The sequence below is a fragment of the Phaenicophaeus curvirostris genome, chromosome 15, assembly GCF_032191515.1.
Source record: "Phaenicophaeus curvirostris isolate KB17595 chromosome 15, BPBGC_Pcur_1.0, whole genome shotgun sequence".
Taxonomy (NCBI): domain Eukaryota; kingdom Metazoa; phylum Chordata; class Aves; order Cuculiformes; family Cuculidae; genus Phaenicophaeus; species Phaenicophaeus curvirostris.
Window position 1 is genome coordinate 12,063,287 of NC_091406.1, and position 72,089 is coordinate 12,135,375.

Consider the following 72,089-nt stretch of genomic DNA (forward strand, 5'->3'; position numbering starts at 1 on the left):
CTCAGCTTTGTGGGGTTGAACCAATGGCAACAACAAAACAGCAGCGGTTAATGACTTGTTTTCTGTACAGTCAGGGTTAAAACTCAGTTTCCATGGAGCCCAAACTTGACATTTCAGTTATAGTGATGTTCATTTATACAGTTCGGCTCATCTGTAGAACACCACAATAAACACATGAGTTCTTTGGGCACTAACATGGAAGGAAACTTGCAAAGTATACCTGGAGGTGGGAGTTTGCTTTGGTAGCTGCACTGGGGCCAGCGGATAAATAAATGTCACCCTTCAATGCCTTCAGACAACAGATTGCTAACTCTCTGGTATTTTAGGGAAAATAACAATTCAAACTCTATTGAATCTCAACCTTGTTTATATCTGATAATAATCAGGTGTTATTAAAGAGCCGGGCAGCAAGTTCTGTTCACAGTTGTCTCATGTACTGATAATTGCAGCAAGATCCAATCACCAGCAATGTCAAAAGTACTTTATAGATCTTCAGTCTTATTTGGTCAGCTCTCTAAATCCCACCCTCTGTGACCATTATCTTCAAGAGTCTCTTGTCTCTGCGTTTATATTTTTACTCATCAGCGATGCTTACAAGTACCTAATCATGCCACATCCTGCCCGCAGTCACCTTACCTCTAAAGCAAATAGGTCTGTACTTGCACACCGCCTCAAACTGCAATCCAAGAAATGAATTAAACATTGCAGCATCAGCCGACAAAGTAGCAAAATATACGCAGCTCATCCTTGGGAAAAGCAGTTTCTGTGCTGCAGCATAACACACACTTATGTCTATGTTTAAATAAAAAGCTGGTTTTATGTTCCAGAGATATCTAAGAAAAGAGAATGGACTGGATTCCTCTATCCTGCCTGAATAATTCTGGATTTTAGACTGAACAGTTACTGCTGATATCAAGCACATAATCAGCTATAACTGCTAAAGACCACATCTTCAGTTTGCTGTGCTAAGACGGACACAAAGTGTAGACATGCATATGCATTTCCTGCACCTTGCCTCTGTTGAGAACATGACAGGTGGCTCTTCACTGACCATTGCAAGCAGCCTGGGATCACATCTGTTACTGAGCCAACAGACCTGGCAAGTCAGCTCCTGTTCACCTCTATATGGGAGGCCACCTTCAGTCTGTCATGTAGGTATATATAGCTCTGCATAGCTCAAAGAACTGTTGCATATGCAGTATCATTATTATAAAAAAAAATAGAACAAAATAGAAAGTACACAGTAGTTTCACAAAAAACTATTACTGTTAGTGTTTTATAGCTCAAGTCTATGACATGTTGAATACCAGAGGATACATTAAAAAGAGAGACACCTGTTCTGTTGTGAAACATTCACATTGGCGCTAATGGAACTTATAACTTGACAGTATTATTAAACACATCTTGAAATAAAAATAAACTATCTTGGGAATCCAGTTAGGTCTAAATAACCGTTTAGTAAAGATACTTTCTGTCTTGCAAAGAAATTAATTGGAGGCCTTACTTTCTTATGATTGGTTTGCTTTCATTGAAATAAAAAAAAATATTTTTTATCTCTAGATCCTACTTCCCAAAGGGACCGATAGTTTCAGATAATTTACTTCATGATCAAAGGGAAATGCCTGTTCATCTTTTTAATATGAGAGAGTTCATGATCGCTGCTTACCCAAAAGCATAGAAAAGATCAGACTGTTAAGGAGTAAATGTAGGACGGGAACTATGGCAGCATCTGCTTTGGAGGAGGGATGGCAGTGTGCATGATCACCCAGGAAAAAGGGTATCAGGGGAGAGCTTTTTAAAACTGCAGAGGTAGCTGGGATGTAGAACCCAGGTCCTGCCTGATGCTGCCTTTTGTTTCTGGTTGTTTCAGCTTTCTCATTTTTCAAGGATCTGGGATGCTTTTTGTCTATGTTGCAAACCCTTCAGGCAAATTAATCTACTGGACTCTTTTGTTATCATCTACCATACAACAGAATTAAGATTGCAGGTCTAGCTGTAGAAATATTTAGGGCAGTCATGCAAATTTGGATTCTTTCTTGCTTTTAATTGAAGTAACTATTTTTGTTTACAGCCTGGAAGCTACTTAGAGATTGACTGTCTTCCACTTCTTTCATTCCCTGATATAGCAGGGACTCCATCATTATAGAGCTTTTTAAGGCTATTTTGCTGGAGATCAATCCCTCCTTCAGACCTCTTCTTAAAAGGACCCTCCCTTAACTGTATTCCATTTCTGAAGAACAGCTGCCAGGACAAAATGCGTAGTAGAATGTTTTTTAAAAGCTGTGATGAGAAAACATGAAATTAATTCTTGGTTTTGAATTCAGGAACATCTACAGATCTTTCAGATTTGCTCAAACATAACCCATCTGTCCCTTTTCCATATATGCTCAGTCCCCTTGCACATTCAGATTAATTTGTTATCTAGCTTTTACGGTAAGCATTCCTGTAGCATGGACTGCTAGGTAGAGGAGTGGCCTCTGAAAACATGAGTTTACCACACATGGGTGACAACAACAAAACCACTCCTCTGCCTTTGGTTTTGTCCTCTCAACAACACAACAAGCCACGACCATATTACCTTTATTATTATAAAAACACTTCATATTTTGTAATAAAATGTATAAGAAATTGACATATTCTTTAAGTTCAAAAGAAACCGACCATTTAATGTAAAAACATGGCTGTGAATTGTAAAGGCTTGACCTTAACGTCACCCAAGGTCCATTCCCAGCTAGTAAGCAAATATTTGAGCAACGTCACACTCCATTAACAATAATCTCAGCTATGCCTTATTTCCCTCAATTTGTACATCATGCAAAAAATCTCTTTTTGAATTGTTTTACAGCTGACAATTTATACTTAAACAATCACAATTCTATGTGGCTCTGGCTACCAGAAACCCCAGTACCAGACATGCTACTCAATTTTGCCTGAGCTGCTTTAAAGTAACATTTCAAAGACTCTAGTTACAGTAATTATTATAAGACACATAAAATAAATTAGTATTTGCTAAACAGGTTGTTAAACAGACTCCACACATTGTGATAGGTAGCAAATAGCTAAATTAATGTAATGTATAAAAATGGCGAAAAACTTACTTAAATCAGAAATTATGGTAGATTTACAATAAATACAGATGGCTTGAATTTAGAACATAGTTAAGATTTCACCCCACATTGTGAAGAAAGGCTTGAGAAATGGTTTTACTACTCAACATTTCTATAAGAAATATCAAAGTCCCCTTTCATTGCGTTGCAATACATAGTGATTAAGGTGACATTTTATGCTTTTTTCCTGCATCTTGTTGTTCTGAGATGCTGAAAAGGATGAATGTATTATACATATCTTGGTCATTCTACACCATGTCCTTACTGCAATGTGATTAGTGACTTTCATATACTGCTTGTCAAAATCTTCACTATTGAGATCTCCATCAACTACTAAATGTAACCGATAGGTAGGAGGAGCATGATTTATACTTCATTGAATGCAGCAACACTATATAATAATACAGGGATTGGAAGGAAGAAACTGAATTTCTAGATGAAAAAGCAGGGACAGCTTTAGAATTCTAGAACATAAATCCTTGAATTTGACTTGTTATGTGTGTCTACTTCTGCTAGGTATGAAGAAGTAGACTCCACTTATCCCTGAGTTATCCTCTCAGTTCAGTATTTGCATTCTTCTACTTCATAAACTCATTTGTTCTTTTTATAACAGCATCAGTTCAAACCACTGCCTGCATAAAAATACTGAGCTTACTGTTCAAGGAAAACAGACTATAGATGTGATATTGTTATATGTATAAATTCCATATATTAAACCTGAGAATATTCTCTGGTGTCTTTCAAATTCTGTTATTCTACAAATACCTTTAGTACCAGGAAATAATGTGGGGTTGTTTTTTTTTCCAAGCAGAACTGCAATTTTTACATTAGTAAGGTCTTTTTAAGACTTTGATAGTAAAAGTTAGAATGTGTTGCTTTAAGACTTAGCTTAATATAGAAAGGATCCTCTTTGTATTACCTCAATTGCATAATAACATTGAAACATCATTAGTACAATTATTCCCTATTACTGTGAAATAAAAAGATTCTTTGATGAAAGAAAGCAATTTTACATTTCTCAGCAACTGTGTGATGTTCATGCAACATTCCCCTAATGAGAAAAAAACCCATGAAGATCAAGGAGTCATGTAATGACAACCTCAAACTATATGTGCACTTAGGAAAATTTGCATATTGAACATGTTATTGCACTACTCCAGCAGGTTTGTAACTCCACACACCTCTCTCCTTGTATAGTAAGCATCATGGTTAAGTATAAATAGGCTTTTAATTTTCCCTATGGTGTCATTCTCCACATGGGCTGTGGATTCAATTTCTGAATGTTTCTTCAGAGTGTCACTGCACTCACAGATCGCCGATGGCTTCCATGGTTAAAATTGTGAGCGTTATCTTTAGTCAGTTTGCTACCATCCTGTCCAGGAGTTGTTACCTTGCTGGGTATAAGGGGGTGATGGCCAGAGAAAGGTCCTGCTGAAGAGTTTGTAGCAGCAGATCCCTCCTCTGCCCACTTATTAAAGAAATAGTAGCCTTCTTCAGGTGTATGTTTCCTGAGAGGATTCACTCCAGAGGCAGAAAGTCCCTGACTTTCTGGGTCCCTATGAGACACAGATGCTGCTGCTGGAGGTAAAAATGGTGACGCACATAAATGGCTGATGTTTTGCTCAAGGTCATAATTAGATGCAGATGATGCTACAGGTGCACCAGAAGTCGTTTCCTTTCTCGATCTCAGTTTCTGGATTTCAAGATCCTTTTGCCCTCTAGGAAGCTTATCTAGTTGCTGTGCTTTCAGATACAGAGTTGTTCCAAAGGTTCCTCGTAGAGCGAAAATAAAGAACCTGATAAAAGAGGAAGAGAATGGATTGTCTCACTAGTGAGTTCCTTCCATAATCTGCATTATATACCACAAATCCTGTTGTTAATTTTCCATTGCTCTACAGGCATCTGGTAGACAACTTATACCTGGTAGATAAAAGCTGACTGCTGAATCGTAATGCAACACGTAACTACAAACTTGTCTTGATTCATATAGAGGCAACTTCATGTATATAAACACTAAATAAATGTTAATGCAATCATTTGATTGGTGAAGAGTGCAAGAAAGGTACACAGAAGCTCAACAAGAGAAGCAGTACTGGAGGAGGTTGAGGTTATATTTATACTGCTAAAACAGCTAAAGAAGGGATCTTATTTAGTAGATAAAGTGAAGCCAGTTATTTAAAACCTGCAGGTTGTGGATATGCTCAGGAAGCAGTAAAAAGCCTGTGCCCTACCTGCCCTTTACAAAACAGAGAACTTAGATGATGTGCAGTAAGAGAGTGCACATCCTCTTTCCAAGTAGTGTCAGTTTTGTCTGAAAATCGAAGACTCTTTTAAAGCATCTTTCTAATAGGATTTGACCTTTATGTATGTGGCCTCAATACACGTTTTAAAACAAACATGGGTACTCTTTGAAACTATATTAATAAAGCTGCCATCTTCACATCCTGCTGCTAAATGTATGCATAAATAAGTATAATATGATTAAGAAGCTTAACAATCTGGACTAATTCCAGAAAGGGCTTTTAAGGCGGTAGATTTCTCAGGCCTATCTACACAAGCAGGAGTGGGTAAACACACATGTGGTGCAATTTTGGGCAGACTGGTCCATCCCACAACATCTCAGGTCTGGGAGCCGTGCAGTTGCTAGTTACAGCTAAGAACACAACTACAGAGAACCTGGGTCTGTCTGTATGGATATGGTGTGGATCTTACTGTCCTGTCTTTGCCTTCAAGTTGTCCTTTGTGTCTTCTGTGTAAGTTGCAGGTGGACCTGACAGGAGGACAGAGAAGGGAATGAGAAATGTGTCTTCCATACCATGAACTGCTTTCCCTTGCACCTACCCTTCCCACACCTCTGCAGGGTGCAAGACTCAGTTACTGGTTGGGGCTCTCTAGGGCTTCCTTGCAGACTGTAGTCTGTCTTCCAAGACGGAATTCCAGGTAAAGCCTGCACAAAGGCAGGGCACAGGCAAGCTCCAGCAGGGTGCCTGCAGTGCCTCATAAGCATCAGCTGTTGCAGAAGGCAGTCGTGAAATGAAGAATGAAGGAGAGAAAGGATTTTAACAAAACCTCTTAGAAAGAAACCGGTCTTGAGACGCTAGCTGGTTTCTGAAGGACATAAATAAGGAGCAGGCAGTGTGGTGAGATGAACTAACTGAAACTTAAAATTAAGCACATTTTAACAAAGGGTGATCTCAAGATACAATTTAAGCTCAGTATCCTGCTGAGACAGTAACATTCTTAACCTTATAGAACTCTCAAGTTGGAGAAAAGAGTTCTCTAACCAAGTATTTGATGTAGCTCTCAGTAGAAAGCTCAGGGTCAAAAAGGTTACCATTAATGGGGGTTGATAGGAAAACAAAAATCACATAGGAGCAAAACAGACTGGAAAAGGATGCCCTGCCTAGAAGACATGAGACCTTACTGAACTATGTGTTGTTTATCCTGACCTAAAGTTACATAATGTAACATGAAATCACAAAAGCATCTCAACTCAAATGGGGAAATAGTAATGTGAAGAAAAATATTATCTATCCTTAACGGTTCCTTTTTAGACAAAGTTAGGGCTCAGATTCTAATGCCTTAGAGCACTTAAAAAAACAGATACTAAAAATATTTTCCTGATTCTTACAATACCAGTGTGCTGCACTACTTCATGGCAACTGGGATGAGGACACTAGCAAGATAATCAAACAATTTTTTTTCCTTGTCCAAGCAGAAATAAAAGTTTTAAGTTGTGCAACACAGACAAAGCATATGTGCCTAAAGAATGATTGAAGTATTAGCACCAAAAGTGGTCAGGTTACCACAGACATTTATGTGAAAAGAATCATTGTATTTTCCAAACCAGATCAAAACCAAACCTATCAAAATGACTACCCCTCTTTGAATATTCTTCAGTCTCAGTTAAAGCTGTCTTTAACATACCTGATTTGTTGCACAGCGTAAAACTAAGATTCTGGATGCAAACAACTATTTAGTATAGAAACCTGTTCTTAAATTTGGCTTAGTAATGCACTGTAATGTACTAAAGAAGCAGAACATATTTTGTAAGTCTCAAAACATGTAGGAATGTAGGAAAGTCTTGCTTTTTTAGTCTTGATCAGCTCAACAACATTGTGTTTATAAGAGTGAACAATTATGTAAACTTAAAGTGCCACCAGAAAGAAAGGTTTTCCTGATGCAAAAATGAAAGCAGCAGATACACAGTGACTTATCTTGGGTTATATAACTAGATAAATTAATGGTTCATGAACTGGAAAGTTGAACCCAGGCATCTGATTTCCACACTGTTCACCTATCCCTGTGCAACACATGGATCTGACATATCTCATAGGTATATACATAATTACTGTTATTTCACTTAAATGCCTACAAACCCACAACATGAAAATTGAGAGGAAAACAATGCGTGATTCAAACCTTGGCAGGAGCGCGATGACTGGAGTGATAAAACACAGTAAGTAGAAGGTGGGGTCTGAAATCTGTTTTTCCATAATCCAGTAGGGATTGGTGGGTGGGTTGCAGATAACGCAGACAGCATTGTAGATCAGAGAGAAGACAAAGTAAAACACCACACTGCTGATCATCGTTATCAAGTGGGACAGGGTCTGCAAGCAGAATTGCATGAAATTATAGTGATGCTGTGAGTTTTGACACTGCGTGTAAGACAGGAGGATGCAAAAATGGATTAGAAAGAAAGTATCCAATAGGTCCATGCTGCTGAAAAGTTCAGCAGGAGAAACACCTGAAAATTAACTTACAAAACAACAGTGACGGTGAATACAGTTCATTAAGAAACTCATTCTCATACAATGCTGTACAAATTGTGTACAATCCTGTCCAAAGGCACAGCAGAAGCAAATTCTGTTGCTATGCACATGAAGGTATTATCCTGAGGCCAGTAATGAACTCTGGCAAGTTGTGAAATCTCAGTGCATGTGTTACTTACATCTTGTGACCCAGAATTCAGGTAAATGACTCTGAAAGACAATGCCATGTCTACACAGTATGCTATGTTCAGGAAAGAAAAGTAGTCATGTGAATAGGGTAGGTCAAATACATACCCATGTTTTAATTTCTATAGCCAAGTGCAAGAGAATGGTCAGGAGGGAGATGGTATTGATAGGGTTCCCAAAGGACAGCACATCTATGTCAGAGTCCTGGTACATCTAGAAAACAGGCAGATAAACTGTGATGAACGCTGACTATTCAAAGTGATTTTTTTTTCTATTTATTAAGGAGGATATGAAAATGAGAATATTAATGAGCCAGTTACTTACAAAATAGGGGACAAAGAAGCAAACAAGGCTCTGATAGAAGGCATCCAGCATTGTAATAATAAAAGTTGACAGCCGGTATATCTGCAAGAGTTTATAGGTAACAGTCATTATGGTGGGATAACACATCTCTAGTCTGTCCTGCAGACGTAATTGTTCCTTTTTTTTTTTCCATTCAATTGATTATAAGTAATTGGTCTCTTCTTGAGTAAATGCCTCTTAAGCAACTGATGTAGACCAAAGGCTTATATCTGAACAGACATTTTGTCTGTGTTAACTAAGATACCTGAGCAAGATTAGCCAATCAACTAAGGGTCTTAAAAGCTGAATGTCACAAATGCCCCATCCTTGCCCAAAAGACCCCATTCCTTAAATTTTTCTTCAAACTAAGCTTCACCTAGAGCTACAGAATTGGTCCAAGATAATTTCTGTTAAGGTTCCTTCCACTAAAACACCTATTCAGTGCTATTTTAATTTGATTACTTGTCATATTTAAATGTCACATTATTTAGCGACATGTGGGGCCACAGCTCCCGTGGGGTGGAATACATTGGGGTAAGAAAAGGCTGGGGTCTTGTTTCAAAGCAAACAAAATGCCAAAGGAACTACAACCTCTTGAAAATGACAAAGAACATGTTTTGCATATATGTGAGGTCCAAGAGCCTCTAATTCTGCACTCCTTGCCCAGTTTTTTTTTAAAACATCACAAAACATGATGCCACCCACTTGTGTTTATCAGTGCTAAAAATCACAGTCCAGGATAATGAAATTAGGTATTAGGAGGGAAAGGACAGAGAATAATTTTTAGGTACTCTGCAATTTTGTGGTTTAAAGCTAAAATCATACCAAATTTTGCTCATTAAGATATTTATATTTTCCTATTAAAAACATCAAGGCAATTTGGGACTAAATGCCACTGAACTGTATGTATATACAAAACCAGGTATGTATATCTGTACATATGTGATCCTCACAGCTGGATCAGACCGGTCCCCTAAACCTGACAGGCAAACTGAGGTGAAAATGTATTTCTTACATATTTTCTGAGGGTTACCAATACTGACTCTTCAAAGTAAAAGAAGTAAATAAATGAAACAGTGCCTGCCTGGAACAGCCTAGATACCAAACTGTGACAACATTCTTGATGTATTAACAGGTATATTTGTGAACCTAGGAGAAGAGAAAAATTACCACATTGTTTATTGATTTAAGTGTTTTCTTGTCACTTTTTGCTGTTGTCTTTTTTCACAAGCTTTTCTTCTTCAACAAGTTGAGACTGTTTGAAGCACCAGATCTGAGTACAGTGTAAGCAGAGGCCAGCTAAACTATTTTACCCTCATCTATTATATTTCTCATCCTGTTTCATTTATTTCTCCCTATGCATTCACTGAGAGTTTTTTTAAATATATGGTGTGTACATGCATACATAAACACAAACGTATTTGCTCCATCGTTTCTTCTTCAGAGCAGAAACACCAAACAGAGGACTGATTGACTAGCACATTGTTTAACTTATTACTGCGCAGCATGCTGGTACCAAACTGGAATGCTCTTTATACTTAATGACAGAATAACCCTTCCCATTTCTGTCTTCCAGCTATGACACACACCTAGCCTCACTTCTAGGAAGAAGCTTCAACCACATATGTTCTGTACCAGTTCTTCTGACAGTTACAAATCTACCTTCTTTTAGTTGACTAGACACCATAAATGGATCGTTTGGCTCCAAGTAAGTCTGAAACTCTTCCCATCCCCCCACCCTGCAAAACACAAATGCTTTTGGTCCTTTAGCTTATTAAGCAGTTATTTCAGCAATCAAGACATACCTTTGAAGTTTGTCCACTCTTGTACAACTCGGGCAAATCTAGAAGTGTTTCTGCAGAAACATCTTTATCTAGGACTCCAAAGAGAAGAGGGGGCATCGAGGTGAAGAAGAGATTAAAAAAAATCATCTGCCAGTAATCTATCATTGTGGTGCCTGAGAACCCACAGAAGAACTGGTACCAGAAGAGCAGGTTGACGTAGCTCTATGGAGAAGCAAATATAAACACAATATCCTGTTACAAGCTGAACTGTGGCTTCCCACAGGCACAGAAGCACATCCTTCATGCTGATGTGATTTCAGTTCTCTTTGGGGTTGTGGGAGTCGTGAAGCTGCACCTTCCCTGTGCCCTCTCCTTTTTGTCCTTCTCCTTCCCCACACAGTTGCCTGTTATTACAGCTGAACTAAACCCTTTTGTTTGTGATGCATAGATGGTCTATGTCTCTCATAGTTCCACCTACAAGGTTTATGTAGTACTTTGGTTATTAACAGCATCTTCCAAGAATAGATTATTTTGGTTAAAGGTACCATCAGCAGACAGTTCTGCACTTTATTCCACAAAGCAGTATTTCCTAAGGGACTATTTCACACCAATCCACTATGATACAGCTTTGTAAAAGGCTTCAGACTTCTTTAAGAAAATATCAGAGAAAATTAAGTAAAGTATTTACAAGTCTGAGCACCAGATATTAAAATAGTTTTACAAACTGTTTGTCCGTATGGAATCAAAGGCCTCCTGCATCCTAATGGTACTGGGGAGATAACAGAACAGCAGAATCCTAGTCTGGAGAGCTATTTTGCATTGCAAATAAACAGTCTTTGAGGAAAAAAAGGAAGTTTCCACTTCCACTACAAATTTTAACAATGCTAAGTAGTCCTTATTCAATATTTTTAAAGAAGTACAGATACTTTGAATTCTAACTAAATAGTCCTTCATGCTCAGAATGTATTTCATGTCAAATGGACTTGTTTGCACAGTCTTGTAGAAATTCTATTACTGTCAGTTTTTTTCACTTTACATTATTCTTGAATGCACAGCTCATTTGCATATACATTAAATTTTTAATAAAAATGCCAGATGTGACTGCATCATTACTTGCAAGTGGTTTCTGTCAAATTAAATGCAAAACTTCAGAGGTTTCACAGGCAACCAATTCTTAGTGCAGAGTCATCTTCTATGTATTAGCACTAATAATCGGTTCTTCCTTTTACAAATTTTATTTTGAGGCTCATGGGTGTTAATAATAAAGTTTCTTGAACGACTATATAAAAGTTACTAAGCCTCAAGTCCTTTTTCCTTCTAGAATAATGCTATTGCAAAATATATTTAGAACCCTTATTTTTCCTAAATGCTTTACGCAGCACATTACTATGAAGGAGGTAGCATACTATAAACTTGCAAAGTGAAGAAACAAGAACTGTAGCTTCATAAAAAGTAGGAGAGTATAACTCACAAAAAGCAACCTCAAAACAACCTCCCTCCCCCATCCCTGGACTTAACCCTTGCTAGAATGAATCTTCCAGGATTTTAATAATCTTACCACATTTTTGTAGAAAAAGTAAATCACCATCTTTGCCAGGCGAGTGTAACACCAGTGTCCATGGACAAGCAGCAGTTTTTTGAGATGCTTAAATCTGGATATTGCAAAGTCACTAGCCATCACAGCCTTTGGTAAAATAATAGAAATTAATTTAAGATATATATTCTTCCCATCTATATGATGAAATTTGAACATGAACATTGAAATGATTTCCCGCTACTTAATATGGTAGAAAAATACTTTGAGAAAATAATTGGAACTTTCTGTCTCTGCAGAACTCTCCATCTTAGGAGAATGAGGAAGGGGGATGTGTGGGAAAGAATGTGGGGCAGAAAACACTGAAAAAGAATCAACAAACCCTGGAAGTGCTATACCAGAGGTGATTCAGAAACCAGATGCTAATTTTCCAGTCTTATAAGCAAACACATGTTTGTCCATGCATGCTAATTGTTGGCTCAAAACACTCCTTTTGGCTGGACCCACAATTATGAACTGCATATTAATTTATGACAGTAATGACGCCAGCTTGCACTCAAGAGTACAGGGCTGCTATGAAACTCATTGAGTGGCAAGAGGACATGTAACAAAAGAGGAAAGAAATAAATTGAAGGCATACCTGCATGCCTTCTTGGCCAGATATTCCAATTCCAACATCAGCTGCTTGAATCATACTTACATCGTTTGCACCATCACCTAGAATGGGAAGAGGGCAGGGAATAATAAAGGAGCAAGAAAGGGTGCTTAATACAAAATGCATATATAAAAACAACACACCACTCCCCACCTCCAGCTATGCTGTTAAAAAGGCTATTCTGTACTACCATGCATCTCAGTTTGGGTAGTTGATACTCAGCATCAAGCAGTCATGACCTCTGCCCTGAGATCTTAGGTGGAACCTCTTCCTTCCAGAAGACCAAAGCTAAACCTGACATGGGAACTGACTGAGTGGTGGCACGGACATCCCAACACCATCCACATCTGCACTGTTCTGTATGTTTCTGCTTGGTGAACTCCATATACTCAGAAACACTCTTTGCAGCACCCTATTTCACTGAATTCTCCAAATTATATGATAAATTGGATTGCAGTTGACAATGTAACAAGCCAATTTCAGGAGTTATTCTGCTGATTTCAACTTGCAGCAATACATTAAACACATAACCAAATTTCCATGGAAAAAATAGTCATGGTTGTTGCCTGCAACGTGGAGATTGTGAATTATCTTAGCTGGTAAAGCAAAATAGATGAAGTGGAAGGCTGGAAACTTATATTTCAAACTCCAAGGCAAAATAAGACATGTTAAAATACATCAGACCCTCTCTTTTCTGTTTGGTCCACAGAGGTGTATTTTTTAGTTTTAAAGTAATAAAAATCAATTCTGCAAGGATTTTAGTGGGATGACTTATCAAAACTGGAGCAGGAAACTCAAAGCATTTCACATTATGTGGAGGTTAAAAGAAAATGAGTCAGTGCTTAATACCACTCCGGGGATAACGCTGTTTTCATCAGCTGGGGAAATCTGACAGGAAAAGTGCCTCATGAAAAGACAAAACAGTGACTACTATTGACTGCTTTCCTTGCCCAGAGCGAGAGCCTTCTGGAGGGAATGTGTGTATGTGTTTGTATTGGTGTGCATGAAAGAGAGATTTGGAATTCAGAGTGCCTTCATCTTGTTTAAATGGCAGCCAAATTTGCTCACTGAAAGCTGAAGGAGGATATTCTTATGGGTATTGATGAGGAAAGACTATTCAGTGCTATCTTCCCACTGCATCTATCAGAATCACAAGGAGTAGCTCATACAATATATTCTATATATTTCCATAACTTCTATGGAAATAACGTAATTTCTATATATTTCAAAGGAATAACCCCCTTCCCCCTTTCTCCTGTGAGATTAAGAGTGGAAGTACCTATCGAAAGGGTCATTGCTTTAAGCTGCCTCCGAACGAGCTTGACCACCATGCTCTTCTGAAGAGGAGTGGACCGGCAGCACAGCACCGAGCGGCAGTGCTTCGTCAGCAGCAGGAACTTCTCTTCCAGGCCCCCCTGGAAAATGATGCTCAGCGTCCGTCCGTCAATCACCAATCCGAACTCTGGAACAGGGGCCCCAGAGGCTGAGAAAGACGTTGGGATAATGCCAAAGAATTTCCTCTGTGGTTTTTCAACCTCATAATTCTTCCTCACCTCTTCCAAGGTTAAATTCAACAGAGATTCACAAGTTTTCTGTGAGAAAACAGAAATGGTTCTAGAAATAGTTATCTCCATCTCCCTTTACAGCACATCACCTTACAGAGTGAATGTTTGTACAGTCATACTAGTGGGTTTAAGCCTATCAGCTAAACATTAGGGAAAACTGGCTGAGAAATTCATTGATTCTTCAGATCGGAGATTATTGCAATGATGTCATCAAGTCCTTCAGTGAAAACACTGCACATCTTATCAGCCAGTTAACTGTAGTAAGAAGTTATTTTGAAAAAAAAGAAAATAATCTTCACATCAGGAGGATATACTTGCATTTACAGTGCTGAGAGTACAGAATTAAAAAACCAAGCCCTTTTAAAAGGAGATTTAAACAATCTAGTTCCGTTATGAATGATGTGAGATCCTGCAGTATTTGCTTCCTTCAGAAATGAATTGCAGGAGAGAAATAAGAGGTTCAGTCTTTCAAAATTAACTAATACTCTGAGAGTCTGGTCTTTTCTAGGTCACAAATCAGGTGTGTGTCACAGTTCAGGACAGAAATAAAGCTTCATATTGACCAGCACTGTGCCTCAAATACTAACCAAGTCTTTCCCTCTTAGCAAATTTGCTTCATTTTGGACTGAAGTGCCCTTCAGATACAAACAACTGGCATTGATTTGGTATGAAATACAGACAGATTTAAGGAGAGCACTTCACCTCTCTCATGCAGATCTCCTAAATTAGCACACCGCTATCAGAAAAAAACCAGAATGATCTAAAAGTTATTTTGCTGTCTGTTAGTCCTAGAAGTCCTCCTTCTGTGGCAGAGCACTGAATACCTGAGGAGCTAATCACTCCCTTTTCTACCTTTTCTGTCAGCTTTATTGAGTGATGATTCAGTTCTAAGTGTTATTTTCACTTTATGTTGCATAAGGTACATGTGTAGGATGTTTGCAAGATTTAAATTACACTTAAGTAGGAGGTTCTGGAATCAAATGTACCTCCATCTAACAAAAAGCCACATCTAGGCTACACACTGAAAATCTCTTAAAAATATCGAAGCAACAACATTTTTCTGTGAACAAAATGAAGATTTTTGTGGAAATTCCTGGTTTGTCTTGGCTTGCCACTGTAATTAAATCCCCTGAACTACATACTTGTGTTGCTTCTTCCTGGAAGATATTTAATTTTCAGTGTTTGAATAAGCTGCTGGGCTCAGGGGGGAGAGTCCCTTCCCACCGAAGCTGCTTCAGGGGTTAACTTTGGCAAAATTAATCAGTTAAATGCTTTGCATGCAGTGCTTGTCTTCTCCTGCTTCTGCCACTGGGACACACTTTCAGAACCCATGTCCTCAGCTTCATTTTGAAAGGAAGCGAACTAAATCTTACTGTGAAGCAACTCCAGCACTCACTGAGCATGAACACGAGTGGCATTCACATGAGCAGCCGCACACGCGTGGCTTGCATCTGAACTTGGATCGAGGGCCGTACAGGGTGCTGCAGGTAAGTGCATGCGCCTGTGTTTCCTAGAGCCAGGGTGGTCCTGCCTGTAGCATCACTTCTATGACAGAAACCATCTTCTAATTTCCATCCTAAATATATTCATTCTGCCTTCCGTTAAAGCAGATATGCGTATCAAATGAAATTACACATTGAAGCAAGGAATGTATTCCATGCCATATTCCATATCATCTTTGTGTGTTTCCCTATTTCCATGACATTAAAAGAGAGAGACATTTGCATAGGATTTTATTCTTGTTTGGAGAGCTACTAACTGCAGACAAAAGCAGCTAGAAAGTAGGCCATCTAACTGCTCTACACAAATGCCTATTGCAGGTAATTCAGCCTTTTACCTATATTTAATTAATCCTCACAATAACTTTATAGAGAAAAGTAAGCTTGTAATGGTAACCTCCCTTCTGTGGGGACAAAAACTTAGGCAACTGAGAGAAATGACTTGCCTAGTTGCGGAAAGAAGCCTTGCCTTTCCTCCTCATGCTCCTGTCTACACACAGACAGGCTCAAATGGTGGTAAAGCCTGTTACTGCAGAGTTCGGGCCACAAGCGTGCACTGCATGAAGAGGACAAAGCAGCTCCTGGAAACAGGGCAGCACCTGCTGCCTGGGGCACTGCAGGGGCATCCAAGGCTATATGGGAGGGAAGAGATCACTGGCATTTTGGACCTGTTTTTCGTCACGGCTGACATCTCCATAGCAAATGGCTCTGGTTTAGATCTGAACTTGCCCTCCCCTACATCCATCTCACAAAGCCATCTGTGCCACCAGGATGCCCAGAGGGATGAGACGCTAGGCTGTGTGCTGCAGTGGCCATCCTGCTTTCCAAAAGCAAGGCATGGTTTTCCTGGTACCCTACTTATATTGCTTCACAGTCTGCAAAAGCTGAGATTGCTTTTCTAAAGCCTTTTATTTTCACCACCCTTAATGGCATTTACCCTCTTTGAAAATTAGGACTCTATTTTCTCTCCTCTGCTGGGATGGTTTCAGGAATAGCCATAGATTGCACCACAGATTGTTCACTGTATTTCAGTGAGTCAGAGGAGCTGACAGACATGTCCTTGAAGTGATTAGCCTCATTTTGGAATATATTTGCTTTGCCTACTGCCTGACCTTCTTATTGCCCAAGGAAATTCAAGGAATTTCTGTGCACACCGGTACATGCACTACCATGGAATGTCAAGAAAGCGACTACATTTTTAACCAGCCCACAGGAACTATATTTAGGTTGCCAAGATGGTAAAATGATGCTTACACAAAAAGATATTGGATTCAATTTTTCACTAATGAATTTCTGATTAAGCCTAATCCTGTTAGGGAACATGCAACTAGAAAGATCTGAATTTAATTAAATCTACACCTGGATACTTTTTCCAGACTGATTCATACAGCATTTCCTACATGTCTTCCTCTAGATATCACCTGCAATTAAAGTAACATTGTAAATGGAATTTCAATTGCAAGGCAAAAAGCCAGATGTCAATATTATTAAAGAATCAGGCACTTAACCTGCATACTGTTTTCTTTTGATAGCTCTCAATTTCTGTAATTCTTTGTAAAGAATATTTTCATTTTGAAAAATAGTCTTATTTTAATCGATTAAAACTCTACACAAAACTGTTACATGTAGTCTAAAGCATTTCAGGCCTAATGCTGCTACGTAGGTTTTTGGTTGGATATTTTCTTGTGTTGAATGCAGCCTAAAGCAAAACAGAGCCAAGTTGCGAGACACACAGAAAAGGTGAGATAGAAAATTCTGTGCAGCTCCCTGTACTCACCTTGTTGTCAGTGTTTATAGTGAAGACACTGTCTCTTTGGTTCAGGAGTTTACAGGAATATGCAATGTTTACTGCTGTCTCCTGTTTGTCTCCTGTCAAGACCCAGATTTGTATCCCAGCTTCTCGAAGGGCTGCAATAGTGTCAGGCACTCCATCTTGCAGCCGATCTTCAATCCCTGTTGCTCCTGGGCAAACAGAAAAAGAAGTAGTGAGGTAGTTTTCTTTCATTTGGGAATCATGTTTCTATTTTCTTTTTTAAGATAAGGTTTTTGAATTCCAATCGTGATCGTGAATTTATCAAGAGCTGAGTCAAGGAAATGTTCAGCAGATAAATACAAAGGCACAAGATCTGCATTTGGATGAAGATCTGAATGTGTCAGCAAACAAATTCTGGCTGTTCATTTTACTCATTGTTAGAAAATGCAGTTCATTTCTTCTTAATAATTCAAAATGACAATGTACTGGCAGAGGAATTACGCCATATACATTTTTAAAGTACAGCGCTAAGTCCCATCAAAGCAACCAGAAGAGATGAACTTTGACTATTTAAATAAATGCTATCCCTATTGTCAAGTTAGATGCTTCACCCATCAAAGGGAGAAGAAACAGTACAGTAAGTTTTCTTTATGAAAATGCACGAATTTAGAAGCAGATGCCAACACTCATCCTGATGGTAAATCACCATCTGGATGTTACAATATTCCTTATGTCTTCCACTAGAGGTCAGTTTGAAAATGCTGGAACTGTGATACATTAAAGACAGATATTGATTTAAGCTAAAAGAACACTTTTTGTGAAATAAGGTATAAAAGCAAACAGAGCCTTAAGAATTGTCAAAGCTAACAGATCATGACAAGATCTACATTACCTCTTATGTGGTTCTGCTTATGGCATTTACTGTTATTACTCTAATTTTTTAAATCACTGCAGAGATTATGAGAAGCCATAATGCTCTTAGTTTGCCATGACAGAAATTCAGGATAATGAAGTATGGGCACAGATTGTATTCACAGAAAAATGAGACTGAGATAACTCTGAAAAATCAAAGTCTTAAAGAACAAAATGTTTGGAAACAAAACAGGAAAAAAAAGCACTGAAATGCTCTGTAATTTAACAGGCTATTGTTAGATGCAAGATGCAGAACCGCCAATGGTTGTAAGTTTTAACATGAAATATCCTTTTACAAACAGTACAACGCAACAACAGCAGGAATTCACTAGCAAGAATGCGTGTGTGAGGACAACAGCTCAAGTTACCTTTTTTTTATAATACAGTTTAATTACCAAAATTCCCATGGAATTTGTGCTCAAAACTAGAGTTAATTTATAGTATTTCAGAAGGACACAGACACATGACTGAACTATGGGAAATTCATTATCTACTGTGTCAGCTGAGCCACAGTAGCAGCTGATGTACATGTTCTTGGCACATCACAGTTTTGGTAAACTTTTTCAAAGTTACTGCTACTCAAAACACACAAGAACTTGTTTAGACGTTGTCATTGCACTGTATACCCTGGCCCCGAGATATCCAAGCCTCAGAGGAAGACTTTTTGATATAAATTAGTATAAGCTGTTGTCTCTCTGATTGCCAAGAATATCACAGAAGAGCAAGTGATATTTCACGCAATGATGATTCTTATTTTTAGCTACCCAGCAAGGTGAGTTTCATCTCCAGATGCTGCGCTGTCTCCATTAACAGTTCATCTCTGTTGTCAATCGCAGCTTCTGCCTCCCGACGAAAATTGGCCCATTTTTGAAAGTCATCTTCATTCAAGACCTGCATAACACAATTTAAATAAAGCTCATTTTAAATTTAAATAAGAGAACAATGCCAACATTCTGGATCAGAGACATAACTCCTATCCAGTCTGTGTCACCTTTAAAATAACACAAGCTTTTCCAAAAGAAACACACAAGAACTAGTAGTAATAAGAAGAATGGACCTGCCTTCCTGTTTGTATAAATGGCCTGCAGCTGAGACTTAAAAACGTGACCTAGAGAAACTCCTGATCACACAGCCCTTAGCTGGGACTTTGAATTGGAACACACAGTTTCTGAAGATTGCTCTACATTTTTCCAGAGCTGGAATATGACCTATTTGTTGCACATAGAGAACTTCTGTATTCAAGTATCAGACTCAGATGTGCTAACCCAGGCTAAGGGCAAGATTTTTGAAAGCTGAATGCCAAGCAAAACAGAAAAAGGTTGGTTCCCCTAAGGATTTTTTATTTCTTGTTTGCAGTCACTGTAGAGAAGGTCAGCTAGAGTTACCTTAAGAGAAAGAGAAATGAATGTTTTGAGGCTGACCAAGTATCCATCATCTGCCCATACTGAAGGAATAGAGGAGAAAAAGTCTGCAGAGAAGTCAAACAGGAGGACAGAAATATGGGCTGTATCTGGTTTGTTCTCTGAAGCAGAAAGAATTATAACCATTACATTTTTCTAATAAGTCTACTGACATGCACAGAGCAAAGCTGTAAACAATATTAGGCTAATCCCCTCCTACCTTCTTAGCAATGCACAGCGTTCGTAGGCCATGGCGGGCATAGTAGTCCAGATGCTTCTGTGTTTTTTCTTTTATTCTTTTCATCCTCCTCTCTGCACAAATATCATCTGTGAAATACAAGGAGAAGATTCCATATTTTAAGCACAGATCATTTCAGACCTAATGGCCTAAGACTAAAAAAGAGTGGGTATTAGAGATAACTGGATTCCACTATAACAACAGTTTCTTCAAAACCTCAAAATTATTGGCTGTGCATAAGCTGAAAACTTGCTAGATATCCTTATTTTCTTTAAGATAATGTAACTAGGATTTTTTTTGTTTGTTTATTAGTGTTATAGCACTCTTGCTGACAAGCTGAAATACAATGGTCAGGCCCTTATGACAGCAGTATTGCAGAGTACACCATGGCATGTGTTACTGCTGTCAGTGAATTTTAATTAGCCCATTCCATATTCTAAGCACTACTCAGGTTAAATGAATATCTCAGTTTTGATCTGGATAACACTAGAGAAAGCTTATTCCTTCTTTTTATCTCCATGCTTAGATATAATACGTAATGTAGAAAAGATAGCTGCAAACTTCTTGTGTTTCTTTATAGAAGACACAGCAGAAGCAACTCATTGGCTAATTACCTTTGGCAGAGTCTTCCAGCAAGTCCATCATAACAGAGTCAGCTCCTTTTGTGTAGACAACAATCTCCTTGGTTAGAGGGTGTCTCACCACTACAGACATCCTTTTCCTGACTGAGTCAAATCCCAAGGTGTAGAGAATATCAAAAGTCAGAAGTGTGCCTTGTGGCAACCGCACAGTCACCTGCTCAGGAGTTCGGGATACTAAAGTGAAACTATAAGCCTGGGCAGCATAGACAAGTGCTGCCTCATCTGGGCTCTCAGCCTCATAACAGAAGTCTGTTGGCAAAGAACTATTGGTCACAGATTTAAAAACCTCATCCAAGGAAGCACTAGCTATATCTGTGCTGCCTTTGCCCTGGAGCCCATCACCTCTACTGCTGGCGCAGCAGTCATCGTCATTGTCACAGCAGTCCAATGCCGCAAGATGCAGCTCGGTGTTCTTTGCACTGAAGCTAGCACCTAGCTCTGAACTAGACTGAGAAGATGAAAAAGACTGACTAAGACTTGCTAATTTTAGCCGTTGAAATATCTGATGAATCCTCTCCAGGGTAATTCCTGAAGGTTTTACTGGTGGTGGGACTGTGACCTAGAAATATGAAAAAAACAATGGTTAAAAATAAATAAATGGGAACTACAAGATACATTTCAATCTGTCTCTCTCTCTCTCTTTCTCTCTCTATTTAATATTTAACTGTGTGTCTGTCTAATTCAGTAAAAGGGTCATAAGTGAGTTGGCATCCAAATTTAATGATGAATTGACACCCAAATTTGATGGTGATTTGTATCTTTACCTCTGAAGCAGAGACAGAATCAAGCCCCTTGTAGTTCTGTCAATGGCCTGGGAGACTAAGAAAACTCAGTATATTCAGCATACCGCTTACGGTATGTATAATGTAAAATCTAAAGTAAAAAGTGCAGATACTGTGGTAGCCATAGCTATTCAAACATAAAAAGCCACATTAGGAAGGATTATACATGAGCAGGGAAACAGCAAAAGATAGAAGAACTAGAAGAGAATCTCCAAACTATTTTTCAGCACCTCGAGTTTCACTGAGCACTGGTCTGTGTTGTCACATGGAAACATAATCAATTTTCCTGATATACTTAAGGTTAGATTACCCTTTGTCTTGGCTTAGTAGCTGTGGAGACCAGGACTGTATTGCAGATGGCAAGGGCAAGAAAAAAGTCAGTAAGAGACGAGGAAGTCTTCATATGTATGAAAGGAGAAAGATTTTCAGTCTGGAGTGCAGCTTCTCTCACTCGCCTCAGCAACCTGCTGTCAGGAGCCACATCCTTTTCCTGGAAGAGAAATTACTTAATAAGGATTACTCCCATCTATCCTTGTCCGCAAGGAAAAATAGCTTCTTCTTGCCTCTTACTGAATTTACAGCTAGAATTACGTAAGATAATTGCCTTTTGTAATTAATATCTAGGGGAAAAAATATATTTCTAAATGATGCATAAATAGGTAATTAGAAGGAAATGCATATTGAAATACAAGATGATTGCAGAACTTTATTTCTTTTGAGATCTATGAGGAATCAAGAACAATCTGTACTGTGCCCCCCAACTCTGAAACTGTTGACTACTGAATTAAATCCAAGGGTATTGAAGGAGCTGGCGGATGTGCTGGCCAAACCCCTTTCCGTCATCTTCCAACAGTCCTGGAAGACTGGGGAAGTCCCACTGGACTGGAGGCTGATGTTGTGCCCATCTACAAGAAGGGTCGCAGGGAGGATCCAGGGAACTACAGGCCTGTCAGTCTGACCTCAGTGCCAGGGAAAGTCATGGAACAGGTGATCTTGAGTGCGATCATGAAGCACATGCAAGAGAACCGGGTGATCAGGCCCAGTCAACACGGGTTCACAAAAGGCAGGTCTTGCCAAACTAACCTGATCGCCTTCTATGACAAAGTGACTCGGCTGCTGGATGAGGGAAAGGCTGTGGATGGATCTTCCTGAACTTCAGTAAAGCCTTTGACACAGTTTCTCACAGCATTCTGCTTTGGAAACTGTCACCTCTGGCCTGGACAGGCGCACACTCTCCTGGGTGGAAAACTGGTTGGCTGGAGGGCCCAGAGAGTGGTGGGAAATGGTGTGAAATCCAGCTGGAGGCCAGCGACAAGTGGGGTTCCCCAGGGCTCAGGGCTGGGTCCAGCCCTGTTCAATGTCTTTATCAATGACCTGGATGAAGGCATCGAGTGCACCCTTAGCAAGTTTGCAGACGACACTAAGCTGGGTGGAAGTGTGGATCTGCTGGAGGGTAGGGAGGCTCTGCAAAGGGATCTGAACAGGCTGGACCGCTGGGCAGAGTCCAATGGCATGAGGTTTAACAAGGCCAAATGCCGGGTCCTGCACTTGGGGCACAACAACCCTGTGCAGTGCTACAGACTGGGAGAAGCCTGGCTGGAAAGCTGCCTGGAGGAGAGGGACCTGGGGGTGTTGGTTGACAGCGACTGAATATGAGCAGCAGGGGCCCAGGTGGCCAAGAAGGCCAATGGCATCTTGGCTTGGATCAGAAACGGCGTGACCAGCAGGTCCAGGGAGGTTCTTCTCCCTCTGTACTCGGCACTGGTGAGACCACTCCTCGAATCCTGTGTTCAGTTCTGGGCCCCTCACCACAAGAAGGATGTTGAGGCTCTGGAGCGAGTCCAGAGAAGAGCAACAAAGCTGGTGAAGGGGCTGGAGAACAGGCCTTATGAGGAACGGCTGAGAGAGCTGGGGGTGTTTAGCCTGGAGAAGAGGAGGCTGAGGGGAGACCTCATTGCACTCTATAACTACCTGAAAGGAGGTTGTAGAGAGGAGGGAGCTGGCCTCTTCTCCCAAGTGACAGGGGACAGGACAAGAGGGAATGGCCTCAAGCTCCGCCAGGGGAGATTTAGGCTGGACATTAGGGACAAATTTTTCACAGAAAGGGTCATTGGGCACTGGAACAGGCTGCCCAGGGAGGTGGTTGATTCACCTTCCCTGGAGGTGTTTAACGCACGGGTGGACGAGGTGCTAAGGGGCATGGTTTAGTGCTTGATAGGAATGGTTGGACTCAATGATCCGGTGGGTCTCTTCCAACCTGGTTATTCTATGATTCTATAAAATGCATTCCAGATGGAAGTGGACTTGGGATCTCCCATTTCAGCGTGGGAGCTGACGGTTATTTTAACAGAGAATACATTGTGCTTGGTTACAGTGTTATCACTTTTTGTTTCCAGTGTCATTTTGCTTTGCAGCCAGAAAGGGAAGCTGTTTCAAACCGTTCTTTCTCAGTTTTTTACAATAAATAAATACATACATACATACTTCATTTGTTCCTGAAATGTTACTGTACTTTTACTACTACACTCTTTCTCATCAAAGCTAAATTTGCACGCTAAACTACCTAACAATGCCATATGCCGACAATTTAATCTGATGTAGGGGCTATAGAGCTATTGCTTTTAGTGGAAATTTCATATTAGAGAGCCTGGTTTGGATTTAATTCAGGACCATATTTAACAAGAGCTTCCAAATTTAAAAGACGCCTTTCTGTGAGCCAACATTTTTGGATGCCTTCTTTAAGGAACTGCCAAAATTATTTAGCTGCTTTCTAGTTCATCTCGGCTATTACCCTCTCTCCTTCTTCAATCTGGCACAGTTTTCTTAAGTTCCCTAAATATGTAACAGAAGTCAACTTACCACCTTCATGGCTGTCTTGTGCTAAGCAGAATAAGTTGCACTGTAACTCCTGTTTTCTAAAGTGAATAGTGATTTTTAAATCAACCTAATAATTGCAAATAAATCTACTGTTCATTTTGCAGCACAGAACACAATTGAAATACAAAAGTAGGACAAGGTTTTGCACTTTATGTTCTACAGGAGGTGTTGGTTCTTCTGGCTCAGTGTTTTCATGCTTTTTGTGTTTCACATATGAGAGAGGTTTTAAGGAGAGATGTAGTCTTTTCTCTAGTAAACTGGTGCATATTGAGAGTAAGCCTGGTTTTTTTTTTTAGTTATCTTGTCAGGTCTCTTAAAAGGAATCAGAGACTGAAATGTTAAGACTGTCATTCTTTAGAAAATATAAAGTGCTTTACTTTTCCACTATCCAAGACCTGGTCAGGCTCCTTACCACTGAATAGACCTTGCCATTGAATTTTTGGAAGATGAAAATGGACATAGGATTCATCATCTCTGATGAACTGTATACATTCTGTGTAAGGAGGCTCCACAGACTGTCATGGATCATGAAGACTATGGCAAAAATATTGGAAGGTGCAAACCCAGACGGTAAGCCCTAAGAGGAAAGATCTGCATCATATCTGTTACTTATACTCCAGAAAAGACAAGACACGCTATTTAGTTACTCCTCTAGGATTTGCAAGCTCCAGTTTAATTAACTTTATCAAATGCCATGAGAAATCCATCTTCACCTCTGTCTCAGAAATGCACCAAGATGAACATGTTAATTGATAAGAGCTTCTCAGATTTCAGCAAAACATCAAAACTTGTCAAGCAGAGAACACTCTTGCAAACAGGCAGGCTGAAACACATTCTATAGCTGCAGAGCTTCCTAATTGCAGAACTGCTCAGAATACCAAAACAAAATTCAAACATGCTGGTTTGCAGGCATAATCCATTACAACTGTACAAATGCACTTCAAATACCATATGCAACCTGCTTATCACTGATTCATGGAAGGCTGATTAAGAGTAAGTGAAATCACTGCATTGAGAATTTTCTTTTAAAGACTGTGCACATATAAATTTGACATTTGTAAATGATTGTCTTTTGTTTGGCACAGTTACTTTCCAATTAAACACTTTACATTTTGTAGGATACTATTATGTTAGCAGTCCTTTTGCTTTAAAATGTTTTTCTTGGCAACAGTTCTGACATCCAGGTGCTCATAGCAGATGCTGTGCTAACCCTTACCCAAAAACCATCATGTCTTCTCAGCAGTGCAAAGTTCTTCAATTTTACTGTTTCCTGAGGCTACAAGTTTTCATGAATAGCTCCATGTGGCTGGCACATCAACCCTAGGAAACTTGACATTTATTGAGAAAAAAGCCAACAGCAAATTGCACAATGCCAACTACTGGCCTTTGGACTTTACATTGTTTATTATGTAGAGCATTTTTTTTTTTTTTCCTCTTCCATTTGGTTGATTTGAAGAAGCTGACTCTCACAGTTTTGTAGTGAGGACGGTGTTTGACAGTCACTGCCAGTGAATACTTCAATACTAACAGAGCCATTTATCCAGATGGGCTATACAAGCCTTAAATTAATCAAGTCAAATAGCAATCATTATGTCTTCAATCACAGTCTTCAAAGATGCATTTTTCTTAAGAAATTTTGACTACTGAGTTACATTCAGGCCCATGACACTACCTGTATAATTACACAGTACTCAAGATGTTCCAGATTTGTAGCAAAGTACAAAGATATTAGACAAGGTGATAGAAGTTCCAAAGGGCAGGAGCCAGAAAGACAGTGAACATTTTAATATCCCCATTTTAGTAATAAGGAATTGGCTTATCTGGTAAAGGAAGATACTACTATGCATCATTTGAAGGATACCAACATACAGGACAGCCTCTGGGCAGTACCTAAGTGTCTCAATTTTTACTACATCTTCATATTTGTCATAGAGGTTAAACAATTTATCTAGACAGAGTGACACTCATTAACAGCTAAGGCTGGTTATTTCCTCTGCAAAGGAGATGTTTGATACTAGTTCCTCAGATATTGCTTTTACAGTGGGAAAAAAAACCCAAGAAAAACACAGCAATTTATTTGTAGGACAGAGTGAAGATGCCTGGCAGTAAAAAACATAGTCAGGAAAATATAGTGGCAAGAAATTTCCTTTATCGCCTTCAAAAGTTGTGACCCATCACAGGTTCTCAAAAGTTGTGAACCCATGGAGAGGTTTTCAACATCCCATGAGGACTGTGCTGGAAAAGCCCCCACCCCCCCCACCCCTCAATTTCCAAGAGAAGGAAGGGTACTGACTGATCTACACTACATTACAGAAGAACTGGATGAAGCAGGTAGGATCTTAAAATGATTTTAAACTACTTTGCCAAGAAGAACAATTGCAGAAAATAAAGCTCTGAGAATTCTGGATTTATTAGATTTTTTTTTTTAAAAAAAAAACCCCAAGATTAGGAAGGGCTGTCTAGGCATTTAATTTTAACTGGAATCCTAACTTTGAAAGTGTTTGACCTTCTTCTATAGTCCATAAAAGCTTCTTCTCAATGTCTATTAAAAAACTTTTAGGAAGAAAGGAGCAGTCTGACTTTAATTAGGTTGTGTTAGTTTTTTGGGAAGTTTCAGATCTAAAATTCATCTGAGTCTAAGCTTTTCCTAGAATTGCAATGAAGACATGTCCTTCCAAGTCAGTGAGGTAGAGGCCACCTAACTTCTGAAGGAGGACAAGGCTCTTAAGCATCTTACAGAGTTCAACATCTTGCAGGGTTTAAGAACTTTTTGCGATAATCCCTTTTGGCTTAATTTATATTATCTTCTTGAGAAGTGTTGTTACTTGTTATTTTTTTCCTTTAAAAATGCAGCATTTACCTTTTGACATACCCAGAAATTCCCAGAACTGCCCTGGAGAGTGCCGCTTGGCCATTTTGCATGCACAGCGTAGGGGTGGTTAAACTTTGTCAGAGATGATACGTTGCAGTGCTAGTAGCAGAAGTAGTTTGTGGCTTTCTGAGCTATTTTCAAACTCAGACTTCAAACTCACATCCTCTTCCCAACCATCATCTCCCAGGAGAACCTGTACCTCCTGTTTCTGCAAAGGCAGGTCCCAGACACGTGGCTGTAGCTCCTCTTGCACAATCCCAGCCCAGAATCCCCGCCTCACTTTCCCTAGTGTACCAGAACAGTTCAAAACTCTCATCAACATTGTGCAAAGTACCTCTTGCTGTTATGAACCACAGCCTCAATTCCTGGACTGCAAATTCATGCCTCCTTTTCCTACCGAACCACCACCTGTGTGCCCCTCACTCTTCTGCTGCAGCCTTTCATGCAATGTCTCTTATTTCCAAACACTCACCTAGCACGCCCCAGCTGCAGCCTGCACATGCTAAGCGAGAGCCCCAATGCTTTGCCTTCCCCTTTCCTCCCTTAGCTCCACCAGCTCTTGGATTTATTCTCTTGACCTGTTGGCTTCCCACGACAAAATGCAACAGAAAGGGGAACTTAAAATATGTTAGCTTAGTCTGTTTGTACTCACAATGGTACTGCTGAATGCCACTTGAGACTGGTTGCTATCGCGACGACCAAGTGATCTGTTCCTTGTATGCCCTTGAAAATTAGCTCTAGCACTCTGGCAGCGCCTTAAAGGTCTCGTGGTGCCCTGCTTGTAAGTGGTCAGTCTCTCAATATTCACGGGAGGAAGAGTGAAGTGTTGAAGTCTGGCAAAGTCCTCATCATCTAAATCCAACTCTTTGTGGGTTTCCAGGCGCCTGGCTGTAAAAAGAGAAAATGAAGCTTCTATTAATCTATTCTTTCTTTGCTCAGGAAGAATTCCTTAATTGGTTAAAAAGTGACATGATGCAATTCAAAGACAAACCATCTCAAAAATCATCAGCAGAAAAACTTCACTATCCACTTTAGTTTGTTATTGCAAGAAAACAAAAGTGTGCTTTCAAAACTATCAGTTGCTTTTATGGACTTCTGTTAATGCTTGGTCTCTTTAGCCATGTTTTGCAGTTGACTGGAACAGGAGAGTGAAATATGGCAATTCACAAATTTGTGAATGTTTTCAGTCACAGAGCCTAAACATCTTTTTGGCAGCTGCTTGCCAGCTTAATAAAATCCTTCACACTATGTAGAGAGAGAAAAATAACAACAAAGAATGGGCCTGAGTCAAAACCCTCAGATTCAGAGCACTGCATGTCAAAAGACTTCAGATATGGACTGCAGCTAAGGCTGACTCAAGAAATTGTGTAACTCTACCTTTCATATCACGCAGAAGACTATGGTACTATGTTAATTACTTCTGGACCCACTGAGCTTAATTACTAACTATCTCAGTTTGTAAGCTTATGAAAGGTTGGCTGGCATTCATTTAGAAATGAAAATGTTCTCTTTACACTTTCAAGTGGGTATCGAATGCAGGGCAAAACCTGAGATTCCTGCAGAAGGAATTGGAAGATCTTTCCTATCTGACTTCTGAGTCATTTGAAACACCTTCAGTTTCATGAATCTCTGTAACAGGAGTCCCTCACAAAATGGAGACAAATCCACAAAGCTCTATAGCCAGCCAGAGGGCTTGGTATGAATAATTATAAATATTTAAATTAAAAACAGGAGCTCAGAGAGAAAAGCAAATGTGTCTCACCATTTTCCTGATGTGAAAACTCAATTCCATCAATAGTGCAGCGTCGGAATACCATTTTGTTTTCTGTTAGCGTCCCAGTTTTGTCTGAGAAGATATACTGGATTTGTCCAAGATCTTCAGTAATATTTAGGGCACGGCACTGTATGGGCAGATCTGCTTCTTCATCATAAAGGTCAATGTCACTGTGAATTAAGAAGACTTGGCCCAACTTGACTAACTCAATGGACACGTAAAGAGAAATGGGGATTAAAACCTGAAAGAGATGAAATTCTCAGTGAGGGGTGAACCAAGTCTTATTGCTTTTTGTCAGCAATGTCCTGGCACAGATATACTAACAATTTTCAAAAAACCTGTTCTTCATAGAACTGAATAATAGTAGTTCAGGGGAGAAAAAAAAATCCTGCACACAACAGCAGTGGATAAAGAGTGGCAATAAGGGACAAATTTAAGACAAGATTTCTAGAATGTCAAATGCAAAGGTAAGCCTTTCAAGAGGATGCTCTTACAAAGCACTTTTTCTGGATTGAGGTGCATGCTGCTTTTCACCCTCTGAAACTCTGAAAGTATGGATGAGTACAACCTAACTCTCAATGCAAAACAGTTTCACAAGCAATTACTTTGCACACAACTGTTCCCACTTGCTAGTTTTCCTGTCCTGAAATAATAAAAATTCTTCAGTTGCACAAATATTCTCTTTCTGTAATGAAGAATAATCCCCCAAGGAATCTCTGAGGAACTCTGAAAGTTACCTTCACATTTCATTCATATTAAAGAAATTATATACATTTAAATCTCAGTAGTTTCATCAAGAAGTCTGAAAAGTGCATGTGACTTTCTCCTCATCTGACAAAATGTTCTCTCCTAATGAGGCTTAATCAGACTCAGATAGACAAGCATCCTAGTTCTAATTTAGCTTATTTCTTAAACCAGCTGAACCACACCAAGTTATTATTTCCTGTTGGCAAAAAGGACAATGTTTGTTTCACTTTTCCTGAGCTATTAAGTGGCATTGTAATTTTGGAGTTCTGGACATAAGTAGAAAAAAATATAAAAAGCAGACATTTGAATGTAAAGAACCTCTTTAATGCATATGTTAGAGATTGTAGAGTTATTTAAAGATGTAATACACATCCTTCCTATCTATATCCTTGTGGGGTTTCAACAGCAAGAAACAAAAATCTGCAGTTAACCAGAAAAAATATAAAAAACATTATTTCACACTCGAATAATTTGAAACACTCCTAGCAATATTTTCAAATAGGATTAGAAGGTTCTGCACAGCTATTAGTTGACATTAATTGTTCATTAGTGATTATACTCAGCCTTGAATAGCTTCTTCCTTGGAGGTAATAGAGTGCTTATTGTCTTTTACCTGCAACAGGATTATCATTGTCAAGAACATGTAGAAACCAGCAAGAACTGGAGACAGAAAATTGCCACTCTCATTAGGGACGTCATAAGGTGGATGCATTGAGAAATTTCCAGTCCAAATGCCATGCCCTGTAGGAATGGTATACAATATTGGAATACATTAAGGTGATTGACAAAGCTTCTGAAGTTTGCAGATATGGACTGCTGTGATAATTAAAAGGAGAAAGAACATTTCCAAAGCAACATTTCCTGAGCAATGCTGTAAACCTATTGGAGAATGCAAAGTATATGCAGAGCTCTGTTGAACATGCATATTATTGATATGCTAATAAGAAATGAGCAGTCATGCATGTTTTTATTCACTTATCCTTCAGCAGGTGCCCCCTGTGGCTCTTAGCTCTGCACACATCTCTCCTCACTCTACATCTTGCTGGTGGAGAACTCCATCTCTATAATCTACCTTTAAAAGTCCTCAGTGCTGAAAACTGCCATTTCTCTTTCTAACAGAAACAAACTCAAACCTTTCTTATCCTCCCTGACCATTCCTGATTTCCATCTGTCTTTGTTAGAGTTGATAAACCCTCTATAACTTAGTCTGGGCAGCTCATTTTTACATTCCCTTCAAACAAATTGTAGCACAAAACTGCTGCTTCCACTGTGTCTTAAATATCAGTAGATATCATCGCACTACTACAACAAAGCCTCCAATTCAGGATTTACCAGCAGCCCAACACAATTACTTTACCACATTTTATACTGTGCTTACTGAAATAAACTTTGCTCAAGGTTGCTACTAAATTTACAGCATCAGAAACTTCACACAGAGCTAGGACAAAAAATTCAAGTTTCCCTCAATGCATCATTGCTCCAGAAGCCAAAACCTTCTACGAGTCCACTTCACACATCCAGCTCTGATAGAACTTATCAGCGCCAACTAAGCAAGCAGTTGTTTTGCAGCACCTACCTACTAACATCTGCCAAAGGAATTCAAATTATTTCAGCAATACCTCCTGGCTGCTAGAGACCACAACCATATCTAAGCAAGGATGACTATGCTCTGCAAGATACTTCTTACCGCACTTCTTCACTGTGTGCCAGAAAAATCCTGGTAACTGATCCACCAGTGGTATTTTTTCCTAGAATCTTACACTCAGACAAAGCTGCAAAGTGAGAACTGCTATGATAGAGCTACACGACATTTTGAATGGATGAAAGCACTAATGGACTTGTTTTACATGTTGCATTTAGACTATTAACACTTTATATACATTTTTTTTTAAAACCTGAGCAGATAAAATGTTCTTTTAAATGTTGATATCTTTCATTCAAGACTGCCTTAAACCTTAAATTAAAGGACTTAATTACTCAAGGGCTTGCACACTAGACAAAGGACTGTCATGAAATCTACATGACAGCAGCTAGGGAGCAATGAAGATAAGGTCTCTCCCTCCGTCACAGACAGCTCAGTTGTCAAACTGAAATCCCATTTTTGTGCTGAAAAAAGCCCCCATACGGCAGCAAAATTTATAAGAGCTATTAAATCAGTTCAATTTTTCATCCTTTTGGATGACCCTTACTTCTAATGATGTTACATTGATGGCTGGCTGGTGTGTCACATCTCATGCCTCTAGGACAGGTTCAGGAAAACTTGACAGAACCACATGGTTTGACTTTGCCACTGCAAAACTAATTCAGAGCAGTAGCACTAAGCAAGTAATCACCAAGATGAAATCAATTAAAAACAAAAGGGGCTCGGAATGCAAAGTGCTCATAGAAGCCTCTGTTGTCTCTTTAAAGCAGTGACCCATTCAAAAGACTTTGGGTTTAAAATCTGGCACTTCCCTCAGGATTACAAGATCCTATTAATCTTGAGCCACCTGGGGCAGATGGAAATCAGAGCTGGAAGGCAAGTACTGAATATGATGTTTTTGAGATTAGCAATCTAGTAAACTCTAGACAGCTAACCCAATTTACTATATTTGACTATGCTCACTTGCAAGGATGGCAGGAAAATACAAGCTATTCCTACCTGAACAATCCATCTCTCAGCCTGCTGTAAAGGGGCTTTTGAGAAGGAAGGTAGTTGGGGGACTGTAAACTTGATGAGTTAGTCGTGTGCAGTTCATGGACTGTAAATTGGGTGTGGCTGTCTGACATCACCTCAGAACGTTAGAGAAACATGTTACTGAAATGAAGGTAAAGCTACATAATTTTACTTTTGTTGTTATACACAAGGAACGAAAAGGAATAAACATACATTCAGGAAGCAGATCTCAGTTGGCAAGTATTGATTCCTACAACCCCTTAATCCAATGGCTTTCACTTGCTTGCTTTACATGTATTTCACCACGGTGATGATCAGGCTTACCTGAAATATTTATAGCTGTGGCTGAGTTTTCTTCCAACTGAATTACTCAGATTTGCCATTTTATCTTATCTATTGGAAAGTCCAAAAATCCTAAAGACTTCAAGAGTGTTCAGCTCTAGATCTGATCTCACTCATGTCTGTAAGATCAATTTTAACTACCATTTAGAAGAAAAGCAATGAAACGGAAGATTTTTATCAGTGTTTCATACCTATAGCTCCAACAAGACACATCACGAACAGGAGTCCTGCACATAAGAAAATATCCATGTTCATCCGTCGCTCTATTTTGCTGCGCTTGTAACGAGGACCATTGTTATTTAGCATGGCCTTAGTTTCATGACCTTCAAAACAGGAATGGACATCATCATGTTTGTGTAATATTTCGTAGTGTTTTCTTTTTAAAAGTATTTCTCTCATGAAATGCGACCAGGATAATTATAACTACCATTACTTTGACTCTCATTTCATTCAGTAATTTTACTACCCATCTTCTCATGTGACTGACTAGCAGAATATATCAGAGACTAAATCTAGAGGTTTACAAAAGACCTCCATTACATTATAGATTTCAGCTGCTATTATATATTTTACTTTCCCAGAGACAGCAGATTCAGTAGGGTCATAGGGTTTATATAAATATTCAAAAACCAAATCTTGAGAGTAAAAGGAAAAAAAAAATCATATAATATCTTTGTATTTTACAAACAACATGATTATGTACTATATAGATTCCTGAAAACCAGATTTGAATATTTTTCAGCAGCTCTTTAAAAGCCGTTATACCTATTTCATTTATTCACTAAAATAAAATCTAGTGTGAGATCTAGCAGTGAAAGACATGAATGTGATTTTATTTCTTTTTCCACTGTGTGGTTGTAAAAAGCCAGCAAAACAGCACAAGAAATAAAAAAATAAACCCAACCCTTAAAACTTACTGAATTAGAATTGAGCTGGTATATTTTTGATGGAAAAAGAGAACTGCTGTAAAAAGCTACCAGGTGAAAAAACACTTTTCTATACTATTCATATTACCTGAACTGTGGCTTCACAATTGGGATGTCTGGATACCATCTGTTGCTATGATAAACGGTATCTTTTATGCTTATTTCTGCTATGATTTTCCCTGAAAATAGAGACCCTATAGACTTGTATTTAGTTTACATTTGTATGTGTATGATACATGTGAGTGCCTGTTTTCTATGCTGTCTTTTGGCTTTCTCTAGGGAAGCAATTTGAACGAAAATCTTAAAGTTAGGTGAGATTCAATCACATCTGCTGGATTCATTCTATGTTTACATCAAAGGTTTTTAATTGAGGCAGAGAGCTAGAAAGAAAATTACTCTCTGGCCTTATGTTCAGGACAATCACCCAGGAGCTGGGTTACACTGAATATGTAATTATTTACACAACCTGGAGCTGTGTCAGTGGGACCAGTTTATACTACCGATGCTCCTTCCTTTCCAGGTCACGTATATGTACATGCTTGCTTGTTTAACACAGTCTGGTATTCAGGGCACAACTTGTGAAGCAGAAGATGTACGTTCATTCCCATACAGGCAGAACTGAGAAAAAGTCCCAAGTCTTCCCTTCAGGGAACAAATGCTCTAACCACAAAGATACACAGAAGAGGAGGGTACCACTCCCTGCACTTCTGTTCCTCCAGCAGCTGTGTGAACCTTGTTCCTCACTTTTCTTTTATGTCATGCTGAACAGAATGTTTTGTATTGAAAACAAAACAAGACAAAACCCTCTAATCAATTCCAGAAAAACCTCAAGGAAATGTTGATGGATTTATTTCAGGAAGAAAATGGGAAAAGATTTCTTTTCAAATATCATCTCTATCTTTCCCTTCCACTTCAGCTGACCAACAGGAAAAGGTCACATCTGTGATACAGATATCACCTTGCAAGAAAGAAGATATCAGAAATGAGGAATAAACTACTTTGTTCTCCTCTACTCCTCACAGTTAATATGCTGTGCAATGCAACAACTCACCTACCACCGCACTAGCATCTTGTCTCTCTATTTGTGAACACTAATGGGCTTATCCAAAACTTCATTCTGGTACTTTTTCTACGTATAATTATTGCTGCTGTCCCTATCAGAATGAGAAAACTACGTTGCTTGTTACTCTGTAATGAGGTTTTTGTGCCTAAGTGCTATTGCTTTGTGTAGAACCATTTGGGTAGCCATGGAAAGTACAAACATATTCAGGTCAGATGAGAACTGCACAGGTTCTGTCCTTCACAAAGACTTCCATCAGAAATTAGGTTTGAGAAGTAATAGAATTAGAAAAATGGAGAACGTGACTAATCTTGAACGTTCAGAGAAGATCACAGACCACGATTAAAAGCCAGAGTATAATCAATGTCAAAGAACCCTAGAAATGAAACTAGTGCTGCCTCAAGTGAGTATAATTTTAGAAGAAAAAGAATAAACTTTTATACTGACATTTACAATAAGATGTCAATTAGAAATTGAAGACTTACTCAGATCAAAGACATCCTATATTGAAAATTATTTTAAAACTATAACCTTTGTTACTAGCAGCTTAAGCAACATTAACAGAGATCCACAAAAACATCTACGCTATTGGCCAAAGGAACATAGTGGAAAATGATTGGACTACAGAGAAGAAAAAAAGGCATCCTAACAGGAGAAGGGAGGGTGAATTACTCCAATTCTATACAGAATGATTCAGAAAATCTTGTATAGTAGTTACTTCAAAAAAGAGTGATGGCTTTGGCTCTAGCTCTCCTCGTCTATCTGGTCAGCACCATCCTTGCATGGGGTGTTCAGAGAGACAGGCAGTGAAAGATTCGCAAGGTGAAAGCTACTTTGGGAGTTCATGGGGGCTATAGCCATTTAAAGTCCACTTCTGCAGTAGTGAAATAAAATGGCCAGTTGTCACATAAAATAAACTGGGTGGTGGAGATTAATATAGGCTAAATGGCTCTTGCAAAGATGATGACTTCTGTTTTCTCATAGATGGCTCAGACTTGAACCCCCTGCTGCTACTTAGACATAGAATCATAGAATCATAGAGTCATAGAGTCATAGAATAACCAGGCTGGAAGAGACCCACCAGATCATCGAGTCCAACCATTCCTATCAAACACTAAACCATGCCCCTCAGCACCTTGTCCACCCGTGCCTTAAACACCTCCAGGGAAGGTGAATCAACCACCTCCCTGGGCAGCCTGTTCCAGTGCCCTATGACCCTTTCTGTGAAGAATTTTTTCCTAATGTCCAGCCTAAACCTCCCCTGGCAGAGCTTGAGGCCATTCCCCCTTGTCCTGTCCCCTGTCACTTGGGAGAAGAGGCCAGCACCCTCCTCTCTACAACCTCCTTTCAGGTAGTTGTAGAGAGCAATGAGGTCTCCCCTCAGCCTCCTTTTCTCCAGGCTAAACACCCCCAGCTCTCTCAGCTGCTCCACATAAGGCCTGTTCTCCAGCCCCCTCACCAGCTTTGTTGCTCTTCCCTGGACTCATTCCAGAGCCTCAACATCCTTCTTGTGGTGAGGGGCCCAGAACTGAACACAGGATTCGAGGAGCGGTCTCACCAGTGCCGAGTACAGAGGGAGAATAACCTCCCTGGACCTGCTGGTCACACCGTTTCTGATACAAGCCAAGATGCCACTGGCCTTCTTGGCCACCTGGGCCACTGCTGGCTCATGTTCAGTCGCTGTCAACCAACACCCCCAGGTCCCTCTCCTCCCAGCAGCTTTCTAGCCAGACTTCTCCCAGTCTGTAGCACTGCACAGGGTTGTTGTGCCCCAAGTGCAGGACCCGGCACTTGGCCTTGTTAAACCTCATGCCACTGGACTCTGCCCAGCGGTCCAGCCTGTTCAGATCCCTTTGCAGAGCCTCCCGACCCTCCAGCAGATCAACACTTCCACCCAGCTTAAAACATAAAACAGGTGAAATGAGTCCACTGGAAAGAAAAAAAAAATAACCAATAATGGGGTTAATTTTTAGTTTTAAATGGACGTCTGTTTAATCTACAAATAAAGTGGGTAGCTGATACTCTGTTTCTGGAGCAGAAAAGTGCACAGCTGGCAAAGCTGATGATAAATCATGCTCACTGAGTAAAAGCTGTGGTAACACTCCATAGGTAAAAGAGGCTGAGAAAAAGATGAGCTGACCCACAGATGAACCTTGTGGTGCTGCATTTGATTGGGGCACTGACACTGTCTTGCTTGGTTCATGTCTCTATTGCATGAAATTCATGGTTGCTTGGACACACTATGTCTATGTCAGCACAAACCTGTGCTGCTGCTGCCATTTCTGTCACCTCCAGCTGCTGTTCTCACTGTGTACTGTTCTCACTGCCTCCTGTGTACTGACACTGGCACAGCTTGGCTTTGCAATGATTTTTTCCTTTTCTTTTGTTTTTTTTCTTGGTAGATTTTCAGCTGCATCAGTTTCTGCTCTGAGGAGCCAGGCACAGAGACCTCCCTTAAGGCAATTGTGTAGGTTTTATGCCAGATGGAATTAGTAGTATAATCAGAGCTGCAGAGTTGAGGGTTAAACTCATCTTAGTGATTTTTTGCTCCTCTGGATATTTTTGCAAGATATTACAAAGATAGCAAGATATTTGACCTATACAAGAATACTATCTATTGCTAGATACCTAGCCCAGGACTCTGGGCTTTAGGGATGCATTGATGAGCAATACCTTCAGTTAAAAAAGTATATATAGATTTTCCCATGCACTACCAGCTCTTAAAAGAAAACATAAAATGGTGGTGCAATATTGGACTATACATATTTACAAGAAAATTCTGTGCTACGTAGATGGAAAGTACATCTTACCTGTATATATAACAATTCCTATTACAGCCTCAGTATTTCTGATCGTACATCCACGAAGCAAGAGGCTTTCAATGTTAAAACCAATCCGTTCATGATTTGGCTGCTCCCTAGAAGAAAGAAAACAAAATAAAGCATTGACTTTTTTTGTTCTAATATAGTATCAAACAAAATCTTCTCCCAAGTGACAGGGCACAGGACAAGAGGAAATGGCCTCAAGCTCCGCCAGGGGAGATTTAGGCTGGACATTAGGAAAAATTTTTTCACAGAAAGGGTCATTGGGCACCGGAACAGGCTGCGCAGGGAGGGGGTTGAGTCACCTTCGCTGGAGGTGTTTAAGGCACGGGTGGACGAGGTGCTAAGGGGCATGGTTTAGTGTTTGATGGGAATGGTTGGACTCGATGATCCGGTGGGTCTCTTCCAACCTGGTTATTCTATGATTCTATGATTCTATATCTGTATGAAATTGAAATCAAGGAACCTGAAGGCCCTACTTTCACTTGGCTTCCAGTAAGAAGTTACATATAAGTCCAAATATCTCTCTTAAAGACCACTTGCATGGTGTGTGTATATCATGATGTCAATATGGAGCAAGTTTGGCTTTCATTCAGTACCTTATCTGTCAGATTCAGTACCTCATAAATGATCCAGTATGCGTTATGTGACTAGAGCAGGGTTTGCCTGCTAGCATGGGTTCAGATGAATACATCTGCACCTGGCAAGGACCTCTGTCTCTTTGTCAGCCACCAAAAGGCTTCTCGTCTCTGAGAATCTCAGCTCACTTTAACAGTCTCTGGGCTAAGGATCTTCCTCGCTCTCACACTGGATGGAAGACTTTGCATGTGAGCTGAAGATGTCCTGTCACATTCCAGAACTTTCTGCTACTGGAACAGACCAATGAAAACTTAATGAAAATTATAAGGTCTGTGCTCCACCAGGCAGGCAATTTGTTACTAGCCTCTGAAAACGGAAGTGTAAAAATACTTTTGCTCCCAGATTTTATTATATACTCTAGAAGACTCCTCCTGAGATCTTTATCAAAGCTGAGATTTTTCACTTCAGACACTCCATCTAGTTTTGTTATGTAAATATCAGCTTAAGAGTTTTTTCTAGAATATGTTTCTTTTGCTACTTTCTACTTGATATTTGGCACTGCATTTACCGGTAAACTGCAGCATTACTCAAATGAAGGGCAAGGTCATGTACTACCTCGGGGCCAAGTACAGTCCTATGCCTCTGTGCAGCTGCAGTGGTTACCTAACATCAAACTAGACAAGTAAAAAGCCTGATGTACCAACAACCTACAGCTGGTGCAATTGTAAAAAAACCCCAAACTAATGCCAGAAAGCTGTTTTTACGGGAATCTAGATTCAGTCTTTGTGAACTCACTCAACAAAAGCCTTCTTACATTGCCTTGAGTATAATTTATTGTGGTCAAGCATGTCAGATGGATGTCACATAGTCATCATTTTTAGCAGAGTACTGCTAGTGTTCTATAGCGAGGCAATAGAGCCTCAATAACTTGTGAAGTGTTCTTGGAGAAAAAGGTAACCTGTTCCAAGTAATTTATGTTTACAAAATAGCTCAAACCACAGCAGACCAATGACAGAAACTCCCCTAAATGTTAATAAATTTCACTGAAAGTGATTTAATCTGTTCCTGAAACAGTGAGAGAAAGACAACTAATTCCATAGGCCACTAAGCAGGTGAGATATTAGGCATTTCCCAAAAAGACTTCTGTTACAGACATTGAATAAAGATTTGAAAAATTTTAGGCCACTCCTAGGTCCTAAGGGTATGTATTTGTGTGGCTTTTTATGTGACATACCACTTGCATTTCTATGATCTCAGTGTTCTTGTGCTGTATTACAGCAGGCTAATTGAAAGGATTGCTTCAATTTGGATTATACCAAATGGTCTTCAAAGCCACCAACCACCGCCAGTGATCAATACAACCGTGACTTCTTTTTCCTTCTTAAGATGTAACAGTAGAGGGGAAATGACATCGTTATTAGAATCATCATTCTTACAGGGCATCAATTCTCAAGGCCAGACTAAACACAGTCAGTGCTAATGGCCGAGAACCCTCTGGTTTACCCATGTCAGAGGATCTGGCCATTTGCAGTTACTCCAGGGGCAACAATCTTCCTGCATTCTTGAAGAGATATTAACTTCTAGTTTAGCTACTAGTAAATTTAACAAAGCTGGGGCAAGGATAGGGATGCTGGCGCATTCCTACAGTTGAATTATTTGCATAACTTGAGGCTTGCGTTTAGTCTTGGACAGCAGGTATTTCAAACAGTTCTCTGATGTGGTGTGGGAACCATCATGGATCAACAACCACTCTGAAAAGGACCTTGGGACACTGTTGTCCTGTATTGGAAAGTAAGAGAATTTTAGGACATGAGCCATGTTGTACAAAATTGCCTGATAACCAGGGAATGGGCTTCAATCTGATAAACTTCCTAGTATGGATTTCCTTGTTATGCCTGTGCCAGAACTGTTTAATGAAGAGAGAACATAAGGGAAAGAGAATGTAGTTTTTTTCCTCATGTATATATGTTTACACTAAAAGAAAAAAAGGCACTGTTTTATACTAGTCTAACGGTAGCACATTTATTCAGTACAGTTTTCTTGCTCCCTTGCTTTTTCTAGCTATAAGAAGAAAATCTGATTCGTTTGTTAGATCCTGGATACCTTTTCCCTGTGGCCATACATATGGAGAAATTAGAGCAATGTAGCTGAATATTTTTAAACACTAGGAAACCTTTATATTTAAAATCTAGCCTAGCCTAACCCTCAGGTCAAATGTAAATGAGTTTCTGTCTGAATTCCAAAAAGAGAACGTGACAATGGTTTGACAGATATGGTTGGGCTTGATGATCTCAAAGGTCTTTTCCAACCTAGTGATTCTATGATTCTGTGATTCTATGATTAAACAACTGCAAATTCAATGTCAAGCCTTGGTCCTGCTTTGCCTCAAAACACAGATTCCAGTCTACATTTTACATTGATTTTGGACCTGAGAACAAATAATTTTGATGTCCATTAGTTTCTGCCAATATGTTCCTTCCTTCTACTTCCCCCAAGAGAAATATTAAAGTTCAGATATCAAAAATGCATTTATAGGTAACAAATACTTACATGTACCCTTTGAATTTATTGAGATCATTGTTAGGCATTTCGCAGATAATGGTGTTTTGGAAAAATTCAGGTTCAAATGAAGTATTCTGCAAGAAAAAACACGCTGAGAATGAGCGTCAAATCCAATGAGGGCTTGAAATGCTAAACACTAAGAGCAGCTAAATATGAGGCCACCAGAATATTTGGTCAATGGAGCGCTTGCCTTATGAGGAGAGACAGGGAGTGTTTAGCTTGTTCAGCCTAAAGCAAATCTTCAGAGGGGCTGAGTAAAGATCTGAGATTTTCCATTCTTGGAATAACAGCTGGATAAATTACATGAAGAAAATACTATGTGTTGGACAAGACGTCACAGATGCCAGTTAGTGAAAATACCTGCCTTCATTTAAAGTGTGTGTAACAAATAGTTCAAATTATGTACAAAACAAAACCAGCCTTCAACTAAAAGCATCCTCAAATGAAAATAATTTCAGAATTTATCAGGATTTTGAAATATGTTAGAAGAATTACTTTATGGGCCATGATGCGATAACTATAAATAGGAGCCCATACATTTCTTCTCAGTCTTTTGTAAGATGAGTGAATTCAGTATTCCTAAGCATATCCTGAAACAAAGAACTGACCCCAGTCCATATGTATTTCCTCCCTTCTTGGAGAGTCACACTTTATAGATGCAATTAAATCTGTTTAAGTTTTAAGCACAGAAACCACAGGACTAAACAAAGCTCAAAGAACAAGGAAGAAATTGTCTCACTAAAACCTGTACGTATGATATTTACAGCACTGGGTTGTTTTTATTTTTTTAACCTAAGGACTATTAACACAAATATATTAAAATATTATAACAGGGTAATATAGAAGACTATTTAAGCTCCAACCTTCCTGAGCACTGGCTATGACCACAGTCACAACTGCTTTACACTCTGCCAATGTAATAAGACTTTAAGTATGAACACTTCTGGGCATACAGTTTATCTAAATAACAACTCAAAGTCTAAAGGAAATAGTCATGACTAAGCAGTCTAAAGCATAATTTGGCATATGGGGATTTCACAGTTTAAAAGAAGACTTCCTCATAATATAAATGACTGAGTCAAAAGGTTGCATTTTGTATGATAGTAGAGCATTCTGTTTTCTTCTAAAAGCAAGAAAATACAAACTTTCAGTGGTGAACTGACTATGTGACACAAATGCAGCATTTGTTCTCTTTAAGTAAAGAGTTTATTATTTTTTGATAAATCTCTACATATTAAAATATTTCAGTGTTTCTCAGGAAAAATCCCTTTCCGCAGTCATCACTGGAAAGCACTGGAAATTTTATGCATTACACTACAGCAACCACAACCTGGGAAAGCCCTTAATTGTGCTTGGAAGTTATTTCCATTTGAAAAAAGAGCAAGTAACATTAGAGTACACTATCTCACCACAACTGGCCATGGAAATGGTGGGCTTTTATATAATAAATCTGGCTGCTCACGGGCAGCTGTGTCCCACCCACCAACAACCTCAAAATGTCTTCCCAATAACACTGTTGTTTGTGGCTAAATGTAATAAATGGGCATAATCCCTAGAATTACCTGTCAAGTTTTTGGATTTCCTGCCTGCTGAAGGGATTCCAGTGGAAGAAAATATTCCTCTTCACATGCTACAACTCCTTAAAATTGTACTATGTTATTTCGAAAACTGCCCTGCTCTGTTTGAAAAGGTATTTAAAAATCTAACAAGTACAACTCTTCCCAAGTCATGGTTTCTTCTTTACTTCTGGTTTATCAGACAAGTCAAGGGAATGTACTAGTAAAGTGTTTGCGAAGAAATGATAGAGCTGATGGAAAAGAAATAGTGATTTTAAGCATTCAAACGGAATCTCTGCTAAGAACCAAATTGATGTCAGACGTATCAATTTTATTTAACTTTTAATTTAAATTTTAATTTACCCTGAGTTCCTATTCAATAGCTTATTATACTTCTATAAAAGATTCTATGATTTCATTACAACTTAGCTTGCCTTAGAGCAGTTCCTAGATGAGCTGCCATATGTGTACATGCCTGACAAATGAACAATAGTACGTCAGCTGTGACAGGGAAAAAAAATCCATAAGAAAGCCTTCAGTCACTTTGGAAGGGAGCGCATGAGGTGTTGCTGTGTGCTGTGACAACCTGTGGCTTACAGATGGTTTATATACAGGAAAGACTTGCTGCTGTCCTGAACAATGGAATGGTGTATTGTTGCTTAAGCATCTGCTGATGCAGTTTACAGCCAACAGCTACTGTCTGAGTATCGCTTTTTCTACAGATACCTCTGTGCCTGAATAACAAAAGTCTTCTCAGACAAACTGCTACTTTCTGTACAAAGTATTAGCTCCAACAGCAAGACATCAGAACTGCTGCACTTCAGGGCTGGTGTGCAAATGGATCCAGACCAACTCTGCAGCGTACGGGCTGCATTTCCCGCAGGTTTACCTGGCTGGAGAACCCCATCACGACTTGTCGTTGTTTAAGATTCGTCTCCCCATCGAGGTTGGCGGTTTCCAAGTGACAGACCCCATTCTGATCAGAGGAGTACAGCAGGAGGATATCAGCTGGGATGGTCTCGTTACACTGCAGCTGCACAAAATCCCCCACGCGGACGTCTTTCCAGCATTTCTCAACATAAGCACGTTCTTCCCTGTTACATGAAAACCATGTAATGGGTGACATTAGGAAAGCAGGCCTCTTGGTTAGTGGGACTTCAAAGAAATAAAACAGGATGTTGTGGCATACAAAGAGAGCACAACAACTAAAAATTAACGATTTAGACACTTTCACAGTATCACGACCATATATCACATTCAAAGAATATCTTCACATGGAATAAAAAGAGACTAAAACAGAAATTCTCTTTCATTCTAGCATTAGGCCTATAATCTCCACAGCAAAAGACAGAAAGTTGCTCAGGCTAGCAGAGGCTTTTTAAAGTACTTTACCCAAGAAATCTAGATGTTTCACAAAAAAAAGTTATTTTTGACTATATTACTCTTTCTTAGCTCCTTTCCAAGGTTGACATATAGATCCTGAAAGAAACAAACCGCTGTCTTAGCTACAGCTGTTTCATGCCTCTCCAGCTTGTAACTCTCAAAGGGTTATAACAAATCTTGAGCTTAGCCCACAGAAACAAATTCCAGAGGTAGAACAGCAGACAAATGACCCCTTAATATCAATGTAACTAGGCTGAAATTGTAATGGGAAAATTAAGATAAGACATAAAGAGCTTCTAAATTAAAGAAAAAAAAAGAAAGGCTTAGAGTTCAAGGACAAGAAATAAAGAAATGACTATTTAATCACAAACCAGTGCTCAGTGGTTCAGGAAAGAGCAAAGTTTTTTGACATTACCTTTTCAATAACTGATCCACCAACTCTTAATCATCTAAGCAAACTGGAGACTGCACAATAAGTTTCAACATTAGTTAATGGGAAAAGTGCATGGGTAACAATGACCATGTTTCTCCAAATCTTTGAAAGAAACTTATTTTTTTCAAGATGAATATTTGAATCATCTTATATCTTGCTCTGTGAGAGAAAAAATGCTCAGTAAATGTCTTTTTGTAATGACTCAGAGCCTCATTTTTGCTTAAGTCTCATTTTTGCTTGTTTGTAATCATCCTCATCTATTGCCTGAAGAATATTGTCATTGAATTAAGTGTTTGTATCATGAGAGGGGGAGCTGCGATATAGCAGATGAAGTGTTTTGCTACAGTTCAAAGCACACAGACAAGTACAGCTTTGGAGTGAGGCCAAAGGCTGCTTCCTGCTAACCTACCTCCTTGGCCCCCTGTAAAGGAGACTCAGCCATAAGGCTGTCAGGCAAAGCCTTGCACTTGGCTGATATCCTTATCTGTAAACCAGCACAAGATAACAGCTTCCTGCAAAGTACATTTAAGCAGTTAAACTTGGTGCATCTCACATTATATCCATGTTTTAGTCAGAAAAGAACACCTAAATCCAAACTACTTAAGTCATTTTAATGCTAGATGAGAGGCAGATGAGATGGTAAGGCAGAAATACTTTCCCTTCCTATATTAATGTTTCATTGCTGATTTTTTCATTCTTCATTCATCTGACTTGACTTATTTGCATGTAATTTTTGTTTTGCTCAACAACAGACATAAAAGACCACACTGAAGAACATAGGTTTGTGGTAAGTTAATTTGATGTTGCTGTGCATTTAAAAAAAATAACTCCAGATCAATTTATGTTTGAAAAGTATTTAAGCAGGTGCATGTTGAGTGCTTATTGCTCTAGAAACTAATGTTAACAACTACGTAACTGTGAATCTTTCCTGTGTCAAGTGCTTTCCGGGTAGAACTTCTTAATTTGTTTGTTTAAAATATAAAAATGAGAGTACAGAAGCAGTTTAGAGCAAGCAGATGGCTTGCTATCCTAGACAGCTGAATGCCACGTTTAGTTCGTATATAGTGTTTGATATGACTTCTGCAGGGTAACCTTTTACCTCTCTGTAGGCCAGCTCTCTGAAGTTTATGGAACACACTTCGTTTTTTTCTGCTCATAAAATTTTATAGAAGGGTCTTGTCCAGCTGGCTGTCTTCCACATCAGCTTTAAGAAACCAAGTTAACACAAATAATCCACAGAATTCACAGATGTGTAATATTTTTTTCCAATATCTCCCTATGAAATACACATTACACATAAAGCTTCAGGTTTTGCCCATTCACTAATTACAGAGGAGACGGTGAGTCAGAAAAGCCGAAAGATCTCCTTCAGATCAGAGGAAAAGTCTTATTTAGCACAGGGGCTAGAGTTCAGGAATTGCTAGAATCCTAGACCTGTGTTCAGCTGAAAAGTCTGTTCCTCTCTCCTGACGAGCACTGAATTTGATGAAGAAACATATTTTATTTCCCTGAAAGAACTATTCAGCTGGAGCTGTAAGATTAACAATTTCTTCAAGTACAAAGGTTTTCTACAACTTTGTAGAGAATTACCAATAGATGAAAGGAAGACAAGCACTTCACAAGAAAGCTGGTGCACCCCACAGGAGCACTGGCCCAGTTGCCTAACAAGATTTTTCAAATGAAGCAGTTTCCTTCTAGCAATTCTTGCAACTGGGAACACTGCCCATTTTTTTGTTCAGTGATTAAAGTTCACAGCACAATCTCCAGTTGCTAAATAAACCAGGGAACTTCATAAATCTAAGATGGTCTGACGGGAAGCGCATAAAAAGGGTAAACACATTTATCCAATAAAATAAACAATGTGGTGGTTTCTAATAGGTGGAAAGCTAGAAATCCGATTGTTACTGTGCGTGGCATCCGGGCTGTGGCACATCACAGAAACGTTCTATGACGAAAGTTTTCCTAGTACCTCCTCTTCTTTACCAGTTCATTTATCAACAGCACAATTAAAACCATTCCCTTGCTGTCCTGGGATGACGGGTAATGTGATAATGCCCATCACAGGACAGTGCAGACAAAAAGAGGCAGTTACCCTTGAACAATTAAGTCTGCCAGAATTTCTTATTGGACTCATCACATCTGACCAGAAGGCTTGAACTAAATAGGCATTATAAAGTAATTTCTGGGAAGAAAGGACCATAAAGAAATCCTGCTGTGGTTAGAGATTGTGAGGGAACATGAATAAATTATTGACTTTGTGTTAACAATTTCATATCACATTCATAGAGTTCAATGAAGATAAATTTCAAACAAAAACTGAGTCAAAATGGATGTTGAATAGGAGCAAATACAAATTATTATTTTTTCATGTGCACTCCACAGCACATCTCTGAGTCCCAGGTTGTCTTAGGGAAAGAACTTCAAAAATCTTTATCACCTGAAAGAAGTGGAGAACTTCAGGGGAACTTCAGCCGCCAGCTAGTGAAATTCATGCACCGTTCAGAGAAAGTATCACTGAGGTGTAGAAGCCTTGATATTCCTATGCCTGAGAAAAGTGATTGTCATTTTACCTGACAGAATGTGGTGGGGGCTTCAAGTAGGGCACAGGATTGAGACACTCTTTTTGGGTGTATGAAATGAGTGTACTAAAGGCTCCAGAAAACTCCTAGTTTTTAAAATTATGCTTTGTTAGAAAAAAATAATAAAGAAGAGGCAAAACGCCTTTTTGCTTACTGTGCCCTTGGCAGGATGGTGTTTTCCTCTCATCCTGCTCTCTGCTCTACAAACTTTCAGGTTTACCCTGGGCTGAATGAGCTGCATGTGATGTTTCCTGGGTCCAGAGAAAAGCTGTCTTTTTTCTTTTACCTCTGAGATTAGACAGCAAGTCAATTCCTATTTTCAAGCATGCTCCCTAACCTTCTCCATTATCTCCCAGATGCCACAGATCCCTGTTGGTCACTATGTCTCTGGCCAGCCTCAGTTGGTTTCCCAAGCATGGGAAGTACCCAGGGGAGGTGCAATGTATCCTCACTTCAGAAGACTTAGATGATCAGAGCATATGAAGGAGGTTGAAACAGGAAGGCAGCCTTTTTCTTCACTACCTAGCTTCCTTGATTTGAGCAAATATAAAGTATATTATAGGTTAACACATAGCAAAGCAGATCTCCATTGCTGTGATAGAGATTTCTTAAGCAATGAAGCTAACATTTGCCTAATAAATTACAATGCTGAATTACAAAACCTCATTTGACTGAAGTATTTTAATTCTCTTTCATACCAGTGAGTCTAGCTTGAGCCATTTCTAGTTTTCAGCTGCTGGCAGTTCTGACTGTGCAACACAGTTTTGTTTTTTTCTATTCTCACATCACTGCTCCAGGACTACCCCAGAGTTACTGCTGCTGCAGAGGTCTTTAAATGTTCTAAAACCTTGCACTAAGTGGATAAAGAGTCACAGCAAAGGCCAGCTTGACTTTTTTTTTATCAGACATCAGTAGACCTACAGAGGAAGAGGAGAATGATGCTTGAAGGAATGACTTGAAAGCCACAGGGCCTTAATGCATCACAGAGGAACTTTCTGCTGAAAGAGTAAACACACTACCTCATTTAAGATGCCTGTTGACTTACCTACTTTTCTGAAAGCTGCACAGGATGAGTCAAAGCATATAAACTAGGCTTCTCTGAGTCACTGTCAGACATATCCATGTTTAGGTGCTTAAAATTAAGCAATGCGACTAGCTCAAAAAACATTAATATTTTTATGGCTGCTGCTACCTGAGGTACATGCATTCAAGTCAAGCATGTGGCTGTGCCATCTTGAACTATGCATAGTCCTTGCATTTACACCTGGGTATCTTTTTGGATACTGAGAAAAATTTAGGGTAAATCTTCCAGAAGTGTGAAATTGATGTAAAAATATGTCTGGGTGCTATGGAGTAGTTACAGACCACCACCACTCATTCCCAGGTTATGTCAGATCCAGGCCATACATGAATTACGTATCAATATTTCCTTGAACGCTACAGAACTTAAAAAAAAATTAAATAATAGCTTTTAGCAACTGTTGGGTTGACATTCAGTTATAGGTCTGTCTATGGCATTCTGTATCAGCCCCTGTTGTTAGTAAATTAATGACAAACTGGAAAGAGTTCACATAAAAGTAACCACATAAGGTTTGGAGTGGCTTGCTGAGAGGAAAGATGAGAATGGTGATCTACAGGCAGATTTTGACTAGAAGGTGTCTGAGTGTAGCAAAATGGACTTGATAAAAATCACACTTGTTTGAAGATTATAATTAAACATTATGGATGGAGAATAATTAAGTTTGTATGAAACCAGGTGACTTGAGGAATTTGAATCCAATTAAAGAGGGATAATAAAGCATAAAGTCATGGCAAATGCTTTGATAATCACATTCTGTGGTAACAGAAGATTCCTTTCTTGAAAAATTTCAAAGCAGACAAAGTACATTTTGAAGAATACCAGGAGAAAGGAGGCAAGTAAACACAGATCTGTACCATCTGTGATTTAAGTTTTTGTTCTCTTCTTCTGCTGTGCGATTCACTCTCAGAGTACAACAGTCTATATATAATTATTATGATTCCAGAAGTTTTTTTTCAGAAATCAAAAAACTGCACAAACACCAGATCTACTTTATTGCATCTCCCCCAAACACCTTAATGTCTATTAATTGTCTCCCATTTTCTCAATTAAACTTTCTTTAAATACACTACTTGAAGTGTCTTTTCCTTCAATTTGACTAACAGACTAGATTACTCATTCCAGCTGATCTCTGTGAAAAGAAAATTAGAAGAAATATGTTTACAGGGCAGCCTATTTAAATGCAATTTCCCTTGTTCTATGGTGAAAGACAGCAAGTTGCTTCTTTCCCCTCAGTCTTCAAGAAAGTTTTGAAGAACATTCAGCATTTCAAAAAGGTTATTCTGCCTTTGTATTTCTTTTGGAACAGGAACTGGAGTTCTTGCTATTGAAATCTCAAATAAAGACAATATACTTTCCAAGAATAACTCTCAAAAAATAATTGTTCAACTAGGCTAGAAGATGAATTGCTCTCCTAAAAAGAATTTGCTGCCATAGATTAACAAAATTTGCAGTGTCTTTAAAAAGACTTTCACCTATGTTAAAAAGTTACCTACAGCAGATGATTCATAAGGAAGAAAATTAGAAGACCTCACACTTCCATGACTTTGCAGCTAGCAAGAAGAACAAGAAATATCACCTTCCCAAAGTGCCATAGAAGCCTGACTAAAATTACTCATGATGGCAATTGTAATTACCTGTGATTTTCCAGACTGGATGAATGCTATAATCTAAAGCCCTCCTCATTTTCTTTTCTCTTACATCATCTTTTTGGGTCAATAAACTTTGGTGAAAGACAAGATTCCATGCAAGATTTAGTCATAGATCAAAGTCTTTTTTATGGGATGGGATAAACCAATTTTAAGACAGGCTCACATTAAGTTGCTGCATAAGGAATAACTCATGGCAATAACTTGAATCTGGATCTGTACAGATTATTGTAATTCCATGATGTAGATTTTTCTTTTATATAAAACAAGTTTTATTATATTCCTCACTTGGTAAAAGGCTTGTAGATATAAATAAACATTACTGCTTTATGTAAAGAGGAAATAAGTAAGATTCATTTGCAGATCCATTCATAAGTACCTACTGCACCCCTATTCTCTTTCATACTGTTTTTAACAAGTGTTAATCGATAATCCATTGCCCCACGGATTAGCACAACATTAAAAAGATTAAAAAATCCAGCGAGATTGCAATCTCAAAGATAGGCAAAGAGGGAATTTTGTCGCCTACCAAAAGAGCTACAATTATCAAGAGTTTTCATGTTGGAAGTGACAAGAAATCTTAAATGAATAATATTGAGAAACCTGCAAAATGTCTGCTTTTTTTGACTAGTTGACAAAGAAAGCAGTACAATTTTGTTTCTGACAGTCATTATCTATACGTGGAGATGAGTTTAGCCCCCAAAGAAGCAAATCCATTGTTTTCCTATTTAACCATCAGGACTTAAACATAAAAATCTGACAAACACATGCAAGAGAAGCAAACAGAAATGACAGCACTGTGTGATAAAAGCCAGAGTTCTGCAAGAACATGCTTGTGAAAGCATACGTTATATAAATCATCGTTGATTAATTTGCGAGATGACAAGCAATATTCAGGAAGATGTAAAGTTTTACTCCTCTGACAGTTTTACTTTACATAAAACCTAGGAAAAGAAATACAACTGAAAACTAGTCTACAATAGAGAGTATAAATTCAAACTAGTTCGAAGGGATACATTTTTAAGAGGCTTCCTGGCATCTAAGGATGCGAATAAGTCCCATGACAGATCTTGTTCCATATAACTTCTACTGATAGAATTAAGTCCTTTTGAAATTTCCTTAGAAATCTTAGTGCTCGGTAGCTATTTAAGCATCTGTTTTTACTGCAGTCTATGTCTAGGAAGCTGATAGCTACCCCAGTACCATGAAACCGAAACTTTGCTTCCCAGTCTGGACATGAGGTTTAAACAAAAAAAAAAAAAAAGAAATATCTTTCCCTCTTTCAAAACAAATACCAGGTGTTACGTAGTCATTACAACTTTTCCCTTTTTGAATTAATCACTGTGACTTTCCAACAGGCATTTATTATTTTTTTGTAAACAAAAAGCTTCAGCATTGGTAAAAGATCTCAGGACAACATCTTATATTTTCGTAAAAACAGCTACAGGAAACTCACCTGCTGTAAATGTAGCATCCCATATGATTGATTTCTTTGTCTAATTTATACCGCTGAAAGTCCTCCCAAGCATCTTTAATGGCTGTCATAGCCATTATAGCACAAATTGGGATCATAGAAACTCCTGGTTGGAAAGCATTTACCACCGGCACGAAATTCAGCAAAGCAACAACCACGAAGTAAATATTGGCAAAGCGATGAAACTGCTCATATATATTTTTAGGGAGGAAAGTCAAGATTGTATATTTGGTGGTCTTTACTTTATTGGAGTCATAGTGTCTGTTTGGATTTTCTTTCCACTTCTTACTTCCAAAGGCCAAATTAGAGACGACCACTCGTTTATTTTCATTTTTCTTCTTTCTTTTCTTTACTTTTCCTCTCTTTTCCAGCTCTTCGTTTTGGATTTCTGTGTCTGAAACACCACATCGACAGCAGGTTTCCTTGAAAAAGTGTTTTTTCCATATCATTCTAGAGAAGCAGCCTGGAACGCTTTTCCTTGACATCATCTTTACCTCTCAAAATGTAGCTTCACATTGAAAATTAGAAGAGTCCAGTAATCCATATAAATTCCCAAGTGGTGAAGAGAAGAGTCAAAATGTCGGAAGCCCAGGGCTGACTCTCCTTTGACTGCAGCCTTCACCTGCCTAGGGACAGGTATCATCCTGACTCAGTTGCGTCATGTTCTAGAGCTGCCAGTGAGGCTGCGCCTCACATAGGACAAAAGCATCTTGAATATTTTGTTATTCCTGTCAGCATACACCTGGAGGCTGCGTTCAGAGTTTTTCCCAGGCATCAACAATCTGCTCACATGAAGTATGTCTGTTTTAACACAGACTCGTGACAAATCTAAGAACATACAGTTTTCATGGTTCACTCCACGAGTTTCTGAATCACTTTATAAGCCTGGGAGTTGCCAGGAAGTTCAAAGGTAATGGGCAGAGCTCTGCGTCCCAGAAATCAACAGAAGATTGCTGTAAGCCTCAGTGCAGGCAGTATTCTTCTCTTTTACTTCCTCGATCTGCTATCCTCATTCCCATAACATGGATTATTAATCAACCAAACAACCCCCATCCCCCCAAACGAAGCAAACCTATGATTGGGTAGTTGCAAGAACTTATGTAGACATAGGCAACTGAAGGGCTGTTCACCTAGATTGCCCTTCAGCCTGATCCCTCTCCTCTGATAGACCTCCTGCTTCTAGACACCCAAAGCACCCCCCTCTCATGCAGCGACCCCTTCCAGCCTCTCAGTTCTTCTTCCCCATTGGTCCTTGTGCTTCTGACACACAAGTATGTTGCATAGATGAGGGCTGGTTTCTGTGAGAGCTAATGGCATCTGCACAAACCATAGTAAATCTTTCCTCTACGATTTGGGCTTAAAGAGAGTTGAAAAAAGGAAGAAACCCAAATGTTTAAACTTGTTTTAAATAAAAACTCCCACCTATTGCATTACGTAGTGGCAAGATAAATAGTTTCAAGTCAAGTTAGTACTTGGACAAGAAACTGATGACATTGAACTGTTGCAATAAGAATTGCACATGAAAATATTTCATCCTTCTGAGTCAGTACTGAGCAAACATCTCAGCTGATAGTACTATTTCCAAAGTGGAACTGTAGTGTATGGATCATCTGTGCTTACTGGAATTCCTCTAAAGTTTTTTTCAGTTCCTTGATTATGCTTCACCTTGAATGTAGCTGATTATTATCTTTTTCTCTTAATGGTTTTAGTAGGAAACATCTGAGAGACATTGCTCCAATTTATTAAACAGCTCCAGTAACCCTTTCCAGACTTGGATATGCTTCAGTATTCCTCCAGATTCTTCTGCTGTCTGAAGAGGATATTGTGTATGTTGGCAAGACGGTTTGGAAACTTGGAATGCAAACTTGTATATCACTGCTGCGATATGAAACAAAACTTCAATGATATCAGAATGACTTAAGTGAAATAAATGAGGCATTTTTAAAGGCAGAACAAAATTCTTTCATAACAGCTTTTCCAAACTTACTGTACTCCCCAGGGCTGGCAAGGGAATTACTGCAAAATCAGATGAACAGTTTCTACCACATTAAATACAAGCAAAAATAATTGGTTTAGTTTACTTACTTGTCATACACCCTGGTTTTAGAGAAGTTTACCATCTTATCAAATCGATATTTTCTATAGTCTTCAGTAACATCCTTAATCATACTGGCAAGCAGCACCACAATCAGAGGAACCATAGTAATCTCCCTGTGGAAGACTTCCACTTGTGGGAACAAGTTCAGAACCACCAGAAAGAAGAAATAAAGATTACCCAGCCTGAAAAGGTATAAAATAAATTCATAGTAGTTAGAAATTAGAATAATTTCTTAATAAACACCCCCCATTTTGTGTCAAAGGAACACTAATCATTTCACTGCTCTACTCTCCTCTACCTTTCTTAGAATGAATTAATTAGCTGCCTAACTGAGATGCTGATTTTTCTTTAGAAGAGTCTGTGAGATATATCTTCATGATATTATAGCTGCTTCCTTTTTCCCCCACAGATTACAGTTTTTATCTCTAGGATCTAAAATTTCTTCAGTGATCCTCCACTGCCTCGGTTTTGAAAATAAGCAAAAATTAAATAATCATAAAATCACCAGATTGGAAAAGACCTCTTGAATCATGGAGTCCAACCATCCCTATCTGTCACTACACCATGTCCCTGAGAAGATGTCCCCATCGGGAATCCTTGAAGGATTCCCAGGAAGGTCAAATTATGATTTTATAAATCTAATATACAGAATAAACATTTCAAAGATAGAGATGGAGACAACTTTCATTTATTTTAATCATAATTATATTTCCCTGGCCATCTTATTGACATGACTCATTATACTGGGGGGGGTATATAATTTCAAAGCAGCACTTGGAAAGAAACCTGTCCTTGCACTTGTGTATACACCTGTACTGTTTATAAGTCCGCAGATAAAGTCACTTGCATGCCATTAAAAGTGTACCAAAATTAATTTATGAACCTCTGAAATCTACAAAATTTCACAGGTGTCTCAACACATCCAATGACTGCCTTTTCATGTTTTAAATAATTAGAGGCTTGTTCAACACAGAAACAGAGCAAATTTTAAACAAAAGCTTGAAATTTTTGCATAGAAAAAATGTTCTGGCATTCAAACCAGAGAACTGGCCACAGCATTGGTTAAGCACATCTAGAATTTACTTGATTTAAACCTCCATCTCAGTGTGAAATGAGTGATCTTTGTTTACAAATAATCATCACCTAAATTTTAGTAGTGTGGTAAACCACAAAAGCAGCCCTTATCACCCTCAAACATCACTGTTTTAGACAGAGTTCTTAAATCTCATGTATTATTAAATGAACATTTTTACCTGTGAAACTGCTCAAAAAGATTTCGGGGCAAAAAAGTGAACAACGTGTATTTTGTGGTCTGTATTCTGTTCCCAGAATAAAATGCAGAAGCTTGTTTCCAGTCTTTCCACTGTCTTCCATTGTCAGGAAATACAATCCTCCATTTGTTTAAGTTGAGTTTTGGTTTGTCTCTGACAGAAAACAGCAGTGGTATTGATTCTGATTGACTCTGGGAGTGACTTTCAGCTCCTAGTCGCTGCCAGCGGTACAAAGCAGAGTCCACAGACAAAGCCATTCACAGCAGGGATGTCAGGCTGGAAGATAAATGCATGACAAGGACTGAAAACCAATTCCATTCTGGTAAAAAATTCACTTCGTGTCTTGCTAGAAGAGGTTTAAAGCAGCAAACAATGGTTTCATTCAGTGTATTACATGTTCAGCCTTCAAGCTCAGCACTTCCTACAGAAAATGCACAGAACAAAAGACATAATAAAATCTTCAATATGGAAAAATCTATTTCTATCTCTGTGGGGAAAAAAATTCCCAAATCTATTTTCTGTGTCTTGTAACAGCAAACTAACACAGATAAAGCCAATTTAACAGAGGTGAACAATGGCTTTTTCCACCACAAGCTCTGTATCATTTTCCCCAGTCATAAAGTGCCACCAAATCTATTCAGGCACTTTTCTTCAAATATCTCAGACTTTCTTACAATACTTTTCCTATTCACATTTACTTACATATGGACTGGCTCAGGTGTTGAATGCTAACAGCTCAGATAATAAAGAACTGCAGCATCAGTTTGATTCCATTTACACTCACGTAACAGTTTTCCAGAGTCTCCATAGAAATCGGATTTGAATGGAAAATAGCAGCCAGCATTAAAACAATGGATGTTTTATTGGTTGGAGAGATAAAGGTATTGAATCTCTCAATACTAATCCTATTATTGTTGAACACTTGTCTTCTGACTTGTTCACAAATCTGCAGCTACAATAGAAATTCAGTGGGCAGGATGCTCATGCTCCAGCAGCACAGGTGTATATGCTATTATGCTCAATCTAAACACAGTCAAATCTCAATTCAACAGCAGAAGTTTGAGAAGTGGAAGCTGCCTTGCAACGATGAGGCACTAAATGTGAAAAAGCAATCAAAAAAAAGGCAGTGGCCTTGTGCAGCTTCAAGAGTCCATTAAACAAAACATGTGAACTGGGTCCACCTCACTTAGATTGTGGGAAATACAGAGGAAGAAAAGTTATTTAAACTTGGACCATGGTAATTTAGATTAATTCACTGAAGACTTGGTTTGAATTTTATTCAATAACAGCCAAATTTGAAGCAGATTGAGAACATCTGTACATGCTTGTACTAGTCACAATAAACACTTCAAATATATTAAACCTTTGAATTTTTTTGTAACTTTATTACCAGGGAATTCTTTGGTTCTCTCTGCTTTTCATTTTCCTCTTACAAAAGCCTACCTACGTATGTAATGTGATTTCCTTTAGAAAAAACTTAATTACATTTAAAAATATGTACATGACTGATTCTTGGAATGGAATAAAACCCCATACTGTACTGAATTTCACTAACACACTTGAAGTGTGTTATTTCATCAACAGAAAAAAGTATTGTTATGCACTATTACTTGCTAGCTGCTCAAAAAGCTTTAATTCAAAGTCCAGGTTGCTCAATGGTGCTTGGGGATCCTCTACAATATTAAGAAGGGGTAATTTATGCCTATCAGAAACTTGGAAATACTGGCTCGGTGGATGCAAGCTTAAGTCCCAATATCTAATGAATTTAGACCTAAATGTCCCGTTACCCTGACAGAGAATATTAAAACTACGAATTGCCAGGAAGACACAGAGGAAATCACAAAAAGCAAGTGAAAAGAGTTTTTAGCAGATTTGCCATTACTTGTGCAGTGCTCTACCAACTGGAATGTAAGTATTTATACTTTGATTTTAGGTACCTTTACTATGTTTGCAATAACTTGATTCACTTGTGGAAAATTAAGCCACTGCAAGGTAAAGCAGCTGCCATCGTGAAAATGGCTTCATGGATACTTCAACATATATCCTGAAAGGGAAAGATTGAGGTGATGCAGACGTTTCCAGCAACACTACATTAGGGATTTGCCACCTACTCCACTTCAGCCCAGAGACTGCAAGTGTCAAGTCTAGTGGTGACACATTAGAGCTATTGTCATTTTGTCTAAGCTCTCCTTTGTCAGCCACTTCAGAAGTCCTTGCCTCTAAAAAGAATCAGCAAGTTCCAGTGGTCTGCTTTATTTCTGACTGGAATTTGAGGCTTTGCACAAGATGAGGTCAGAGATAACAGGCACCAGCCAAGGCTGCAGAAATTTGCATTTTGCTGTTACGCTGTTCAATTAACTGTTCAAAGTGCAATATGAGGAGAAATACAAGGAAAGCACATGCCTGTTCTTCAGCTCAGTGTTTGTCAGGTCTGTAAACTAGGGGACAAAAAGGAGCCCGTGATGCCCTTAAAATTACAAAACCTAATAAGTGGGAAAGAGCCTAGAGAATATATTCAGGTAAGTCAGACTAATGAATATCCATGACAACTTCCCTTTCGCTACATAATCATGGCAGCATGCAGTTTTAATGTCTCATTGTCTAGTCTTTTGTGAAGTTGCATTCATTAATGCTATTGTCATAATTCCCATGGAGTCCTGCTAAATAGTCTGAAAAAACTCAGTTTCAAGAAGCTATTTTCCTTCTTTCTTTTTATTCCATTATTCATGGATTTACCTATGGTCAGCTCTCAACTGGGCAGACATATTCTTCTCCTCTATAGCTCCCATACAGTTTTCCAGGAAGAAAACATTGGACAATCTAGCCTAGGACAAGTGGTCTGCCTTCTTGTGTGGGTGTCCTTCAAGGTACCCAAAACCAGAGAAAAATATTAATTGAAATCAAAATCAATCATTATCTATCTTATTCTTCTTATCATTCCTTCCCACAGCCCAAACTTTTGTCGCTCCTGTCTTACTTTCCATGGGAGCTACTATGGTCTCAAGAGACAGGCAAAAAGCTGAAGCATGTCTAGACACCTCAGTTCCTGATTCCTGAACTACATTTGGAAAAAAACCAAGACAAGCGACATATAAGTGATTAAACTATTATCTATTTATAGCAAAGGTAACAACCATACAGAAATGTGTCAGCAAGACAACCAGTTCCACTAAGATGTGAGATGAGAAGAAATGTGTAAGGTGGTGTTAGCACAGGAGGTTAGATGCAGTAGTCATATTACTTCACAGCCTGAATCAAAATTTCTGAAGCATGAAGCAATAACCAACGTGTGAAAACCTTTACACCTCTCCCATAAAATTCTGAAAGGATGTATGTCCAAGAAAGCTTACAAGATTTGTCATGTTTGATGAAAGAGTGAAGTGAACAATAAGCAGTAAATTAAAATGCTATGATTCACACTGTCATCAGGAACCTCTTGAAAAATCAGAATTTATCTGCAACAAAATGAGGACTGGCATCATAGTCTTTCTGCAGAGTCTGGGGTGCAATTTGATAACTTTTATAATCAGGAAATTCAGAGGGACAATACCATTAAAGAATTTTTTTCTTTGCCATTTGAACATGGATTAAAATATCCAACCTCTATTAACTAAAAAGAGTGTATCATGCTCTTCTTGGAAAAGATACACGTTTTGCCTAACAGTTTTGTAATGATACTCTCAAAAAGATACTGTTTGTGAAATGCTATTGACTATTCTAACCCAGAAGAGGATTTTGCATATGCAATAAACATATTTATAGGAATAAGCAGCCATTAATTATAACTCACCAAACCTAAGACCACCATTCACATTTTGTAAGGCTCGTTTGTTTTCTTCTTTCTGCACTTAATCACTAAAAGAAACCACTGTTAAGATCAGTGTTACATTTCCTCCCTAAACATCCGTGAAGTCAAAGTGTGCTCGTGACTCCGCCTATGCTGTGGTAAGCTGTCACAGGTAGCCCTTGCTTGTATCCATAACACAAGGTATCCAGGGGAAGTGAACACATTTGGAAACTAGACCGAGAAGGATAATTATTTATTCTAATTGTTTGGAGAAGGGCTGAAAGGCGTATTGGGTTGGCAGAGGCAGGAGGAATGATGCCAAGTCCTTTCCAAGTGTGGATTTCAACATATTCCAATGGTTCAGCAAATCAGAGACAAGCTACTGTATTCCTATCTGTAAGACAGATTAGTCTCCCAGACAGGCTTATGCTTACTTTTTTATTATTTTATATATATCATACTATACTGGGAATATGTAGGCACGCTTAAAAAGAGATGACCTTTTAGTAAGTACTGTAATTATAAGACAGCAAAAGTCTTTGGGAACTATTTCCGTTTATTGAAAAAGGGGTGCCAAAACAGCCCATTAATGGCAAGTGTTTTCCTTTTGCATCCTTGTCTTTACGATGGGAAGAGATCTTCTTGACTTTTCATAAGTATCCTGTGTGGCTAGCATCCTCCCTGTGATTGCTTGATCTCATCCAACACAATGAAAACTTTCCCTTCATGTGACAGGAGCTTACTGAATTAGAGAGCCATGCCAATGCTCTTAACTAGGAAGGATGAGTGGTGACATGCTTTACAGGTATTCTTTTTACATGCTATCTCTTTTTGCAAGATTCTTCTATTGAAAAAAAAAAGACATTGTTGACTGAGAGAAAGCTCATAAAAAGTCCGCATTAAGAAAACAACTTTTTCTCTTTTGAGGTTGCCTCATTCCTGCCAAATAAGAGGCTTGCCTGCAGATCTCTGCATCCCATACTTCAGAAGATGAAGAGAGGAATCCTGATTCTCCTGCATGTGCACAAAAACTTTTACACAATCATGCCTCGTGCATCGGTTTATTAAAGAAGATGATAGATCCACGTTAAAAAAAAATAATTCTTTCATAGGTGTATGTAGAAACAACCTCAGAAGCTAGCAATACATAGAAGCAACTGTAAGAGCTATCAAAGAAAGACAAAGTCTACATCTCCTTTTTAGCGGTTGATTGGGTATTTCTGAAAATTTGACTCCAGGGCAAAATTTCAGGCAGGGTGGTGCTTAGTTTGCAATATCAGTACTGTGAGAAAATGTAGCAGTAGGACTTAAATCAGACGTGTGCGTTATCAAGAACTACAACTAAGAAAACGTCCTTCCAAGTTCTCACCTGATACTTTCATTTCTACATTGCCTTAAGACAAGAAGTCATTAAATAACATAAATCCATTCTAAGATTTACTTTCATTATTCCAAAACTGTTATTGTATTTCCTAACTGAAAGCAGCAGCAATTTTTCTTCTTGTTGCCCTGTATGGGCGATGTGGCATCCATTTGAAAGAGGCATTCAGAGGAAGGTTTGTCTTGGAAGATAAACGTTACTAAGTGAGCTGACTATTATAGGCATTTGAGCCACAAACTTCTTTATCTGCTTTGCAATTATCTGCTAGGAAGCTCTTTCATGTTTTGGTGACGCTTTATAGAAATTCCTCCTCAGTCACATCAGTTCAGAGAAAATATTTTGTGGTTAAGATTAATGGAAAATGGGAAGGAGATTGGGAAGAATGAAGAAGGCAATTACATTGATTTGCAGGATACAGACCACAGCCTAAAATCGTCCTGTAACATTTTTTAGTACGGAAATAATAGTTGCAGTATGAAAGAAAGTTGCCAGAAATGAGGAAAGAGCTTCAAAGAACTGCTTCACTCAGAAAACAGGCGGTCATTGCAGATCACTGTCATTCAACGTACAACAGAAGTGCATTATGGATTAACAATTACATAATGTTTTTGAATGCAAGTTTCAGTTTGCGTGGGATAAACAGAAAAGAGCATTTCATAAAGAAATACTCTTCATTAGACCACAGGGCTTCAGTATTCTATTATTATATTAGATTGACAGTTTTTTCATGTCTCAACTCAATTATCTTTCTTTGGGGGATAAATCCAAAATTGTGCAATGATAGGTTAATTATAAGACTCTTTCACAAGGATAGACTAGATTTCACTGCCTGATGTGGAACTTTAATATAGCTTGAGCAGTGTGGAGGCATGTTCAGGCAGTGCAATTTTCTGCAGGGCTGCAGCTGTGTTATTAAAACTGGTTTCAAAATACAGTTGTGCTCTCAGCATATGCTGACATACAGGTCATACAGACAAGGATGATTATCAGATATTATTCATGAAGGAAGCTGCCAACTTGCAAACAGTGATACTGGATGCTGTGTTTATCTTCAGTTTGTGAATAAGGAGTTTGCTCTGGTTTCCCATACTGCATGTTCATTTAAATAGTTAGACTAAAATTATCTGGCTAGCTGCATGTAGTATCATTGCTGCCAGGATGCCTAAATACTACAGTCGTCTATTCTTTTTACATTTGGGCCCACTGCACTTTTCATGAGTGTAGGCAGAGGTGGTTTCCACACCTTTACTATCTTCCAACGCAGCAGTTGCATTTGCCCCACTCACACCTTCAGCCAGAAAGACTGGGAAGCGATGCTTACACAGAGCTTTTACAAAGTCCCTAACAGTGGCTATTGAGCCATCAGATTGAAAGGACAAATACATCTGTTTTTCATGACTTTTAGAGGTTCTTGAGGTGTCTGTTACGTGTCAGAGAACACAAACAGGCAGTGAATTCCACTATATATCCCAAAAATGTCTTGTGTGCGTGTGTCGTTTCAAGTAAACATAGTTTCAGACACAAGACTGCAGTGCAGAAGTGAGGGTAGTCATTATAAGAAACAGCTAGAAGTACACATCTTGGTATGTATGTAGTTTTGGGGATGAATATAACAGTACTGTCCTAAATACCTGTTTTCTGAAATCAGGCCTTTATTCCTCTCGTCCGGGAAGTATAAGACCCATAATGTAGGAATTCTCTAATTCACCCTCACTTTAAATAATCTTAAAATTTTTTCTGTGCCACATGAACAAAACTTGGCCTAAAGAAAACTGTATATAATACAATGTAAACAAAGCTATGTGCCTATACCACCAGCCATTGTAAACAGCTTCCATTTAAGTTCTTACCTACAGGCAAACAGTCCTTTTTTCTTTGTTCAAAGAATAAAAAGCAATTCATAAAGCTGATAAAGAACAAGTAAAATTAAAACTGTTGCAGACCTATATCCTTCCTGATATCTAGAAAACTACATCTCCCTTCTTTCTATAACCTGGTTATCCGAAAACTCAGAAAGGTAATGAAAGGATGTATATGCTACACCTCTCAAGGGTGCCCCTCAAAGCAATGAGATCTTTTGTTGGTAACAGACCACTGGTGAGCCCTATTTGAATCCTGCTTGGATGGCAGCTGGACTACATGACAGGGAATCCTCCTCTTTAGCAGGGATTAGTTATTTAGCTTAAATAAATAATATTTTAAGTAGAATAAATAATTTAGAATTGCAATATTGTGTGATTTATTATGCTGCTTCCTTAGCTTAGCTTAGCACGAGTAGCCAGACTTACTGAAGCACTAGGTTGCAAGTTGGGAATTTCCAGTTAAAAACTTCTGCAGTGTGTACAACCTGCTCAGTCAAAACTGGGTCTCCAGAGTTGAGAAAACCCTGGAAAATATGGAGGTTTTAAGGATACAGATTATCAGCATCAGCTGTACACAGACAAGACAGCAACATGTCTGAAAGACAGTGAAGAAATCCCATGAGGAATTAGACCTCACACCCAAATACTACTGCTGGACCAAGCCATCATGTGAGGAGTGGGTAAATGGCCTATAAGGGCACAATTGCCTAAGAATTTCTTAAACACAATGGAGATTTGAAATCTCAGCTAAGTGACACAGGGAACTGCATGTGCACATATAATCCCTGAGTTATAAGTGCATATTAGACTTACCCCCTGTATCTCTTAGCCATAAACTGTTGGCCAAGTCTGGGTCTAGGAGTGGACCTAGTCACGCCTAAGCTTGTCTCTGAGAAGTAGCTCAGAAAGCAAGGTGGTTAATTCTGGACTTAGTGACTAGATGGGAGGGTCTCACCTTTCTTCATCCCCAGTCTCTGTGCAGAACACATCACTTACATTATAACCCAGTTCTCTCTCCATATATTTCCTCCATGAGATGAGAAACAGTGCAGAAGATTGCACTGCCTTAACAAAATTGGAGTTTTTGTCTAAAAGACTCATTAGTGACAGCATGCCAGGCCAAGGAGGCAAGCTGAGATTAAGGTAAGGCAAAGGGAGGCAAATTGTAGACCCGCTGTACTGTAAGTTCATTGAATCAGAAAAGGTTTACTTGGTAATCTGCAAATATCCATATCCAGTCCAGTATCTATGTCAGAGTGATGGGGTTTTTTTGCACAGCACTCTCATTTTTCTGAATATATCATGTGAGAAGCATTCTCAACCCTGCAAACTGAGGAAATTTTCCCTTGTTCTGTCACCTGGCTATTCAGATTTTGAGTTTGCTGTTGCAAAAAAGATTAGTATCTGTTTCAATCCAAAGCCTGCCTCTATCTGTAGCTTTTTGAGTGTTACTACTTAACTAGAAAACCATGTATTTAAAACTCTGGGAATGGCAGAATTTAGTGGCATTTTAGCCCAGAAATGAGGACACCAAAATTAGAGCAATTGTCTGAATAATAATTTTTTTTGTTTGTTCCACTTAATATTCAAAATCAAAGTGAAGTGGCCTTTAAAAGACAATCTAATATTTATAGCAAGTATGATTATAAAGCACTTATGATCAAAATTATGTTGCAGATGTTCATGTGGGAACTCAGCAATGCTGAAAAAGTCCAAAAGGAAGCAGAAAAATTGAAAATAAATTGGAAACTGACCAGAAGATCCTTTATATGTAAAACCCTTTTATGCAGCTATGTTTTTGTCAGAATGTGCTGACTCTAATTTCAGTTCTCCAAATTGGAATATTAAACTGAAGTGTCTCAAAGAGAATAGTTACTTATTTATATGAAACGGAAAGTAAAAACAAAGAGGCTAAAACAACTGCCAACTGAATAGGACACAGCTCCATATCAATCAAAGATCAAGGGAAAGCTTAATCAGAATCTAATCACAGAGTATTCTTGAAGGAGTGTCCAGTAACACCTAGGCTGGTGAACCAGGTGCGGATACAGGAAAAAGCTGTTCTCGTTTGGTCAGGAGTGATGCCTTTCAGGCCTTTTTGAAAGAAAGACATGAAAATGCCATGACATGACAATGCCATGACATGAGAAGACATGAAAATGCCTTCAGTCTGGAAAGGTGCTCGTGGCAGTAATGCACCACATTAAGAGCAGCTGGAGAACTGAGAGAACCATATCAATTAGTGGAGGATGGAGATAGGCTAAACTGTAGGAAACTGATCTCCCATTCCTACTCAGCCACAGGTTCCCTTGGCCTCTCCAAGACCACTACAAACTTCCATATTTACAGGAACATAAAATGCATGGCAGCAAACTTATGAAACACTCTTTGGAAGCATGAATTCCTTTTAAAAAACAGTCCTAAGATTCCGTTCAATTCTATATCTTTTTCCTCCTATACTTTTTCCTCCTCCTTTAGGTTAAGGTAACTACGATGCACAGTTTTTGATTTAATTAAAGCAGATAAATAGAATAGGATAATATAACAGGAACCATTTTATAAGGCCACAAAAAAAAGCATAGTATGAAAACTCTCATCACCAGAGTATTTCCTCCAAACCCCACATTAACAAAATCTAAAAGACCAAACTCTGTATTATTCCAAGTCAAGACTAGTTTTCATAAAAATGTATCTAACCACCTTATACTATCTATATCTCATTTTTATTCTAATCTTCCTATTTCTCCACCTATTAGGTTAGAGAGATATAATATCAAACTGAGGAAACATCACGTTGTTCCAAAGAAAATGAGTCACTTGACAGGCAACCAGCCTGGACAGCAGTTCTGGGGGAAGGTAGGAGAGGACAGGAGTAGGAGCTAAACACTGCTCCACTCACACTGCAAATTATTACAGATGCCTAAAACTAGTTAAGCTATTCTGGCTTCTTCTAAAGCAAGAAATCAGGGAGCAGTGACCTACAGGCAATGATCCACAGAGAAGAAGGGATGTTTGTACTGGGAGGTGACTCAAGTCAGACCTTTCGCAACGGAACAGTGATTATTAAGTAGTCTTGGGAAACTTCACATCTTATTCCTGCAGAAAAATACATACCCAAAGCAAGAGAAATTAACCCACCCACTGCAGAAACTATGTATTTACAGAAAATCAGATGTACTGCAGCAAGGTAGCACAAGCAGGAGAGACTTGAAGGTGCATTTAAAAAGTTAGCTCTAAAATTATTTCAGAACAATGAATTTTACTCCATTTATTCAGGCTGCATGTAGAGAAATGGTGATTATACTTAAATATCAGCACTGTTAAGCAGAACTGGGAAGCACCTCCTTATTATTCAACAGTGCGGTTCTACAAAATTAGGCAAGGCAAAAACTTGCCAAGAAAAATGAGCTGACAGGAAGCATAAAGCTGTAATGCTCCATGTTGTGACAATTTTGTGCCTAAAAGAGACAGTTATCCTAACCAAGCATCTCCTCATGCTGGGGTACAGATACTTGCTTGCCAGAATCTCTCAGGAGCACAGACACAGAGTTCAAACTTACTCTCCCAGTGTATGTTCAAGCTCCATGCTTCCAACAAGGCTTAACACAAATTTTGTTATAAAAAAATGAACAGTAAGCTTTAGTAAACAGTTATATCTGGTCTGAAACCTCATATGAAGCCTTATGGTAAAAAACAAACATACACAATTGTCCTCCTGAAGATTCTCTGGGCTGTTTTTTTGTTGCTTTGCTTCTTGTGAAGTCATTTACATGAATGCAAAATCAGCATGATAATGAGCCATCAGTTAACTGATGCCAAAAAAATGAGAGGCAGAACAAGATACAAGTGGTATTAAAAGAGCAAGAGAAAAGGAATTTAAGAAATCTAATTTCAAACCTGAGTTTCACTTGCTACTGGTTGCAACATCTGAGACCATATTATCATAACCTGTGTCATTAATTACTACCTAATGAATGGAAATGAGGAGATTTTAATTCTGCTTGAGATTGCTTAAGTCTGAAACGTACCATTAAAGCAGAATGATAAGTATCAGACTGTGAAAATGTTCTCAAGGAAAACACTGTAAATGGAAACAAAAAAATTTTTCTGCTACTGGTGTTTTAATTTCTAAAATATCCAAGAAAGAGTTTTAGAACCTAAATTCAAACACATGAAAAGCTGTTTTGTTCACCCATCCTGAGGGCTATTTGTTTGACTGTGGTACGTGAGAACTTCATACTATCATAAACGCTGGCACAAAATCACATTGATGAAAATCTGTAATTAAATAACAGAACATGAAGTACGCAGTCATTCTGATGATTTGCAGCCAAGTCTTGTTCCAACAAAAACGTCAAATACTTTTTCCTTGTCTTTAAAGTATCATGGTGGCTGATTTCTGATGCAAATTGAAAGACTGGTTATTCCAAGTAGTCCATTCATTTCTTTCTAACCCAAAGGAGAATCATCTCATTCAAATGATTCAATCAATCATTCAAACACAACAAAAAGGGTTAGCAAGCATAAATGCTATTTTAAGTCTGCTCTATACACGATTTCACTACTAGGCTAACTTTTTAGATACAACAGTTTTCACTGAAACTGTATTAGATCATGAGTCTGTTTTTGAGTCATAGAATGGAAAGTTCTTTCATCCTCTACTTGCTCACACTGTTGGCACAACAGAGAGTTGCAGCCAACTTCGTAACAAAATCTGAAGTGTTGCAATTGGTCCCACAGTGTGTGTGAAAGAGCTTCTCTACTACCGCATCCAAAGACTGAGTTTTTGTCAGAGCAGTCTACTTGTGCATTACTACAGTGATTTCAAGCTGAATTTTGTGTCTTTAAAAGCACCTGGTTGTCATTTATAACTTCCCACTGAAGCTGATAACAATCTGCTGAGTCTGCTGAGTTGAGTCTGCTCAGTCATCTCCAGTTATCAACTGAGCTAGGATAAGCTATAATCCTGAAATGGATGATGGAAACAGTAATTGTTTAACAGCTTTGTTCTGAACAGGCAATACTATCACAATGTGAAGGAGTCTCTTTAACTTCCTGGATTTTTTCTTATTTATTAGTTATGTTATGCAAGCCCAAATGACCTACTGAAAACAACAGAACTACTTCTCCTCTGAATTCAGAGAAGGAACTGTGTTCCTTCTTTTCTGTTTTTTTTTTTAAAATATTTTCTCAAACTTGAGTGTCCTGCGTGTGTATCCTGCTTTTCCTTCTTATTATATCAGCATATAGCGAAGTTATAAATATGATAGGGTGCTGGGAGTTGCATTCCCTGGGATAAAGTTCAGATATTCATAGGCTGCTTGTAATAACTTTAACTAGTGCCATTGCTTGAATGAGTGAAGGTTATAACATAACCACTGCAATCTGTAGTTATTATTACACCAGTCTAAACCAGAAGCTACTGCACAGTAATTTTACTGTTTTCCTTAGCACTTACAACACAAACTCTTTCAGCAAAACTATCTATTTCTGTAGCTCATATAACATCTTTTGATTCCGCAGCGCACTGCAGCATCTTAGGACATGATTGGTTACAGTACAATGTGAATTCCATAAAATAAATTATTTTCAGGAAGAAGTTCCTCTTGGACAAAACCCATAGTCACGTTGGTCAGTATTGTCATTACACAACAGTAACTAATCCATAGTATCTGAACACTTTTTTTCAGGGAACACTGAATGGAAGAAAATGTACACACCCGAGGAACCTTGTTCACAAGAGCTACTGGTGCAGTCTTTACCAAGGAGCAGTGGTTCCACTGGTAAGAGAAAAGTGAGCAGTTTTTAAAACCAAAGTGTCAAGGTTCCTGATTTTATAGCTGTCTGGAGCATGAGATTGCATAGCCTGATTTCTTGTTGACACTAGAAAATACTTTTATCAAGTTGTTCTTGTATCAAGTACAGGCTTGCGCTTGTCTGGATTTGATAACAACATGAAATGGAGTAGAGGTCTCTCCTAAAACATTTTTTCTTTTATTTTGTAAGGTATTAGTATATAGCATGTATAGACCCATTCAGGGTCATTTCCTACAGTAATCGTAACAGGACAAAAGCAATTATAAGGTTATTGCATAGGAAGTTCAACCTTTGACTGACAACTAACAGAACATTGACAGTAAGTGGTGCTGTTTTTTTAGGATTAGTGGTGCAAAATGAAGCAGTTCTCCTCAAGATAGCTTTATATAGATGGTTACCCAAAGAATAGAAGCACAGATGCTAAGATTACAAAAGGAAATGCGTGTCACGGATTTTTTTTCAGTGGACACACGACTCTAAGTAATCACCAAGGACCTACCCCTCATCAGACCTGCAAGAGGGTTTTGCAGACATGGCCTCTTGATTGAGCAGACCCTGAATGTACCTAAGTACATCTTGGCTCCATCCATGCTCCCTTGACTAGATTTCCCTCTAACAGAAAACTGCAATGTACAGTCAAGTCTGCTGTGCCCTCAGATCTCACAGATGGGAAATGCTTTTGGATGTCTCTGTTATAATGAAGCCCCTGAGACTCCATTACTGGATTAGAGCTTAAAGCCCACAACAGGTAACTAGTAACTGGCAACTAGTGACAGCTCCAATAAACAAGAGAGTGTTCAAACATTAAATGGTGTCATATCCAATGAATTCTGGCTCCGATCAAGATAAGAAATAGTTTACTACATATTTAAAGCCCTCTATCCATCTGGCAATCATTAACTAGGTAACCATTGTAAAGATTTGATGATGTAAATTAGCCACCTATCTTGCAAATAGGAATCATTAGTGTCACAGCAAGGACAAAAATTCAGCAACGAGAATCTTCGCCTTACATTTCATCCCAGCAGGATTTCACCATATACACAGACACACACACAAAAAAAAATCCCATATAAATTTTAAAATGTACGGAGTATAATGGGTTAACATACACAAGCTGGTTAAATTATAGGTCACAGAGACTGGCAAATTCATAGCTGTGTTTTTAACAAGCACGGTGCTTTACAAGCAAACAGCAGGAAGAGAACGTGGATTCAGGGCTCTATTTGCTCTATATTTTTTTCTTTGTTTACATGGTTTAGGTTTGCAGGTCACTTCCATTTTTAAAGAAACATTAACACATTATTTTGCCCTGATTACGCATGTAACAGCATTAAAGTAGGTCAGTGCTTTTTATTAGAAATTAATGTTTTAATTCAAACAGATCTTTCCATTTGTCTTGTTGTCTGTAGGGAAAAAAATCATATAGATTTTGATTGGAAAAGGACACTTCTTTATTGACTTAGGTTTTGAACGCAAATTCATTAAAATCTTTTTTTTTCCTCAATTAACCTAGAAGGGGCCCTTCCTGAACTATAGAAACTAAACAAATTTCTTGAGATATATAGTGTTGAGAAACAAAATTAAAATAGTAAGAATCTTTCCTTTCATATATTGTGTAGGAGTAGAAGTAGCATTAGAAATGTATCTTTATTTAATATTACTTGTTTCTCCCAGCCCAGAGTTAATTTTTTGTTTTCATTATGCAGCACCACAGAAGTTAACACACCAGGTGCAAAGGCAGTAGTTGACTGACTCGGCCTGTTGAAGAAGAGCAGAACTGCCTAAGGAAGAGCTCACAGATATTTCTGCTGGAAACATCTCCACTCAGTCTGTATCAGGCAGCCAGTGAGGTATAAATAGGGTGAAGACAACCTCTTAACTAGCATTATATTTATTTTACATCCTGCCCACCCTGCCTGCCTGCCTCCTCTATTACAGCACTTTGCAGCACACATGAAGAGCCCTCCTGGAGGCAGTTACATTTATGAACTGTTTGCTCTGTGCCCGCCTCGCAGCCAGCAGCAGCACAACCATTATTCACTCCAAGCAAAAAGGAACCAGGTGAAGAAAAATGACTCTCCTTGAAAGCCATCATAAATTCACATGGAGAAATAACTACGTTCCACTACCCAAAATCTTTAGTTTTATTAATAGCAGGAAGGTAGTTTTTCTATCCAATAAAACCTTTTAGCTTCACCTACTGGTCAAAATGGAACATGCACCAATTTGGCCCATTCCACTAGCCTGATTATTACAGGTCCTGCAGAATATTAAATCATGTAAAGTGGTTCACAGGGTGCCTGCTAGCAGGAATACACTCTCAGAGAACAAGAAACACGGCAGCTGAGCACCAACGCTTCTCTTTATGTTCAAGTACAATTCCTTGAGAAGGGAGTAAGATAAGCAAGTGGGGATAAAAAAAAAAAGAGAAACCTGAACATAATCTGAAACCTGAATGAAACCTAAAATAGAGCGACAATAATGACAACAGTGTTGGAACACTGGACTAGAATACAGATCTCAATAATAAATACTGACTTAATGGGCGGCATAACATACACCGGTCCTTTCTTGATAGATAGTTTTCCCTATTTGTAGCATGGTTACAATATTTACCATCCCATAAGTGTGCTTAGAGGTTAGCAACGCAAAAAGAACCATATTCTCCAAGTACTACAAGAACCACAGGAAGATCAAACTGGTGAATATTTGCCTGTAGCTGACCTGGCTTCAGTGCAACTGTTTCATCACCAGAAGAAATCAGATGAATCTCCACATTTAAAAATTGATAAATCCCTTAGCAGCTGTATCACAGTCCTAGCTGCAAAACTGAAAGAGTGAGACCTCAGCTCTATGAGATGCTCTGTGCAGTTATTAGCATGTGCCTTTTGCACATATGAAATGACTGACACAAACTTTAGTGTCAGGAGCCAGAGAGAGCACAGCCATAGCATTTTGCAGTTTGTCTAAAGAAAAAGGAATACAACACTTGCAAACTGAAGCTGAACCAATTAATGAACCAAGTGTATGACTTGAGTGTCCATAAAATATTTCAGGTTATATTAAGTATAACAGAACATTTTTTTGAAATTAAGTGTAAATGCAGCAGTGATTTCTCATCTCTCCTGACAGTGCATCTTCCTGGACTTGCATTATTTGCCACTGATAAGGCAGTGTCAAGTGTACCTTAAAACCAAATTGCATTGTAAAGGGGGCCGGGGCAGAGGGACTCATAACAAGTATAGGAGCATTACTACTCAGCTTTGCAAGGTTGTTCTGTAGGCAGCATGTTCCTTTGTAACCAGAACACAAAAGGAAGCATGGGCAATTATGATATCATTCCCCATTTCCTTCTCCAGGAAGACATTTTGAATCAACTAAGTTCAAATTCAAAGACATCAATACTACAACTTGTGTGAAAACAAGCAGCCAGACTGTGGAGGCAACTGAGGTAGCTTCCCCTGCATGGAAGGCTGCAGTGCAAGTGCACTTGTGATATTCTGCAGCCACTGATGCAGCTTGAAGACCTTCTCCATCTCCAAACTAGGCTTTAGAGGTTGTACTACTCAAGCAACTATTCATTTGTTTTTACAAAGCCAGCAGAGCATAAACACTATGAGGTGATTATCCAGGTTACCAAATTGTGGTGTTATTAGCAGGAACATTACAGATCCATTTTTTACTACAGATCTTTAAGTGGGAGGCTCATTATGGTGTTGTTTCCGAAAGCTGAGAACAAATTTGTAACTCTCCAGTGTGCTCCACAGGCTTTGTTCTGCTTTCGTTTCTTTGCTAGTGAGCAGCATATTCTCCTAAACTGAGGGACCTTTTTTTTCCTCTTTCTTTCTTTCTTAGAGAAGGCTGTGAGAGACAGGATGGAAACGGCATCAAAAGACATCTTCTGTAAGAATAACGTGAAGTCTACGTTACACAGCTTAACATTTTTAATCACTTCCATGAATACAACTTATGCAAGGAATAAAGTTAAAATTATTTATTTACTGAGTGGTGGCAAGCTTAAAAAAAGCACAAAACAGATGAACGGGTACTCAAGTGTCTGCTTAATTACAGTTAAATACAGGAGAACAGGCTGTATAATTTCAGCCTTCAATACCCACAACCTGGCACTACCCACTTCAGAGCTTTGTGTGATAAGCGCACTGAGCATCAGCTTTCAAATGGCTCTGGAAATGGGATTCAAGGATAATGTGATGGACCAGCCCCCGAGTTGACAAAATCCCCTATAACATGGAGGGTTTTGATACTCATGTACCTGTAACTCCTTCATTATGTCTCAATTTGATGTTATGACTCAAAATTATGGCCAGATTCTGGAAGTGAGGAAGTGTCTGCAGGGAGTCCCCAGGTCTGGAATAATCTCATTACTGAGTTTCAGGTCACTTTAACCGCAGGCCACAAAGGGCAGTGATGCCTTGCACATAGTGAAAAAAATGACAAAAAAAAAAAAATCAAGAAAAAGGTAGCACAGACTTATTGCCAAAAGAGTAGAAACTAACTGTATGACAGAACCAGTTTGAAAAATGGATATTTCTAGGTAAACAAAAGGTGAGTAATGTACAAGTACTTTTTGCAGAAATATATCACTGAGGAGAAGGCAGTTAGGATGAGGGATGCATGAAAACCTACATTTTTTTTCCAAGGGTTTGCAATTTATGATGGGGACACCACGGTGTATACCAGGTCACCTCACTTGCTGCTGAAATGCAGCTGCCTGTAGAGTGGAATGTAGTTACCAATTAAGAGAAGATAGTGACATTACAATGGCAGCTTTGAACAAGGGATTTTGAAAAACCATAAGGGGAATTTTAGGTAGACAGAATGTAATTATCTATTTGGAATTCAGCCAGATACACACAAGTCTCTAAACTCGGCATTTGCCGTCAATCTAAATAACACAGCATCCCCACAATTTGCAGCGGTAGGATTGCTAGGCAGATCACAGATTAAGCACTAGGTACCTCATGAGCTATTTACAGGACGGTTATAGCAAACCCAGCTGTCTGGGAAATAAAAAGCCAGAAAAAGAGCCAGAGAAGTATCAGGCAGCATGACAAACTCTCTGTTACATTGAAATCAAGGGCAAAACCTTTTTCACACATTGGAGAAGTAAAAAGTTATTTGGCCCATCAACCTTCTTCCAAGTAACTGCAGCCATATGGCTTGCTTTCAAACCTCCCGCCCAGACAGCTCCTCTATTTATACAGACCCTGGGGAACCTCACACATTTCTGACAGCTCCAGTAGACCGGTCCTTTCCCTCCCTGTTCCTATCTGCCTGTACCTGTGCTTTGGCTCACAGGAGCGCTCTGTT

General features: G+C 38.8%; 1 protein-coding gene across 2 annotated transcripts; it reads right to left on the reverse strand.

The window, feature by feature from the left end:
* Nucleotides 1-3,833: 3,833 nt before the first annotated feature.
* On the reverse strand, nt 3,834-54,165 carry ATP10B (ATPase phospholipid transporting 10B (putative)). Of its 2 annotated transcripts, XM_069869088.1 has the most exons (22): nt 53,891-54,165; nt 52,625-52,819; nt 42,833-43,037; nt 40,376-40,461; nt 37,235-37,341; nt 32,630-32,761; nt 30,054-30,181; nt 28,682-28,934; nt 27,572-27,807; nt 21,481-21,660; nt 20,362-20,947; nt 19,730-19,836; nt 18,874-19,000; nt 17,222-17,406; nt 13,660-13,972; nt 12,366-12,442; nt 11,750-11,875; nt 10,213-10,413; nt 8,390-8,470; nt 8,174-8,278; nt 7,530-7,717; nt 3,834-4,903 (listed from the first exon to the last, which is right to left on the reverse strand). In XM_069869088.1, the coding sequence occupies exons 1-22, from the start codon at nt 54,163-54,165 to the stop codon at nt 4,396-4,398; spliced, it is 4,401 nt and encodes a 1,466-aa protein (XP_069725189.1). In that variant the 3' UTR covers nt 3,834-4,395. The 2 variants fall into 2 exon arrangements, with proteins under 2 accessions (XP_069725189.1, XP_069725188.1); XM_069869087.1 differs by lacking the exons at nt 52,625-52,819; nt 53,891-54,165 and adding an exon at nt 50,522-51,369.
* Between the last annotated feature and the right edge of the window lie 17,924 nt (nt 54,166-72,089).

Excerpts from the sequence above, each read along its gene's own strand:
- ATP10B (XM_069869087.1), bottom strand. The coding sequence starts at position 51,027 with ATGATGTCAAGGAAAAGCGTTCCAGGCTGCTTCTCTAGAATGATATGG. Across the intron at positions 32,762-37,234 it reads AGGAATTGTTATATATACAG|GTCATGAAACTAAGGCCATG; the intron begins GTAAGATGTACT and ends CCTGTTTTGAAG. Across the intron at positions 8,471-10,212 it reads AGAGTGGACAAACTTCAAAG|ATATACCGGCTGTCAACTTT; the intron begins GTATGTCTTGAT and ends AAACTCTTGCAG.